The sequence below is a fragment of the Tachypleus tridentatus genome, chromosome 6 (assembly GCF_004210375.1).
Source record: "Tachypleus tridentatus isolate NWPU-2018 chromosome 6, ASM421037v1, whole genome shotgun sequence".
NCBI classification, from domain to species: Eukaryota; Metazoa; Arthropoda; class Merostomata; order Xiphosura; family Limulidae; genus Tachypleus; species Tachypleus tridentatus.
The window spans coordinates 1,285,335-1,357,423 of record NC_134830.1 but is presented as its reverse complement, the minus strand read 5'-3'; the positions used below and the strand labels follow the sequence as shown (position 1 = coordinate 1,357,423).

Below are 72,089 nucleotides of genomic sequence, written 5' to 3'. Positions count from 1 at the left end.
TCTGATTGTACAATAGCGGTTTGTAAGGGTTTAAAAATAGACACAAACATAGAATTATAAAGTGTAATTCTGATTGTACAATAGCGGTTTGTAAGGTTTTAAAAAAAGTAGACACAAACATAGAATTATAAAGTGTAATTCTGATTGTACAATAGCGGTTTGTAAGGGTTTTAAAAAATAGACACAAACATAGAATTATAAAGTGTAATTCTGATTGTACAATAGCGGTTTGTAAGGGTTTAAAAATAGACACAAACATAGAATTATAAAGTGTAATTCTGATTGTACAATAGCGGTTTGTAAGGGTTTAAAATAGACACAAACATAGAATTATAAAGTGTAATTCTGATTGTACAATAGCGGTTTGTAAGGGTTTAAAAATAGACACAAACATAGAATTATAAAGTGTAATTCTGATTGTACAATAGCGGTTTGTAAGGTTTTAAAAATAGACACAAACATAGAATTATAAAGTGTAATTCTGATTGTACAATAGCGGTTTGTAAGGGTTTAAAAATAGACACAAACATAGAATTATAAAGTGTAATTCTGATTGTACAATAGCGGTTTGTAAGGTTTTAAAATAGACACAAACATAGAATTATAAAGTGTAATTCTGATTGTACAATAGCGGTTTGTAAGGTTTAAAATAGACACAAACATAGAATTATAAAGTGTAATTCATTGTACAATAGCGGTTTGTAAGGTAAAAATAGACACAAACATAGAATTATAAAGTGTAATTCTGATTGTACAATAGCGGTTTGTAAGGTTTTAAAAATAGACACAAACATAGAATTATAAAGTGTAATTCTGATTGTACAATAGCGGTTTGTAAGGTTTTAAAATAGACACAAACATTTATAAAATTCTGATTGTACAATAGCGACACAAACATAGAATTATAAAGTGTAATTCTGATTGTACAATAGCGGTTTGTAAGGGTTTAAAAATAGACACAAACATAGAATTATAAAGTGTAATTCTGATTGTACAATAGCGGTTTGTAAGGTTTTAAAAATAGACACAAACATAGAATTATAAAGTGTAATTCTGATTGTACAATAGCGGTTTGTAAGGTTTTAAAAATAGACACAAACATAGAATTATAAAGTGTAATTCTGATTGTACAATAGCGGTTTGTAAGGTTTTAAAAATAGACACAAACATAGAATTATAAAGTGTAATTCTGATTGTACAATAGCGGTTTGTAAGGTTTTAAAAATAGACACAAACATAGAATTATAAAGTGTAATTCTGATTGTACAATAGCGGTTTGTAAGGTTTTAAAAAACATAGACACAAACATAGAATTATAAAGTGTAATTCTGATTGTACAATAGCGGTTTGTAAGGTTTTAAAAATAGACACAAACATAGAATTATAAAGTGTAATTCTGATTGTACAATAGCGGTTTGTAAGGGTTTAAAAATAGACACAAACATAGAATTATAAAGTGTAATTCTGATTGTACAATAGCGGTTTGTAAGGTTTTAAAATAGACACAAACATAGAATTATAAAGTGTAATTCTGATTGTACAATAGCGGTTTGTAAGGTTTTAAAATAGACACAAACATAGAATTATAAAGTGTAATTCTGATTGTACAATAGCGGTTTGTAAGGTTTTAAAAATAGACACAAACATAGAATTATAAAGTGTAATTCTGATTGTACAATAGCGGTTTGTAAGGTTTTAAAAATAGACACAAACATAGAATTATAAAGTGTAATTCTGATTGTACAATAGCGGTTTGTAAGGTTTTAAAAATAGACACAAACATAGAATTATAAAGTGTAATTCTGATTGTACAATAGCGGTTTGTAAGGGTTTAAAATAGACACAAACATAGAATTATAAAGTGTAATTCTGATTGTACAATAGCGGTTTGTAAGGTTTTAAAAATAGACACAAACATAGACACAAACATAGAATTATAAAGTGTAATTCTGATTGTACAATAGCGGTTTGTAAGGTTTTAAAATAGACACAAACATAGAATTATAAAGTGTAATTCTGATTGTACAATAGCGGTTTGTAAGGTTTTAAAAATAGACACAAACATAGAATTATAAAGTGTAATTCTGATTGTACAATAGCGGTTTGTAAGGTTTTAAAAATAGACACAAACATAGAATTATAAAGTGTAATTCTGATTGTACAATAGCGGTTTGTAAGGTTTTAAAAATAGACACAAACATAGAATTATAAAGTGTAATTCTGATTGTACAATAGCGGTTTGTAAGGTTTTAAAATAGACACAAACATAGAATTATAAAGTGTAATTCTGATTGTACAATAGCGGTTTGTAAGGGTTTAAAATAGACACAAACATAGAATTATAAAGTGTAATTCTGATTGTACAATAGCGGTTTGTAAGGTTTTAAAAATAGACACAAACATAGAATTATAAAGTGTAATTCTGATTGTACAATAGCGGTTTGTAAGGTTTTAAAAATAGACACAAACATAGAATTATAAAGTGTAATTCTGATTGTACAATAGCGGTTTGTAAGGTTTTAAAAATAGACACAAACATAGAATTATAAAGTGTAATTCTGATTGTACAATAGCGGTTTGTAAGGTTTTAAAATAGACACAAACATAGAATTATAAAGTGTAATTCTGATTGTACAATAGCGGTTTGTAAGGTTTTAAAAATAGACACAAACATAGAATTATAAAGTGTAATTCTGATTGTACAATAGCGGTTTGTAAGGTTTTAAAATAGACACAAACATAGAATTATAAAGTGTAATTCTGATTGTACAATAGCGGTTTGTAAGGTTTTAAAAATAGACACAAACATAGAATTATAAAGTGTAATTCTGATTGTACAATAGCGGTTTGTAAGGTTTTAAAAATAGACACAAACATAGAATTATAAAGTGTAATTCTGATTGTACAATAGCGGTTTGTAAGGTTTTAAAAATAGACACAAACATAGAATTATAAAGTGTAATTCTGATTGTACAATAGCGGTTTGTAAGGGTTTAAAAATAGACACAAACATAGAATTATAAAGTGTAATTTAAAATAGACTGATTGTACAATAGCGGTTTGTAAGGGTTTAAAATAGACACAAACATAAAATAAAGTAGACACAAACATAGAATTATAAAGTGTAATTCTGATTGTACAATAGCGGTTTGTAAGGTTTTAAAAATAGACACAAACATAGAATTATAAAGTGTAATTCTGATTGTACAATAGCGGTTTGTAAGGTTTTAAAAATAGACACAAACATAGAATTATAAAGTGTAATTCTGATTGTACAATAGCGGTTTGTAAGGTTTTAAAATAGACACAAACATAGAATTATAAAGTGTAATTCTGATTGTACAATAGCGGTTTGTAAGGTTTAGACACAAACATAAAAATAGACACAAACATAGAATTATAAAGTGTAATTCTGATTGTACAATAGCGGTTTGTAAGGTTTTAAAATAGACACAAACATAGAATTATAAAGTGTAATTCTGATTGTACAATAGCGGTTTGTAAGGTTTTAAAAATAGACACAAACATAGAATTATAAAGTGTAATTCTGATTGTACAATAGCGGTTTGTAAGGTTTTAAAAAATAGACACAAACATAGAATTATAAAGTGTAATTCTGATTGTACAATAGCGGTTTGTAAGGGTTTAAAAATAGACACAAACATAGAATTATAAAGTGTAATTCTGATTGTACAATAGCGGTTTGTAAGGTTTTAAAATAGACACAAACATAGAATTATAAAGTGTAATTCTGATTGTACAATAGCGGTTTGTAAGGTTTTAAAAATAGACACAAACATAGAATTATAAAGTGTAATTCTGATTGTACAATAGCGGTTTGTAAGGTTTTAAAATAGACACAAACATAGAATTATAAAGTGTAATTCTGATTGTACAATAGCGGTTTGTAAGGTTTTAAAAATAGACACAAACATAGAATTATAAAGTGTAATTCTGATTGTACAATAGCGGTTTGTAAGGGTTTAAAAATAGACACAAACATAGAATTATAAAGTGTAATTCTGATTGTACAATAGCGGTTTGTAAGGGTTTTAAAAATAGACACAAACATAGAATTATAAAGTGTAATTCTGATTGTACAATAGCGGTTTGTAAGGTTTTAAAATAGACACAAACATAGAATTATAAAGTGTAATTCTGATTGTACAATAGCGGTTTGTAAGGTTTTAAAATAGACACAAACATAGAATTATAAAGTGTAATTCTGATTGTACAATAGCGGTTTGTAAGGTTTTAAAAATAGACACAAACATAGAATTATAAAGTGTAATTCTGATTGTACAATAGCGGTTTGTAAGGGTTTAAAAATAGACACAAACATAGAATTATAAAGTGTAATTCTGATTGTACAATAGCGGTTTGTAAGGTTTTAAAAATAGACACAAACATAGAATTATAAAGTGTAATTCTGATTGTACAATAGCGGTTTGTAAGGGTTTAAAAATAGACACAAACATAGAATTATAAAGTGTAATTCTGATTGTACAATAGCGGTTTGTAAGGTTTTAAAAATAGACACAAACATAGAATTATAAAGTGTAATTCTGATTGTACAATAGCGGTTTGTGTACAATAGGGTTTGTAAGGGTTTAAAAATAGACACAAACATAGAATTATAAAGTGTAATTCTGATTGTACAATAGCGGTTTGTAAGGTTTTAAAAATAGACACAAACATAGAATTATAAAGTGTAATTCTGATTGTACAATAGCGGTTTGTAAGGTTTTAAAATAGACACAAACATAGAATTATAAAGTGTAATTCTGATTGTACAATAGCGGTTTGTAAGGGTTTTAAAAATAGACACAAACATAGAATTATAAAGTGTAATTCTGATTGTACAATAGCGGTTTGTAAGGTTTTAAAAATAGACACAAACATAGAATTATAAAGTGTAATTCTGATTGTACAATAGCGGTTTGTAAGGTTTTAAAAATAGACACAAACATAGAATTATAAAGTGTAATTCTGATTGTACAATAGCGGTTTGTAAGGTTTTAAAAATAGACACAAACATAGAATTATAAAGTGTAATTCTGATTGTACAATAGCGGTTTGTAAGGTTTTAAAAATAGACACAAACATAGAATTATAAAGTGTAATTCTGATTGTACAATAGCGGTTTGTAAGGTTTTAAAAATAGACACAAACATAGAATTATAAAGTGTAATTCTGATTGTACAATAGCGGTTTGTAAGGTTTTAAAAATAGACACAAACATAGAATTATAAAGTGTAATTCTGATTGTACAATAGCGGTTTGTAAGGGTTTAAAAATAGACACAAACATAGAATTATAAAGTGTAATTCTGATTGTACAATAGCGGTTTGTAAGGTTTTAAAAATAGACACAAACATAGAATTATAAAGTGTAATTCTGATTGTACAATAGCGGTTTGTAAGGGTTTAAAAATAGACACAAACATAGAATTATAAAGTGTAATTCTGATTGTACAATAGCGGTTTGTAAGGTTTTAAAAATAGACACAAACATAGAATTATAAAGTGTAATTCTGATTGTACAATAGCGGTTTGTAAGGTTTTAAAAATAGACACAAACATAGAATTATAAAGTGTAATTCTGATTGTACAATAGCGGTTTGTAAGGTTTTAAAAATAGACACAAACATAGAATTATAAAGTGTAATTCTGATTGTACAATAGCGGTTTGTAAGGTTTTAAAAATAGACACAAACATAGAATTATAAAGTGTAATTCTGATTGTACAATAGCGGTTTGTAAGGTTTTAAAAATAGACACAAACATAGAATTATAAAGTGTAATTCTGATTGTACAATAGCGGTTTGTAAGGGTTTAAAAATAGACACAAACATAGAATTATAAAGTGTAATTCTGATTGTACAATAGCGGTTTGTAAGGGTTTAAAAATAGACACAAACATAGAATTATAAAGTGTAATTCTGATTGTACAATAGCGGTTTGTAAGGGTTTAAAAATAGACACAAACATAGAATTATAAAGTGTAATTCTGATTGTACAATAGCGGTTTGTAAGGTTTTAAAAATAGACACAAACATAGAATTATAAAGTGTAATTCTGATTGTACAATAGCGGTTTGTAAGGGTTTAAAAATAGACACAAACATAGAATTATAAAGTGTAATTCTGATTGTACAATAGCGGTTTGTAAGGGTTTAAAAATAGACACAAACATAGAATTATAAAGTGTAATTCTGATTGTACAATAGCGGTTTGTAAGGGTTTAAAAATAGACACAAACATAGAATTATAAAGTGTAATTCTGATTGTACAATAGCGGTTTGTAAGGTTTTAAAAATAGACACAAACATAGAATTATAAAGTGTAATTCTGATTGTACAATAGCGGTTTGTAAGGTTTTAAAAATAGACACAAACATAGAATTATAAAGTGTAATTCTGATTGTACAATAGCGGTTTGTAAGGTTTTAAAAATAGACACAAACATAGAATTATAAAGTGTAATTCTGATTGTACAATAGCGGTTTGTAAGGTTTTAAAAATAGACACAAACATAGAATTATAAAGTGTAATTCTGATTGTACAATAGCGGTTTGTAAGGTTTTAAAAATAGACACAAACATAGAATTATAAAGTGTAATAGCGGTTTGTAAGGGTTTTAAAATAGACTGATTGTACAATAGCGGTTTGTAAGGTTTTAAAAATAGACACAAACATAGAATTATAAAGTGTAATTCTGATTGTACAATAGCGGTTTGTAAGGGTTTAAAAATAGACACAAACATAGAATTATAAAGTGTAATTCTGATTGTACAATAGCGGTTTGTAAGGTTTTAAAATAGACACAAACATAGAATTATAAAGTGTAATTCTGATTGTACAATAGCGGTTTGTAAGGTTTTAAAATAGACACAAACATAGAATTATAAAGTGTAATTCTGATTGTACAATAGCGGTTTGTAAGGTTTTAAAAATAGACACAAACATAGAATTATAAAGTGTAATTCTGATTGTACAATAGCGGTTTGTAAGGTTTTAAAAATAGACACAAACATAGAATTATAAAGTGTAATTCTGATTGTACAATAGCGGTTTGTAAGGTTTTAAAAATAGACACAAACATAGAATTATAAAGTGTAATTCTGATTGTACAATAGCGGTTTGTAAGGGTTTAAAAATAGACACAAACATAGAATTATAAAGTGTAATTCTGATTGTACAATAGCGGTTTGTAAGGTTTAAAAATAGACACAAACATAGAATTATAAAGTGTAATTCTGATTGTACAATAGCGGTTTGTAAGGGTTTAAAAATAGACACAAACATAGAATTATAAAGTGTAATTCTGATTGTACAATAGCGGTTTGTAAGGTTTTAAAAATAGACACAAACATAGAATTATAAAGTGTAATTCTGATTGTACAATAGCGGTTTGTAAGGTTTTAAAAATAGACACAAACATAGAATTATAAAGTGTAATTCTGATTGTACAATAGCGGTTTGTAAGGGTTTTAAAAATAGACACAAACATAGAATTATAAAGTGTAATTCTGATTGTACAATAGCGGTTTGTAAGGTTTTAAAAATAGACACAAACATAGAATTATAAAGTGTAATTCTGATTGTACAATAGCGGTTTGTAAGGTTTTAAAAATAGACACAAACATAGAATTATAAAGTGTAATTCTGATTGTACAATAGCGGTTTGTAAGGTGTTAAAATAGACACAAACATAGAATTATAAAGTGTAATTCTGATTGTACAATAGCGGTTTGTAAGGTTTTAAAAATAGACACAAACATAGAATTATAAAGTGTAATTCTGATTGTACAATAGCGGTTTGTAAGGTTTTAAAATAGACACAAACATAGAATTATAAAGTGTAATTCTGATTGTACAATAGCGGTTTGTAAGGTTTTAAAAATAGACACAAACATAGAATTATAAAGTGTAATTCTGATTGTACAATAGCGGTTTGTAAGGGTTTAAAAATAGACACAAACATAGAATTATAAAGTGTAATTCTGATTGTACAATAGCGGTTTGTAAGGTTTTAAAAATAGACACAAACATAGAATTATAAAGTGTAATTCTGATTGTACAATAGCGGTTTGTAAGGTTTTAAAAATAGACACAAACATAGAATTATAAAGTGTAATTCTGATTGTACAATAGCGGTTTGTAAGGTTTTAAAAATAGACACAAACATAGAATTATAAAGTGTAATTCTGATTGTACAATAGCGGTTTGTAAGGTTTTAAAAATAGACACAAACATAGAATTATAAAGTGTAATTCTGATTGTACAATAGCGGTTTGTAAGGGTTTAAAAATAGACACAAACATAGAATTATAAAGTGTAATTCTGATTGTACAATAGCGGTTTGTAAGGGTTTTAAAAATAGACACAAACATAGAATTATAAAGTGTAATTCTGATTGTACAATAGCGGTTTGTAAGGTTTTAAAAATAGACACAAACATAGAATTATAAAGTGTAATTCTGATTGTACAATAGCGGTTTGTAAGGGTTTAAAATAGACACAAACATAGAATTATAAAGTGTAATTCTGATTGTACAATAGCGGTTTGTAAGGTTTTAAAATAGACACAAACATAGAATTATAAAGTGTAATTCTGATTGTACAATAGCGGTTTGTAAGGTTTTAAAATAGACACAAACATAGAATTATAAAGTGTAATTCTGATTGTACAATAGCGGTTTGTAAGGTTTTAAAAATAGACACAAACATAGAATTATAAAGTGTAATTCTGATTGTACAATAGCGGTTTGTAAGGTTTTAAAAATAGACACAAACATAGAATTATAAAGTGTAATTCTGATTGTACAATAGCGGTTTGTAAGGTTTTAAAAATAGACACAAACATAGAATTATAAAGTGTAATTCTGATTGTACAATAGCGGTTTGTAAGGTTTTAAAAATAGACACAAACATAGAATTATAAAGTGTAATTCTGATTGTACAATAGCGGTTTGTAAGGTTTTAAAAATAGACACAAACATAGAATTATAAAGTGTAATTCTGATTGTACAATAGCGGTTTGTAAGGGTTTAAAAATAGACACAAACATAGAATTATAAAGTGTAATTCTGATTGTACAATAGCGGTTTGTAAGGTTTTAAAAATAGACACAAAGATAGAATTATAAAGTGTAATTCTGATTGTACAATAGCGGTTTGTAAGGTTTTAAAAATAGACACAAAGATAGAATTATAAAGTGTAATTCTGATTGTACAATAGCGGTTTGTATGGTTTTGAAAAGAGACACAAACATAGAATTATATTGTTTAAAATCAGAAGACTTGTGAAATATCCAGGAATGTGTTGTAACGTTTATATGAGAATTTGATATTCTGGTTTTTATTTAATGTGTCTACACATTTAACATCTGTTTATTCTTAAATTTCTTTATTGTCTTATATGTTAATGCTATAAACACAGTACTGTTTTAAACCAGAAGATGGCACTACTGTACTAAAACATTTGTCATTTCAGTGATGCAGAGAAAACCCACTTGTAGAGAAATTTATATGCAAAAACGGCTCGTTTGGGTTGAGAAAATATTTTACATAGAAGAGCGAACAATGTTTCGACATTCTTCGGTCATCGTCAGGTTCACAAAGAAACTGACCCGAAGCTGACCACATGTTTCGAAGCGAGCACCGTGAGTAATCTCATAGTTAGTGATGTCGAGAACCTGACGATGACCGAAGAAGGTCGAAACGTTGTTCGCTCCGCAACGTAAAATATTTTCTCAACCCAAACGAGCCGTTTTTACATGTATAAATCTCATATTTGTTATAAACGTCAGGATACAAAACCGAAGAAATGAGCCTTGTTCGTCTTAGTGAAAACCCTCAGTCCTAAGGCTGTCAACCACAAAGCCCGTTCTTCCTCCCCTGTAATTTCCATATTCTGTCTAGTTTACGAGAGCAGTGGTGACCAAGCGTCAGTTTCACCATAGGTCCATAACCACTGATTCAAGCAACTTGACCGATAAGTCTTTATATGGAATAGCAGGATTACCGGTTTGATTCTCCAGCTGCTGGAGGTATGTGAGGGCAGATATGATACATATTGTGGAAGACACTTATGTACAAGTGACTTATGTCACTTTTCCAGACCGGGATTCTTCTTCATTTTACTGGTTACTGTTTCCCGAGGCCTTTGTGTTCCTGGATCCTAACCTGTTAGAAAACGCCACAGTTTCCTTGTCACTGATGGGAGACGACTTTCTGCAGGTCTCATTCTGAATGGTCCTGATTCACCAAGTTAATCTACATTCTTATGCTTTCTAATATTATCAAGTACAGGGATTGTCTTGGAAATTATAAATCTTTGATTTGAGTGTGTATATATTTTACGTTGGAAAGGACTGTTACATACTCTTCTCAAAAGCAGTAACTCTTCGATGACATCACACTGCTTACGAATGCGAAACAATGTTAAAATATAGTTCTGATACATGCCGTTACATTGCGACTTTATATCGGCTGTGGTTTTCACTTGGCTTGGTGATTTGTATTGTAATATAATGTACTGACACTACTTTGTATACTGATAAACCTGGACAAACAATCAAACAGTTTAATTTTGAAGAGACACAGGCACAACTTTAAAAGCTATGTTTCTATATCCAGTCTGAAAAAGAGAGTTATTGATAGAGAAAGTTTAACGATGGGAAATCAATTGACTGTTATCTGTGAGTTTTGCTTTGGTATAATGAAGTTCAATTCAAATTCCATTGGCCACATTTACTACTGACCAGATTTATAATAATTTATTTTGTGTGGTTTCTCTAGTGATAGTTGTAATAATTGCTCTAACATTTGGTTAGAAGAGACACGTATTATTAATTGAGAAAATAAGAAGGATCTTGTATCTGGGCAGGACCTCAAGCAGGTTAGCAGAATACATGGAGTCAGATTCCAAGTCCTCCGTTAACTGCTCTCCTCCTTATCTGGAGCGCAGACATAGGAATATTGTAGTTATTTATATATTTATATAATTGGTGCGATGACTTAAATATTTATGGTGCACGTGCAGGATTGGTGGGATAATTTAAATATTTATGGTGCACGTGCGGGATTGGTGGGATAACTTAAATATTTATTATGCACGCACGGGATTGGTGGGATAACTTAAATATTTATGATGCACGCACGGGATTGGTGGGATAACTTAAATATTTATGGTGCACGTGCAGGATTGGTGGGATAATTTAAATATTTATGGTGCACGTGCGGGATTGGTGGGATAACTTAAATATTTATTATGCACGCACGGGATTGGTGGGATAACTTAAATATTTATTATGCACGCACGGGATTGGTGGGATAACTTAAATATTTATGATGCACGTACGGGATTGGTGGGATAACTTAAATATTTATGATGCACGCACGGGATTGGTGGGATAACTTAAATATTTATGATGCACGCACGGGATTGGTGGGATAACTTAAATATTTATGATGCACGCACGGGATTGGTGGGATAACTTAAATATTTATGATGCATGTGCGGGATTGGTGGGATAATTTAAGTATTTATGATGCACGTACGGGATTAGTGGGATAATTTAAGTATTTATGATACATTTACATAATTTGTTAGATAACTTCGAAGTATCACTGACCTACTGATTAACAACGAAAAAGAAGACGGACATTAACATTGTTTTACTTTATGGATTACTTCACTGTCTTACTTTATGGATTACTTCACTGTCTTACTTTATGGATTACTTCATTGTCTTACTTTATGGATTACTTCATTGTCTTACTTTATGGATTACTTCATTGTCTTACTTTATGGATTACTTCCTTGTGTTACTTTATGGATTACTTCCTTGTGTTACTTTATGGATTACTTCTTTGTCTTACTTTATGGATTACTTCTTTGTGTTACTAATAAACAGTTACCTTTCTTCACATTCTTTGAGAATAATTTCTATGACATCATAACATCTGTCACTTACACGACAGATTATACCATAAGAAATGTACATAATGTTTCTGTGAACTTGAAACTTAATTAGTTGAAGTTCTGTGGATATTGGCCTGTTCCAACATAGAGAACGCAATGCAATAAATATATATCACTGTATTATTTTTGTGATAATTGAATTCATACAAATGTTTTTCAGTAATAATTCGGAAAATGGTCGAGAGATAGCGCTAAATACTTCAGAATCAGGTGGAGATTCAAGACTGGAAAATATATTTCCAAAAGCGTGCATAAACTTGGTTAAGATGAAACACACGCACACATAAACGTGTTATCAAAATTATGATGCCATGAGGGAAATTGATACATTGAAGAAATAGAGTTTCATTTATTGTTTGCTGTAAATATTTCCCGTCAAAGTGTGGTGGGTTTTAAAATAGTTCTAAATTTTGTACAGTTTTAATCATTAGTACAAAATATTTTCGTCTTTTAAATTGTAATTTAATATTGTTTTTCCTACACAGTAAGCTTCATATACATACATACATATAATATCTGGTTTGAAGAGAATAATATAAAAGTGTTTGCCTCTAATGTTTGTGCCAAATATTTGTAACATAAGATAAATGAAACTCTCTTTCTTCAATGTATTAATTTCCCTCACGACTTCATATCTCTGCTAACACGTTGATGTGTGTATTTCATCGTAACGAAGCTTACGTACATTTTTATAAATATATTTTTCATTGTCTTGAATTTCTACAGTTCCTCTCAGTGGCACCGCTAGAATTTTGATTTCGATACCTGTGGTGGTTAGAGCATGCATAACTCATTATGTAGCTCTGTGCTTAATTCCATAAGAAAAGAACAAATCTGAGTCGTTTTATTCATCTTATTTGCATAATTATCCAAATCATCTCCACTGATGATGGTGTGTTGTCTTTTTGTTTTGGCTTCATAATACAGTTCTTATGCTAATTTTTTTGTACGAAGAGCAGAACTCGATCCGATTTTATTTATAACCTATTTAGGGACTAAAAACGATTGAAATTTTAGTGGTAAATGTTTAGTTGGACATATACATATCAGAGGAAACTTAATAACTTTGAAGTTGTTGGTTTGAAATTACAGTTTTAACGAACACTAGCTGGACAAGTGATGATTTCGTATTTCTCTTGTTATCTTCCTCATTACAACACCAAACATAGAACTGTATACACTTATCAATACAAACCGGTACGAATGTCTAGAAAAAAAAGATATAAATACAACGTCTTTCGAACTGTCCATCACTTGATAGAAAAATATTAAAGAAAGTAGATTAAGACAATACAGATTATCACAGTCATTTCATGACTTTAGATTGGGTCGAACTCAGCAGTACTTGAGAGATGGTTGATTATATCAGTAGTAACGTGCCTCACGGTCTTTATTATGGAAGGTTTCCACTGTGATGACAGAAGCATTGTAGACTGTCATCATGTGATTGTTGTCTGGCTTCTTTTGGTTTTTAGTATTAACAGCAACGTGCCTGACGGTCTTTTCTGGAAGGTTTCCATTACGATGACAGAAGCAGTTATAGACTGTCATCATGTGATTGTTGTCTGGCTTCTTTTGGTTTTTAATATTAACAGCAACGTGCCTGACGGTCTTTTCTGGAAGGTTTCCATTACGATGACAGAAGCAGTTACAGACTGTCATCATGTGATTGTTGTCTGGTTTCTTTTGGTTTTTAATATTAACAGCAACGTGCCTGACGGTCTTTTCTGGAAGGTTTCCATTACGATGACAGAAGCAGTTATAGACTGTCATCATGTGATTGTTGTCTGGTTTCTTTTGGTTTTTAATATTAACAGCAACGTGCCTGACGGTCTTTTCTGGAAGGTTTCCATTACGATGACAGAAGCAGTTATAGACTGTCATCATGTGATTGTTGTCTGGTTTCTTTTGGTTTTTAGTATTAACAGCAACGTGCCTGACGGTCTTTTCTGGAAGGTTTCCATTACGATGACAGAAGCAGTTATAGACTGTCATCATGTGATTGTTGTCTGGTTTCTTTTGGTTTTTAGTATTAACAGCAACGTGCCTGACGGTCTTTTTGTGGAAGTTTTCCATTGGGATGACAGAAACAATAATAGATCGCCATGATACTTACACCCATTAGTGAGCTTGTAAAAATGCCAATAAAGGCAGGTAGGTGATACCATAAAGTTGGATCTGTGTGTACGTACCACAGTACTATCAGAATAAAATTCTCCATAAAAACGATGGTATAATATAGAGTGACTTTGTAGCGCGTGGGTCCATCCTTCACGTTCAAGAAGCAGAAGATGTAAACCACACCAATGACCATGTTGAACAAGTACTCTTCACAATGACCCCTCTTTCCTGTCTCGTCATCACAGAAGTGAGTACGTTGGTGCATTATCCATACGGTCATAACGCCCCAATGACCTACACACACTGGTATCGTCCACAGTTTGTACTCTGATGCAAACAATGCCAGGGCAAACACACGGGCCCCGATGGTACAAAAACGCCACAGGAATTGAATAGCAGTTCCAGTTCGAGTCATGTTCTTTTTGTCTAGAACTGATCGGCGCAGAGCGCGTTGGTAGAATGCTAAGGCCCAAGATAGCTCAAAGAGTGACGACGCCACTGAGGCCACCTGCAGGCAAACTATAAAACCAATAGAGGTAGGATTATGTTAAGATATACAACGTTCACATCCGTCCGTTAATAGAGTATGGATGTCAAGTCACATATAATATGTCAAATAACACACTACAGAAAAATCCAAGTACAACAAAATAAAATACTAAGAGCATCATACACACCAGTAAACTTACACCAAATCAGTAACTTACCAACTCTTGGAAACAGACTAATAGAAATGTCATACAAATATTATTTAAAAGCAGAACACAGAAGCAAACAAACTGCATCACTATGTAAATTAGCCAGTGCACCAACAAAATATATTTCAACATACAACATATTTCAGCAATCTCAAATCACACAACAAAGTATATAAAGGACAAACCTTACGTATATAATATGTATTTCTTTTTCAGGTCTCGGGCACAGGACAGGTAAATCTTTCGGCGCCTGTCCTGTGAAAGTGGGTTTTCTCGGAACACTCTTGTTTCCCTCCACATCCAAATCTCAGGCATTGGATCTTTAGATCCCAGCCAAGGCATCATATTGCCCAGCCCTGAATCGGGTCGTTTCGCGTATATGTTCATATTTACTTTGACATCTGCTTTTCGGTATCTGGTCTGGCTGGTTTCTCCGGTGCTACCTTTGTCTCGCTCATCAATATTATGACCAACCTCATGACATCTGCTTTTCGGTATCTGGTCTGGCTGGTTTCTCCGGTGCTACCTTTGTCTCGCTCATCAATATTATGACCAACCTCATGACATCTGCTTTTCGGTATCTGGTCTGGCTGGTTTCTCCGGTGCTACCTTTGTCTCGCTCATCAATATTATGACCAACCTTATGACATCTGCTTTTCGGTATCTGGTCTGGCTGGTTTCTCCGGTGCTACCTTTGTCTCGCTCATCAATATTATGACCAACCTCATGACATCTGCTTTTCGGTATCTGGTCTGGCTGGTTTCTCCGGTGCTACCTTTGTCTCGCTCATCAATATTATGACCAACCTCACTCCTACACCCAAAACAGAGTCAAGATAAAAGAAAAACAAAACCCCCTGCTAATTTCAATAATCTTTCACGAAAGAGGACGAAGAGGAACCACAAGGTTCCTGACTATCCCAGTTGGAGAGAGAATTCTTCAGATTTCTCTAAACTAAACCCCTGCCATGTTCGTTTGTTAAGATGATTGAGAGTGAAATTTTGAGAAAAGTTAAAATGCCAGGAATGAAAAAATAGACCAATAAAATCAGTAACGTTTTCATGCCAGAATTTGATAACCGAATACTTTTATTAATTTAAAACAATATTTATTAGTTCTCTGTAACTGGATACCACATTGACATCTGAAATAGATACTTTCCACTCCTGAAATTAACAGCTTTAACATATTCTAGCAGCTCCGAGAAAATAACTTTACATGCAGCAGATAAGATTAAACGAAGTAGTGGGCTAACCAGTTTAAGCTTATGAACCCAACTCGATACCCTTGGTGGGCAGAGAACAAATAGCACATTTTTTGAAGTTAACACAAAATATTATGAACCCAACTAACCTTGAAAATATAGGTTTATCATGAACAAAATACACAGTCACTCTCTAAGACTAATGTTTTAAAGAATATTTAGAATAAATAATAAAAAAGAAACATCCTAAATTAGCTAGTTTATATGGAAATAAGATCTTGTGATACTGTTATATTATTACATGACTCAGTTTATTTGGAAATAAGGTCTCGTGATACTGTTATATTATTACATGACCCAGTTTATATGGAAATAAGGTCTTGTGATACTGTTATATTATTACATGACCCAGTTTATATGGAAATAAGGTCTTGTGATACTGTTATATTATTACATGACTCAGTTTATATAGAAATAAGGTCTTGTGATACTGTTATATTATTACATGACCCAGTGTATATGGAAATAAGATCTTGTGATACTGTTATATTATTACATGACCTAGTTTATATGGAAATAAGATCTTGTGATACTGTTATATTATTACATGACCCAGTTTATATGGAAATAAGGTTTCGTGATACTGTTATATTATTACATGACTCAGTTGATATGGAAATAAGGTCTTGTGATACTGTTATATTATTACATGACCCAGTTTATATGGAAATAAGGTTTTGTGACACTGTTATATTATTACATGACTCAGTTTATATAGAAATAAGATCTTGTGATACTGTTATATTATTACATGACCTAGTTTATATGGAAATAAGGTCTTGTGATACTGTTATATTATTACATGACTCAGTTTATATAGAAATAAGGTCTTGTGATACTGTTATATTATTACATGACCCAGTGTATATGGAAATAAGATCTTGTGATACTGTTATATTATTACATGACCTAGTTTATATGGAAATAAGATCTTGTGATACTGTTATATTATTACATGACCCAGTTTATATGGAAATAAGGTCTCGTGATACTGTTATATTATTACATGACTCAGTTGATATGGAAATAAGGTCTTGTGATACTGTTATATTATTACATGACCCAGTTTATATGGAAATAAGGTTTTGTGACACTGTTATATTATTACATGACCCAGTTTATATGGAAATAAGGTCTTGTGATACTGTTATATTATTACATGACCCAGTTTATATGGAAATAAGGTCTTGTGATACTGTTATATTATTACATGACTCAGTTTATATGGAAATAAGGTTTTGTGATACTGTTATATCATTACATGACTCAGTTTATATAGAAATAAGGTCTTGTGATACTGTTATATTATTACATGACCCAGTTTATATAGAAATATGGTCTCGTGATACTGTTATATTATTACATGACCCAGTTTATATGGAAATAAGGTTTTGTGATACTGTTATATTATTACATGACTCAGTTTATATAGAAATAAGATCTTGTGATACTGTTATATTATTACATGACCTAGTTTATATGGAAATAAGGTCTTGTGATACTGTTATATTATTACATGACTCAGTTTATATAGAAATAAGGTCTTGTGATACTGTTATATTATTACATGACCCAGTGTATATGGAAATAAGATCTTGTGATACTGTTATATTATTACATGACCTAGTTTATATGGAAATAAGATCTTGTGATACTGTTATATTATTACATGACTCAGTTGATATGGAAATAAGGTCTTGTGATACTGTTATATTATTACATGACCCAGTTTATATGGAAATAAGGTTTTGTGACACTGTTATATTATTACATGACTCAGTTTATATAGAAATAAGATCTTGTGATACTGTTATATTATTACATGACCTAGTTTATATGGAAATAAGGTTTTGTGACACTGTTATATTATTACATGACTCAGTTTATATAGAAATAAGGTCTTGTGATACTGTTATATTATTACATGACCCAGTTTATATGGAAATAAGGTCTTGTGATACTGTTATATTATTACATGACTCAGTTTATATAGAAATAAGATCTTGTGATACTGTTATATTATTACATGACCCAGTTTATATGGAAATGAGGTCTTGTGATACTGTTATATTATTACATGACTCAGTTTTTATGGAAATAAGATCTTGTGATACTGTTATATTATTACATGACCTAGTTTTTATGGAAATAAGATCTTGTGATACTGTTATATTATTACATGACCCAGTTTATATGGAAATAAGGTCTTGTGATACTGTTATATTATTACATGACTCAGTTTTTATGGAAATAAGATCTTGTGATACTGTTATATTATTACATGACCCAGTTTATATGGAAATAAGGTCTTGTGATACTGTTATATTATTACATGACCCAGTTTATATGGAAATAAGGTTTTGTGATACTGTTATATCATTACATGACTCAGTTTATATAGAAATAAGGTCTTGTGATACTGTTATATTATTACATGACCCAGTTTATATAGAAATATGGTCTCGTGATACTGTTATATTATTACATGACCCAGTTTATATGGCAATAAGGTTTTGTGATACTGTTATATTATTACATGACTCAGTTTATATAGAAATAAGATCTTGTGATACTGTTATATTATTACATGACCCAGTTTATATGGAAATAAGGTCTTGTGATACTGTTATATTATTACATGACTCAGTTTTTATGGAAATAAGATCTTGTGATACTGTTATATTATTACATGACCTAGTTTTTATGGAAATAAGATCTTGTGATACTGTTATATTATTACATGACCCAGTTTATATGGAAATAAGGTCTTGTGATACTGTTATATTATTACATGACTCAGTTTTTATGGAAATAAGATCTTGTGATACTGTTATATTATTACATGACCCAGTTTATATAGAAATATGGTCTCGTGATACTGTTATATTATTACATGACCCAGTTTATATGGAAATAAGGTCTTGTGATACTGTTATATTATTACATGACTCAGTTTTTATGGAAATAAGATCTTGTGATACTGTTATATTATTACATGACCCAGTTTATATGGAAATAAGATCTTGTGATACCGTTATATTATTACATGACCCAGTTTATATGGAAATAAGGTCTTGTGATACTGTTATATTATTACATGACTCAGTTTTTATGGAAATAAGATCTTGTGATACTGTTATATTATTACATGACCCAGTTTTTATGGAAATAAGATCTTGTGATACTGTTATATTACACCATGATTCAGTTTTTATTGTTAAAATATGAATAAATATTCAGCACACATGAAGCACTTGATTCAGTCAGTAATTAGACAGAATTAATTAACGTATCGCAGTTTGAGTAGTTTTCCTTAATAACATACAAGAAAATATTTTGATATACTTAGGTGTGATAAAACCAACAGTAACTGATAAAGTGAACAGGAGTTGAGAAAATCAACAGTAACTGATAAAGTAACAGATAAAACCAACAGTAACTGATAAAGTGAACAGGAGTTGAGAAAATCAACAGTAACTGATAAAGTAACAGACAAAATCAACAGTAACTGATAAAGTAACAGATAAAACCAACAGTAACTGATAAAGTAACAGATAAAACCAACAGTAACTGATAAAGTGAACAGGAGTTGAGAAAATCAACAGTAACTGATAAAGTAACAGACAAAATCAACAGTAACTGATAAAGTAACAGACAAAATCAACAGTAACTGATAAAGTGAACAGGAGTTGAGAAAATCAACAGTAACTGATAAAGTAACAGACAAAATCAACAGTAACTGATAAAGTGAACAGGAGTTGAGAAAATCAACAGTAACTGATAAAGTAACAGACAAAACCAACAGTAACTGATAAAGTCAACAGGAGCTGAGAAAATCAACAGTAACTGATAAAGTAACAGACAAAACCAACAGTAACTGATAAAGTTAACAGGAGTTGAGAAAATCAACAGTAACTGATAAAGTCAGTAGGAGCTGATAAAATCAATAATAACTGAGAAAAGGAACCAGTAACTTATAATATCAAGAGTAACTGACAAAACTAAGTAGTTGCGACAACTACTAACAGGAACTGGTAAACCTAGTACTAACTGATAAAACTAACAGTTACTAAAATGAACCTAATGGGAGTAAACACGGGTCAGATAGTTTATTTTTTATGAAACAACATAAATACAAAATTTTCTTATACGAATCTGAAAAACATCCAACAGAGACTTTATGAGAACAATGTAAAACTTGTTAAGGAAACTTAGCAGTCAAGGTTACCTGTAAGAAACGAAGCAGTCAAGGTTACCTGTAAGAAACGAAGCAGTCAAGGTTACCTGTAAGAAACGAAGCAGTCAAGGTTACCTGTAAGAAACGAAGCAGGCGATTCTCGTTCAGCTAAAATATAGATCTGTAACACAAGTTGAGGTGCTGATTCCATAAAACTTTCCAACAAAGCAAGAAAGGCGGTGTCTCGGTCTTCTTCAATCATCAGGTGATGATAATTGACGTCATTCAATTGCTCTACTCTGATTGGTGGTTTGTGTCCAACGTTGAAGTGCCACTCAAACTTCCTACGCTGCTTTTGTTTGTTGAACTGTCGACTTCTGAGCCCGTATTTAAGTAAGTCAACGTATCTACATGCAGAAAGATACAAAATAATTATAGTAAGAAAGGTATAGACCGTGTTCTAACACGTGAAATACATACCTGGAATTGAAGTTCCATACAATTCAATGTAGTATTTCTATAAAAAAAAATTCATAATGAAAGACCCATTATATTAAAATAATACTATAATGGTTACATTGTGTTGAAAATATTTGCTTTATAACCTCATAAAATGCCCTCTCCCCCTGGTGGTTCAGCGATAAGTTAGAAACTAAAAATAACTTTAATGGACACAGTACATTTAGCTCGTTGTGTCGCTCTTTGTTGCACAATAAACAACTTTCATCAGCGTGCCACACAAAGTATTGTAATATTTGTGTTTTCCCTGAAATTACTCATAAAATAATCTGTAACATTTTTATGTTGTAATAGAGAAATAAATGTAATACAAGCATGATACAATCTTAGTAATGTTTAGAGTTTAATAGTAAAACGTTATGTAGGTGTATTGTCAGATTGACTGCCATCTGGTGTGAAAGATCAGCGTATAAACAAAGCTGTTGTTTGTTTAGTGTAAATGAAGTGAGCTTTTGGTATTCTCCGATGAGTTCGTATTATGAGACACGAGAGAGCTTTTCATACAATGAAATATAATAACTGATACGTGTGATCCATACATAATATAATAACTGATACGTGTGATCCATACATAATATAATAACTGATACGTGTGATCCATACATAATATAATAACTGATACGTGTGATCCATACATAATATAATCACTGATACGTGTGATCCATACATAATATAATCACTGATACGTGTGATCCATACATAATTTCGGATATTAAAATAAAAATAAAAATGCGTGAGCACAAAGAAACAAATGCAGATTTTTGAATAAAACGAAACATGTAGACAACAACATGTAGGTTTAATATAGGTTTAATTGTAAAAAACTTGTTTATCCTTGGATAAACGAATTATAGTTTAGACCGTACAACACTTCACCTGTCAAGTTCAGATAAGATAACTACAATTTTCTATTTGGTAACGTCAGAATTATAGTTTAGACCGTACAACATTTCACCTGTCAAGTTCAGATAAAATAACTACAATTTTCTATTTGGTAACGTCAGAATTATAGTTTAGACCGTACAACACTTCACCTGTCAAGTTCAGATAAGATAACTACAATTTTCTATTTGGTAACGTCAGAATTATAGTTTAGACCGTACAACACTTCACCTGTCAAGTTCAGATAAAATAACTACAATTTTCTATTTGGTAATGTCAGAATTATAGTTTAGACCGTACAACATTTCACATGTCAAGTTCAGATAAAATAACTACAATTTTCTATTTGGTAACGTCAGAATTATAGTTTAGACCGTACAACACTTCACCTGTCAAGTTCAGATAAGATAACTACAATTTTCTATTTGGTAACGTCAGAATTATAGTTTAGACCGTACAACACTTCACCTGTCAAGTTCAGATAAAATAACTACAATTTTCTATTTGGTAATGTCAGAATTATAGTTTAGACCGTACAACACTTCACCTGTCAAGTTCAGATAAAATAACTACAATTTTCTATTTGGTAATGTCAGAATTATAGTTTAGACCGTACAACACTTCACCTGTCAAGTTCAGATAAGATAACTACAATTTTCTATTTGGTAATGTCAGAATTATAGTTTAGACCGTACAACACTTCACCTGTCAAGTTCAGATAAAATAACTACAATTTTCTATTTGGTAATGTCAGAATTATAGTTTAGACCGTACAACATTTCACATGTCAAGTTCAGATAAAATAACTACAATTTTCTATTTGGTAACGTCAGAATTATAGTTTAGACCGTACAACACTTCACCTGTCAAGTTCAGATAAAATAACTACAATTTTCTATTTGGTAATGTCAGAATTATAGTTTAGACCGTACAACATTTCACCTGTCAAGTTCAGATAAAATAACTACAATTTTCTATTTGGTAACGTCAGAATTATAGTTTAGACCGTACAACACTTCACCTGTCAAGTTCAGATAAAATAACTACAATTTTCTATTTGGTAACGTCAGAATTATAGTTTAGACCGTACAACACTTCACCTGTCAAGTTCAGATAAAATAACTACAATTTTCTATTTGGTAACGTCAGAATTATAGTTTAGACCGTACAACACTTCACCTGTCAAGTTCAGATAAAATAACTACAATTTTCTATTTGGTAATGTCAGAATTATAGTTTAGACCGTACAACACTTCACCTGTCAAGTTCAGATAAAATAACTACAATTTTCTATTTGGTAATGTCAGAATTATAGTTTAGACCGTACAACACTTCACCTGTCAAGTTCAGATAAGATAACTACAATTTTCTATTTGGTAATGTCAGAATTATAGTTTACACCGTACAACATTTCACATGTCAAGTTCAGATAAAATAACTACAATTTTCTATTTGGTAATGTCAGAATTATAGTTTAGACCGTACAACACTTCACCTGTCAAGTTCAGATAAGATAACTACAATTTTCTATTTGGTAATGTCAGAATTATAGTTTAGACCGTACAACACTTCACCTGTCAAGTTCAGATAAGATAACTACAATTTTCTATTTGGTAACGTCAGAATTATATTGTAGACCGTACAACATTTCACATGTCAAGTTCAGATAAAATAACTACAATTTTCTATTTGGTAACGTCAGAATTATATTGTAGACCGTACAACATTTCACCTGTCAAGTTCAGATAAAATAACTACAATTTTCTATTTGGTAACGTCAGAATTATATTGTAGACCGTACAACATTTCACCTGTCAAGTTCAGATAAAATAACTACAATTTTCTATTTGGTAACGTCAGAATTATATTGTAGACCGTACAACACTTCACCTGTCAAGTTCAGATAAAATAACTACAATTTTCTATTTGGTAACGTCAGAATTATAGTTTAGACCGTACAACACTTCACCTGTCAAGTTCAGATAAAATAACTACAATTTTCTATTTGGTAACGTCAGAATTATAGTTTAGACCGTACAACACTTCACCTGTCAAGTTCAGATAAAATAACTACAATTTTCTATTTGGTAACGTCAGAATTATATTGTAGACCGTACAACATTTCACCTGTCAAGTTCAGATAAAATAACTACAATTTTCTATTTGGTAACGTCAGAATTATATTGTAGACCGTACAACACTTCACCTGTCAAGTTCAGATAAAATAACTACAATTTTCTATTTGGTAACGTCAGAATTATAGTTTAGACCGTGCAATCGAAGGTTAAAAGCGAACAGGTTACAAGAATCTAGATAACGAAACCAAACACCTTGTATCCCATTCAACCACATAATCACATGAAGAGAAGCCACGCTATGTAAGTTTCACATATCTGTTTAATCACATGAAGAGAAGCCACGCTATGTAAGTTTCACATATCTGTTTAATCACATGAAGAGAAGCCACGCTATGTAAGTTTCACATATCTGTTTAATCACATGAAGAGAAGCCACGCTATGTAAGTTTCACATATCTGTTTAATCACATGAAGAGAAGCCACGCTATGTAAGTTTCACATATCTGTTTAATCACATGAAGGAAGCCACGCTATGTAAGTTTCACATATCTGTTTAATCACATCAAGAGAAGCCACGCTATGTAAGTTTCACATATCTGTTTAATCACATGAAGAGAAGCCACGCTATGTAAGTTTCACATATCTGTTTAATCACATGAAGAGAAGCCACGCTATGTAAGTTTCACATATCTGTTTAATCACATGAAGAGAAGCCACGCTATGTAAGTTTCACATATCTGTTTAATCACATGAAGAGAAGCCACGCTATGTAAGTTTCACATATCTGTTTAATCACATGAAGAGAAGCCACGCTATGTAAGTTTCACATATCTGTTTAATCACATGAAGGGAAGCCACGCTATGTAAGTTTCACATATCTGTTTAATCACATCAAGAGAAGCCACGCTATGTAAGTTTCACATATCTGTTTAATCACATGAAGAGAAGCCACGCTATGTAAGTTTCACATATCTGTTTAATCACATGAAGAGAAGCCACGCTATGTAAGTTTCACATATCTGTTTAATCACATGAAGAGAAGCCACGCTATGTAAGTTTCACATATCTGTTTAATCACATGAAGAGAAGCCACGCTATGTAAGTTTCACATATCTGTTTAATCACATGAAGAGAAGCCACGCTATGTAAGTTTCACATATCTGTTTAATCACATGAAGAGAAGCCACGCTATGTAAGTTTCACATATCTGTTTAATCACATCAAGAGAAGCCACGCTATGTAAGTTTCACATATCTGTTTAATCACATGAAGAGAAGCCACGCTATGTAAGTTTCACATATCTGTTTAATCATATGAAGAGAAGCCACGCTATGTAAGTTTCACATATCTGTTTAATCACATCAAGAGAAGCCACGCTATGTAAGTTTCACATATTTGTTTAATCACATTAAGAGAAGCCACGCTATGTAAGTTTCACTTAGTTGCCACAAAATCGCAAACTGGAATTTAAGGCCGTTGGCGAGTAATAAAAATGACAGTCAAATCGATTGAAGTAGATTAAAAGCTAATGATTATTTTTTACCTCTTCTCTTGGCTTTATGAATGGTTCATTAAATCCTCGAGCAGCTTTTAGTGGAATTCATCAAACTCATTATACGCGATTACATTTAAACAAGTAAGCACTTTTAAAGGAGTGTGGGTGTGGTTTATTTAGAAAAGCCACCGTGGTGTCATTACCTGGTCTTATTACTGATATTGTGGATTGTTATTATCAGGTCTTCATAACGAATTTTATGGTATTGTTCCAAAGAACGAACGAGGAATGTTTCTAATATCTGAATGTCTAAATATCATATTCAGTACAGGACATCCAACAGGGTAAACCTTCGTTATAAAAAGTGTTGCAAACATAGGTAACCAGATACTTACTGTTTACAGTTTGCTGTTTAAAAGTGTAATGATACTGTTTTATACCATTGTTGAGTTCTGTTTAAAAGTGTATTGATACTGTTTCTATACCATTGCTGAGTACTGTTTAAAAGTGTATTGATATTGTTGCTTTACCATTGCTGAGTTCTGTTTAAAAGTGTATTGATACTGTTTCTATACCATTGCTGAGTTCTGTTTAAAAGTGTATTGATACTGTTGCTGCACCATTGCTGAGTTCTGTTTAAAAGTGTATTGATACTGTTGCTGTACTATTCCTGAGTGCTGTTTAAAAGTGTATTGATACTGTTTCTATACCATTGCTGAGTTCTGTTTAAAAGTGTATTGATACTGTTTTTATTCTATTGCTGAGTTCTGTTTAAAAGTGTATTGATACTGTTGCTGTACCATTTCTGAGTGCTGTTTAAAAGTGTATTGATACTGTTTTTATACCATTGCTGAGTTCTGTTTAAAAGTGTAATGATACAGTTTCTATACCATTGCTGAGTTTTGTTTACAAGTGTATTGATAATGTATCTATGCCATTGCTGAGTTTTGTTTAAAAGTGTATTGATACTGTTTCTATACCATTGCTGAATTCTGTTTAAAAGTGTATCGATACTGTTTCTATACCACTGCTAAGTTATCTTTAAAAGTATATTGATACTGTTTCTATACCATTGCTGAGTTTTGTTTAAAAGTGTATTGATACTGTTTCTATACCATTGCTGAGTTCTGTTTAAAAGTGTATTGATACTGTTGCTGTACCATTGCTGAGTGCTGTTTAAAAGTGTATTGATACTGTTGCTGTATCATTGCTGAATTCTGTTTAAAAGTGTATCGATACTGTTTCTATACCACTGCTAAGTTCTATTTAAAAGTATATTGATACTGTTTCTATACCATTGCTGAGTTTTGTTTAAAAGTGTATTGATACTGTTTCTATACCATTGCTGAGTTCTGTTTAAAAGTGTATTGATACTGTTGCTGTACCATTGCTGAGTGCTGTTTAAAAGTGTATTGATACTGTTGCTGTATCATTGCTGAATTCTGTTTAAAAGTGTATCGATACTGTTTCTATACCATTGCTGAGTTCTGTTTAAAGTGTATTGATACTGTTTCTATACCATTGCTGATTGCTGTTTAAAAGTGTATTGATACTGTTTGTATACCATTGCTGAGTTCTCTTTAAAAGTGTATTGATACTGTTTTTATTCTATTGCTGAGTTCTGTTTAAAAGTGTAATGATACTGTTTGTATACCATTGCTGAGTTCTCTTTAAAAGTGTATTGATACTGTTTTTATTCTATTGCTGAGTTCTGTTTAAGAGTGTATTGATACTGTTGCTGTACCATTTCTGAGTGCTGTTTAAAAGTGTAATGATACTGTTTCTATACCATTGCTGAGTTTTGTTTACAAGTGTATTGACACTGTTTCTATGCCATTGCTGAGTTTTGTTTAAAAGTGTATTGATACTGTTTCTATACCATTGCTGAATTCTGTTTAAAAGTGTATCGATACTGTTTCTATACCACTGCTAAGTTCTGTTTAAAAGTATATTGATACTGTTTCTATACCATTGCTGAGTTTTGTTTAAAAGTGTATTGATACTGTTTCTATACCATTGCTGAGTTCTGTTTAAAAGTGTATTGATACTGTTGCTGTACCATTGCTGAGTGCTGTTTAAAAGTGTGTTGATACTGTTGCTGTATCATTGCTGAATTCTGTTTAAAGTGTATCGATACTGTTTCTATACCATTGCTGAGTTCTGTTTAAAGTGTATTGATACTGTTTCTATACCATTGCTGAGTTTTGTTTAAACGTGTATTGATACTGTTTCTATACCATTGCTGATTGCTGTTTAAAAGTCTATTGATACTGATTCTATACCATTGCTGATTGCTGTTTAAAAGTGTATTGATACCGTTTGTATACCATTGCCGAGTTCTCTTTAAAAGTGTATTGATACTGTTTTTATTCTATTGCTGAGTTCTGTTTAAAAGTATATTGATACTGTTTCTATACCATTGCTGAGTTTTGTTTAAAAGTGTATTGATACTGTTTCTATACCATTGCTGAGTTCTGTTTAAAAGTGTATTGATACTGTTGCTGTACCATTGCTGAGTGCTGTTTAAAAGTGTATTGATACTGTTGCTGTATCATTGCTGAATTCCGTTTAAAAGTGTATCTATAATGTTTCTATACCATTGCTGAGTTCTGTTTAAAGTGTATTGATACTGTTTCTATACCATTGCTGATTGCTGTTTAAAAGTGTATTCATACTGTTTGTATACCATTGCTGAGTTCTCTTTAAAGTGTATTGATACTCTTTTTATTCTATTGCTGAGTTCTGTTTAAAAGTGTATTGATACTGTTGCTGTATCATTGCTGAATTCTGTTTAAAAGTGTATCGATACTGTTTCTATACCATTGCTGAGTTCTGTTTAAAAGTGTATTGATACTGTTTCTATACCATTGCTGAGTTTTGTTTAAACGTGTATTGATACTGTTTCTATACCATTGCTGATTGCTGTTTAAAGTCTATTGATACTGTTTCTATACCATTGCTGAGTTGTGTTTAAAGTGTATTGATACTGTTTCGATACCATTGCTGAATTCTGTTTAAAGTGTATTGATACTGTTTCTATACCATTGCTAAGTTCTGTTTAAAAGTGTATTGATACTGTTTCTATACCATTGCTGAATTCTGTTTAAAAGTGTATTGACACTGTTGCTGTACCATTGCTGAGTTCTGTTTAAAAGTGTATTGATACTGTTGCTGTACCATTGCTGAGTTCTGTTTAAAGTGTATTGATACTGTTGCTGTACCATTGCTGAGTGCTGTTTAAGAGTGTACTGATATTGTTGCTGTACCATTGCTGAGTACTGTTTAAAGTGTATTGATACTGTTGCTGTACCATTGCTGAGTTCTGTTTAAAAGTGTATTGATACTGTTTCTATACCATTGCTGAATTCTGTTTAAAGTGTATTGATACTGTTGCTGTACCATTGCTGAGTTCTGTTTAAAAGTGTATTGATATTGTTGCTGTATCATTGCTGAATTCTGTTTAAAGTGTATCGATACTGTTTCTATACCATTGCTGAGTTCTGTTTAAAAGTGTATTGATACTGTTTCTATACCATTGCTGAGTTTTGTTTAAACGTGTATTGATACTGTTTCTATACCATTGCTGAATTCTGTTTAAAAGTGTATCGATACTGTTTCTATACCACTGCTAAGTTCTGTTTAAAAGTATATTGATACTGTTTCTATACCATTGCTGAGTTTTGTTTAAAGTGTATTGATACTGTTTCTATACCATTGCTGAGTTCTGTTTAAAAGTGTATTGATACTGTTGCTGTACCATTGCTGAGTGCTGTTTAAAAGTGTATTGATACTGTTGCTGTATCATTGCTGAATTCTGTTTAAAAGTGTATCGATACTGTTTCTGTACCATTGCTGAGTTCTGTTTAAAAGTGTATTGATACTGTTTCTATACCATTGCTGATTGCTGTTTAAAAGTGTATTGATACTGTTTGTATACCATTGCTGAGTGCTGTTTAAAAGTCTATTGATACTGATTCTATACCATTGCTGAGTTCTGTTTAAAAGTGTATTGATACTGTTTCTATACCATTGCTGATTGCTGTTTAAAAGTGTATTGATACCGTTTGTATACCATTGCTGAGTTCTCTTTAAAGTGTATTGATACTGTTTTATTCTATTGCTGAGTTCTGTTTAAAAGTATATTGATACTGTTTCTATACCATTGCTGAGTTTTGTTTAAAAGTGTATTGATACTGTTTCTATACCATTGCTGAGTTCTGTTTAAAGTGTATTGATACTGTTGCTGTACCATTGCTGAGTGCTGTTTAAAGTGTATTGATACTGTTGCTGTATCATTGCTGAATTCTGTTTAAAGTGTATCGATAATGTTTCTATACCATTGCTGAGTTCTGTTTAAAAGTGTATTGATACTGTTTCTATACCATTGCTGATTGCTGTTTAAAGTGTATTGATACTGTTTGTATACCATTGCTGAGTTCTCTTTAAAAGTGTATTGATGCTCTTTTTATTCTATTGCTGAGTTTTGTTTAAAAGTGTATTGATACTGTTGCTGTATCATTGCTGAATTCTGTTTAAAAGTGTATCGATACTGTTTCTATACCATTGCTGAGTTCTGTTTAAAAGTGTATTGATACTGTTTCTATACCATTGCTGAGTTTTGTTTAAACGTGTATTGATACTGTTTCTATACCATTGCTGATTGCTGTTTAAAAGTCTATTGATATTGTTTCTATACCATTGCTATGTTCTGTTTAAACGTGTATTGATACTGTTTCTATACCGTTGCTGAGTACTGTTTAAAAGTGTATTGATACTGTTGCTGTACCATTGCTGAGTTCTGTTTAAAAGTGTATTGATACTGTTTCTATATCATTGCTGAATTCTGTTTAAAAGTGTGTTGACACTGTTGCTGTACCATTGCTGAGTTCTGTTTAAAAGTGTATTGATATTGTTTCTATACCATTGCTAAGTTCTGTTTAAACGTGTATTGATACTGTTTCTATACCGTTGCTGAGTTCTGTTTAAAAGTGTATTGATACTGTTGCTGTACCATTGCTGAGTACTGTTTAAAAGTGTATTGATACTGGTGCTGTACCATTGCTGAGTTCTGTTTAAAAGTGTATTGATACTGTTGCTGTACCATTGCTGAGTGCTGTTTAAGAGCGTACTGATATTGTTGCTGTACCATTGCTGAGTACTGTTTAAAAGTGTATTGATACTGTTGCTGTACCATTGCTGAGTTCTGTTTAAAAGTGTATTGATACTGTTTCTATACCATTGCTGAATTCTGTTTAAAAGTGTATTGATACTCTTGCTGTACCATTGCTGAGTTCTGTTTAAAAGTGTATTGATACTGTTGCTGTATCATTGCTGAATTCTGTTTAAAAATGTATCGATACTGTTTCTATACCATTGCTGAGTTCTGTTTAAAAGTGTATTGATACTGTTTCTATACCATTGCTGAGTTTTGTTTAAACGTGTATTGATACTGTTTCTATACCATTGCTGATTGCTGTTTAAAAGTGTATTGATACTGTTTCTATACCATTGCTGATTGCTGTTTAAAAGTGTATTGATACTGTTTGTATACCATTGCTGAGTTCTGTTTAAAAGTGTGTTGACACTGTTGCTGTACCATTGTTGAGTTCTGTTTAAAAGTGTATTTATATTGTTTCTATACCATTGCTAAGTTCTGTTTAAACGTGTATTGATACTGTTTCTATACCGTTGCTGAGTTCTGTTTAAAAGTGTATTGATACTGTTGCTGTACCATTGCTGAGTTCTGTTTAAAAGTGTATTGATACTGTTGCTGTACCATTGCTGAGTGCTGTTTAAGAGTGTACTGATATTGTTGCTGTACCATTGCTGAGTGCTGTTGAAAAGTGTATTGTTACTGTCGCTGTACCATTGCTGAGTTTTGTTTAAACGTGTATTGATACTGTTTCTATACCATTGCTGAGTTCTGTTCAAGAGTGTATTGATACTGTTTCTATACCATTGCTGAGTTCTGTTTAAAAGTGTATTGATACTGTTGCTGTATCATTGCTGAGTTCTGTTTAAAAGTGTATTGATACTGTTTCTATACCATTGCTGAGTTTTGTTTAAAAGTGTATTGACACTGTTTCTATACCATTGCTGAGTTCTGTTTAAATGTGTATTGATACTGTTTCTATACCATTGCTGAATTCTGTTTAAAAGTGTATTGATACTGTTTCTATACCATTGCTGATTGCTGTTTAAAAGTCTATTGATACTGTTTCTATACCATTGCTGATTGCTGTTTAAAGTCTATTGATACTGTTTTTTATACCATTGCTGAGTTCTTTTTAAAAGTGTATTGATACTGTTTTTATTCTATTGCTGAGTTCAGTTTAAAAGTGTAATGATACTGTTTTTATACCATTGTTGAGTTTTGTTTAAAAGTGTATTGATACTGTTGCTGTACCATTGCTGAGTGCTGTTTAAAAGTGTATTGATACTGTTTCTGTACCATTGCTGAGTTCTGTTTAAAAGTGTATTGATACTGTTTCTGTACCATTGCTGAGTTCTGTTTAAAAGTGTATTGATACTGTTTCTGTACCATTGCTGAGTTCTGTTTAAAAGTGTATTGATACTGTTTCTACACCATTGCAGATTGCTGTTTAAAAGTGTATTGATACTGTTGCTGTCTGAAGTTACCCATGCTGACAGGATCAGTCTGAAGATAATCACCGTACTAATAGGACTAGTCTGAAGATAGCCGTACTGACACGATTGGTCTGAAGTTAACCGTACTGACACGATTGGATTGATATTAGCCGTACTGACACGATTGGTCTCATGTTAGCCGTACTGATACGATTGGTCTCAATTGAGCCGTACTGACACGATTGGTGTCAAGTTAGCCGTACTGATACGATTGGTCTGAAGTTAGTCGTACTGACACGATTGGTCTGAAGTTAGCCGTACTGACACGATTGGTCTGAAGTTAACCGTACTGACATGATTCAAGTCCTCATATTGTTCCAGTCTTCTTATTGCTAACTCAGATGCTAGTACACTGTATACGGGAAGTACACGTACAAATGTACAAATTTCTCAGTATGGAGAGAAACACCTTGTTCTTACTTTGACATGAATATTTGACATGACTGTGAAAACTAGTTCTCAGTTTTTATTATGTTCTTTGAAAATATCTTTATCATGTTTTATATAATACATGACCCAGCAACAGCCAGTGTGTTACTAGTGTGACGTTTGGCAAATTACGTGTGTGAGAAACCAAACAAACACAGTACCTTATCACTGGTCCCAAACAAACACAGTACCTTATCACTGGTCCCAAACAAACACAGTACCTTATCACTGGTCCCAAACAAACACAGTACCTTATCACTGGTCCCAAACAAACACAGTACCTTATCACTAGTCCCAAACAAACACAGTGCCTTATCACTGGTCCCAAACAAACACAGTGCCTTATTACTGGTCCCAAACAAACATAGTACCTTATCACTGGTCCCAAACAAACACAGTACCTTATCACTGGTCCCAAACAAACACAGTGCCTTATCACTGGTCCCAAACAAACACAGTACCTTATCACTGGTCCCAAACAAACACAGTACCTTATCACTGGTCCCAAAACAAACACAGTGCCTTATCACTGGTCCCAAACAAACACAGTGCCTTATCACTGGTCCCAAACAAACACAGTACCTTATCACTGGTCCCAAACAAACACAGTACCTTATCACTAGTACCAAACAAACACAGTGCCTTATCACTAGTCCCAAACAAACACAGTGCTTTATCACTGGTCCCAAACAAACACAGTACCTTATCACTAGTCCCAAACAAACACAGTGCCTTATCACTGGTCCCAAACAAACACAGTACCTTATCACTGGTCCCCAAACAAACACAGTACCTTATCACTGGTCCCAAACAAACACAGTACCTTATCACTGGTCCCAAACAAACACAGTACCTTATCACTGGTCCCAAACAAACACAGTGCCTTATCACTGGTCCCAAACAAACACAGTGCCTTATCACTGGTCCCAAACAAACACAGTACCTTATCACTGGTCCCAAACAAACACAGTACCTTATCACTGGTACCAAACAAACACAGTGCCTTATCACTGGTCCCAAACAAACACAGTGCCTTATCACTGGTCCCAAACAAACACAGTACCTTATCACTGGTCCCAAACAAACACAGTACCTTATCACTGGTCCCAAACAAACACAGTACCTTATCACTGGTCCCAAACAAACACAGTACCTTATCACTGGTCCCAAACAAACACAGTACCTTATCACTGGTTCCAAACAAACACAGTACCTTATCACTGGTCCCAAACAAACACAGTGCCTTATCACTAGTCCCAAACAAACACAGTGCCTTATCACTGGTCCCAAACAAACACAGTACCTTATCACTGGTCCCAAACAAACACAGTGCCTTATCACTGGTCCCAAACAAACACAGTACCTTATCACTGGTCCCAAACAAACACAGTACCTTATCACTGGTCCCAAACAAACACAGTACCTTATCACTGGTCCCAAACAAACACAGTACCTTATCACTGGTACCAAACAAACACAGTGCCTTATCACTAGTCCCAAACAAACACAGTGCCTTATCACTGGTCCCAAACAAACACAGTACCTTATCACTGGTCCCAAACAAACACAGTACCTTATCACTAGTCCCAAACAAACACAGTGCCTTATCACTGGTCCCAAACAAACACAGTACCTTATCACTGGTCCCAAACAAACACAGTACCTTATTACTGGTCCCAAACAAACACAGTACCTTATCACTGGTCCCAAACAAACACAGTACCTTATCACTGGTCCCAAACAAACACAGTACCTTATCACTGGTCCCAAACAAACACAGTACCTTATCACTGGTCCCAAACAAACACAGTACCTTATCATTTGTTCCAAACAAACACAGTACCTTATCACTGGTCCCAAACAAACACAGTACCTTATCACTGGTCCCAAACAAACACAGTACCTTATCATTTGTTCCAAACAAACACAGTACCTTATCACTGGTCCCAAACAAACACAGTACCTTATCATTTGTTCCAAACAAACACAGTACCTTATCACTGGTCCCAACAGGAGGACGTGGAAGAAAATTCGAACCGTCCAGTCTAGTTTCGACAAATTAGGCTTAGACAACGTCCGCGACGTCAGCTTCTTCTCCTGGGCATCTTGCAAATACCACCGGATGCTAAAGACATTGACCGTTAAAACAGGAACTACTGTGGTTGTTGCTGTGAAACCAAACCACCAAAGGTTGTTTTCCATGAAGAGCAGATAACAGACTGCCACATCAGTTCCAATATTAATAACGTACGATACAATACACACGAAAGTAGCTATGGCACTGAAGACTGTGAAGTGGTCTTTCTCGTTCCACGTGGTGGGATACACAGACTGAAGAGAGAACATCTCTTCAGGATTTTCATGGTCCAGCATGATGGTCTCAATCTGGACTCCCTCGGGATCATTGGACAAGTTAGAGTCCCGTCTGTCGTGTTGTCCTTTGTCTGACTGGCCACGTCTGACATAATGGAGGTCAGCTAACTGGTCACCTTCATTAACAGCAACCATTGGATGTCTCTCCACTGTGAAAAGAAATGTCAGGTTTTCGTAATTTTGAGCCAATGAATTACTTTGTCAAAACGCATTTAAAACATTTACTTTAAAATAACCATCAATATAAAACTGTTTACACAGGCTCACCTACAAATTGTAAACACACTAAACCATCTATATAAAACTGTTTACACAGACTCACCTACAAATTGTAAACACACTAAACCATCTATATAAAACTGTTTACACAGACTCACCTACAAATTGTAAACACACTTATCTACCAGTTGTGCCAAAATATCAAACATATTAAACAATGTCACAATAGTTACTGTGCAGTCTTTGTAAAAAATAATAGTTACAGTACAGTTCTTGTATATGGTAATAGTTACAGTACAGTCCTATTATAAGGTAACAGTTACAGTACAGTTCTTGTATAATGTAATAGTTACAGTACAGTTCTTGTATAAAGTAATAGTTACAGTACAGTTCTTGTATAAAGTAATAGTTACAGTACAGTACTTGTATAAGATAATAGTTACAGTACAGTTCTTGTATAATGTAATAGTTACAGTACAGTTCTTGTATAAGGTAATAGTTACAGTACAGTTCTTGTATAAGGTAATAGTTACAGTACAGTTCTTGTATAATGTAATAGTTACAGTACAGTTCTTGTATAAGGTAATAGTTACAGTACAGTTTTTGTATAATGTAATAGTTACAGTACAGTTCTTGTATAACGTAATAGTTACAGTACAGTTCTTGTATAACGTAATAGTTACAGTACATTTCTTGTATAATGTAATAATTACAGTACAGTTCTTGTATAAGGTAATAGTTACAGTACAGTTCTTGTATAATGTAATAGTTACAGTACAGTTCTTGTATACGGTAATAGTTACAGTACAGTTCTTGTATAAAGTAATAGTTACAGTACAGTTCTTGTATAATGTAATAGTGGCAGTACATTTCTTGTATAATGTAATAATTACAGTACAGTTCTTGTATAAGGTAATAGTTACAGTACAGTTCTTGTATAATGTAATAGTTACAGTACAGTTCTTGTATACGGTAATAGTTACAGTACAGTTCTTGTATAAAGTAATAGTTACAGTACAGTTCTTGTATAATGTAATAGTTACAGTACAGTTCTTGTATAAGGTAACAGTTACAGTACAGTTCTTGTATAATGTAATAGTTATTGTACAGTTCTTGTATAAGGTAATAGTTACAGTACAGTTCTTGTATAATGTAATAGTTACAGTACAGTTCTTGTATAAGGTAATAGTTACAGTACAGTCCTATGATAATGTAATAGTAACAGTACAGTTCTTGTATAATGTAATAGTTACAGTACAGTCCTATGATAATGTAATAGTTACAGTACAGTTCTTGTATAAGGTAATACTTACAGTACAGTCCTATTATACTGTAATAGTTACAGTACAGTTCTTGTATAATGTAATAGTTACAGTACAGATCTTGTATAATGTAATAGTTACAGTACAGATCTTGTATAATGTAATAGCTACAGTACAGTTTCATTATAATGTAATAGTTATAGTACATTTCTTGTATAATGTAATAATTACAGTACATTTCTTGTATAATGTAATAGTTACAGTACAGTTCTTGTATAATGTAATAATTACAGTACATTTCTTGTATAAGGTAATAGTTACACTACAGTTCTTGTATAAGGTAATAGTTACAGTACAGTTCTTGTATAATGTAATAGTTACAGTACAGTTCTTGTATAATGTAATAGTTACACTACAGTTCTTGTATAAGGTAATAGTTATAGTACAGTTCTTGTATAATGTAATAGTTACAGTACAGTTCTTGTATAATGTAATAGTTACAGTACAGTTCTTGTATAATGTAATAGTTACAGTACAGTTCTTGTATAAGGTAATAGTTACAGTACAGTTCTTGTATAAGGTAATAGTTACAGTACAGTTCTTGTATAATGTAATAGTTACAGTACAGTTCTTGTATAATGTAATAGTTACAGTATAGTTCTCGTATAAGGTAATAGTTACAGTACATTTCTTGTGTAAGGTAATAGTTACAATTACAGTTCTTGTATAATGTAATAGTTACAGTACAGTTCTTGTATAATGTAATAGTTACAGTATAGTTCTTGTATAAGGTTATAGTTACAGTACAGTTCTTGTATAATGTAATAGTTACAGTACAGTTCTTGTATAATGTAATAGTTACAGTATAGTTCTCGTATAAGGTAATAGTTACAGTACATTTCTTGTGTAAGGTAATAGTTACAGTACAGTTCTTGTTTAATGTAATAGTTACAGTATAGTTCTCGTATAAGGTAATAGTTACAGTACATTTCTTGTGTAAGGTAATAGTTACAGTACAGTTCTTGTATAATGTAATAGTTACAGTACAGTTCTTGTATAATGTAATAGTTACAGTATAGTTCTTGTATAAGGTTATAGTTACAGTACAGTTCTTGTATAAGGTAATAGTTACAGTACAGTTCTTGTATAATGTAATAGTTACAGTACAGTTCTTGTGTAAGGTAATAGTTACAGTACAGTTCTTGTATAATGTAATAGTTACAATTACAGTTCTTGTATAAGGTAATAGTTACAGTACAGTTCTTGTATAATGTAATAGTTACAGTACAGTTCTTGTGTAAGGTAATAGTTACAGTACAGTTCTTGTATAATGTAATAGTTACAGTACAGTTCTTGTATAAGGTAATAGTTACAGTACAGTTCTTGTATATGGTAATAGTTACAGTACAGTTCTTGTATAAGGTAATAGTTACAGTACAGTTCTTGTATATGGTAATAGTTACAGCACAGTTCTTGTATAATGTAATAGTTACAGTACAGTTCTTGTATATGGTAATAGTTACAGTACAGTTCTGGTATAAGGTAATAGTTACAGTACAGTTCTTGTATATGGTAATAGTTACAGTACAGTTCTTGTATAAGGTAATAGTTACAGTACAGTTCTTGTATAAGGTAATAGTTACAGTACAGTTCTTGTATAATGTAATAGTTACAGTACAGTTCTTGTATATGGTAATAGTTACAGCACAGTTCTTGTATAAGGTAATAGTTACAGTACAATTCTTGTATAAGGTAATAGTTTCAGTACAGTCCTATGATAATGTAATAGTTACAGTACAGTTCTTGTATAAGGTAATAGTTACAGTACAGTTCTTGTATAATGTAATAGTTACAGTACAGTTCTTGTATAATGTAATAGTTACAGTATAGTTCTCGTATAAGGTAATAGTTACAGTACATTTCTTGTGTAAGGTAATAGTTACAGTACAGTTCTTGTTTAATGTAATAGTTACAGTATAGTTCTCGTATAAGGTAATAGTTACAGTACATTTCTTGTGTAAGGTAATAGTTACAGTACAGTTCTTGTATAATGTAATAGTTACAGTACAGTTCTTGTATAATGTAATAGTTACAGTATAGTTCTTGTATAAGGTTATAGTTACAGTACAGTTCTTGTATAAGGTAATAGTTACAGTACAGTTCTTGTATAATGTAATAGTTACAGTACAGTTCTTGTGTAAGGTAATAGTTACAGTACAGTTCTTGTATAATGTAATAGTTACAGTACAGTTCTTGTATAAGGTAATAGTTACAGTACAGTTCTTGTATAATGTAATAGTTACAGTACAGTTCTTGTATAATGTAATAGTTACAGTACAGTTCTTGTATATGGTAATAGTTACAGTACAGTTCTTGTATATGGTAATAGTTACAGCACAGTTCTTGTATAATGTAATAGTTACAGTACAGTTCTTGTATATGGTAATAGTTACAGTACAGTTCTGGTATAAGGTAATAGTTACAGTACAGTTCTTGTATATGGTAATAGTTACAGTACAGTTCTTGTATAAGGTAATAGTTACAGTACAGTTCTTGTATAAGGTAATAGTTACAGTACAGTTCTTGTATAATGTAATAGTTACAGTACAGTTCTTGTATATGGTAATAGTTACAGCACAGTTCTTGTATAAGGTAATAGTTACAGTACAATTCTTGTATAAGGTAATAGTTTCAGTACAGTCCTATGATAATGTAATAGTTACAGTACAGTTCTTGTATAAGGTAATAGTTACAGTACAGTTCTTGTATAATGTAATAGTTACAGTACAATTCTTGTATAATGTAATAGTTACAGTACAGTTTTTGTATAAGGTAATAGTTACAGTACATTTCTTGTATATGGTAATAGTTACAGTACAGTTCTTGTTGGTATTAATACTGTACCAACTGTGTCGTGTTAGTTATTTCTCTTTGCTATTTGCTCTTTATGGTTGAAAATATTGTTAAAATGCTTTAGCAGCTGTCTGTCACCGTTTAAATGTGTTTTCGATGTTTGTGAATATATGGAAACCCCTTTTGACTATAAACGAGTAGACCCTCATTTAAGAGACGCAAAAATCGTGATATGTAACTTATGTGTGGAGAAATAAATTCACGTGATAGTACATATGTAAAAAGTGTTTTAAACTGACAAATACGGTTAATTACGAAAACTCGAGGACACATAAAAGTTAGATACATTCTCACTGAACTGTAAAAATGTTGCGGTTTGACAATTAGGGCACGTGACTAGAGTTTGTTTTACACAGATATGGCAACTTAAGGTACGTGAGGTTCTGGTTCCTTAGAATATCCTTTCAGTTGAGTGGTTTCTGAGAAAAATGATGCAATAAACCTATATTGAATTTCTCGAAACTTCGTCTCACGTTAAGGAGTCGCACGTATAATAATGTGAAACAAGGCTTAACATAAGTTTGGTTTGTATTGAATTTCGCGCAAAGCTACATGAGGGCTATCTGTGCTAGCCGTCCCTAATTTTGCAGTGTAAGACTACAGGGAAGGCAACTTTTGGACTACTCTTTTACCAACGAAGAATTGGATTGACCGTCATATTACAGTGATCCCTAGGATGAATGGGCGAGCGTGTTTGGTGTGACCCTAAATTGTTTGTTATTTGGGGCTCTATAATAACTGTACAATCAACTTTGGTTGTAAGTAGTTCCAACACAATGATTTGAAGCGGTGAAAAAAAACATTGTTTATTCTGAAAGTTGTAATTTGACATCGTAATATGATGTAATTTGTTAACGAACCTAGGATTTTATACTATTTATGTAAATGGGGGGGGGGTGCTATGTGCATATCTGGTTTTCTTTTGGTGATTCAATAATTTCTAAAACTTCGCCTTCTGATATACGATCTCCGTGATGCAATATTGTAGGGTTAGGGTTAGGTTAGGGTTACAAACATGCTAGAAAGTTTAAGATAGATCGGTTTTATATTACTTTTATTTTAAATTTTCAACAACATCTGAATATCCAAAACCATTGGTACGCCACAACTTAACTGCTTACTGTATGGTTGAATATCGTTTGACTGTGTTTGTTTACTATAAACAACCTGACCGTCTAATATGTGATCGAATGTCATTGTTTATTATATACAGCTTGACCGTCTTCTATATGGTCGAATGTCATTGTTTATTACAAACAACTTGACCGTCTCCAATATGGTTGAATGTCATTGTTTATTATAAACAACTTGACGGTCTACTATATGGTAAATGTTATTGTTTACTGTAAACAACCTGACAGTCTACTATATGGTCGAATGTCATTATCTACTATAAACAACCAGACCGTATACTATATTGTTAAATGTCATTGTTTATTATAAACAAGTTGACCGTCTACTATATGGTCGAATATCATTGTTTACTGTAAACAGCTTGACCGTCTCCTATATGGTCGAATATCATTGTTTACTGTAAACAGCTTGACCGTCTCCTATATGGTCGAATATCATTGTTTATTATAAACATCTTAACCGTCTACTATATGGTAAATGTTATTGTTTACTGTAAACAACCTGACAGTCTACTATATGGTCGAATGTCATTATCTACTATAAACAACCAGACCGTATACTATATTGTTAAATGTCATTGTTTATTATAAACAAGTTGACCGTCTACTATATGGTCGAATATCATTGTTTACTGTAAACAGCTTGACCGTCTCCTATATGGTCGAATATCATTGTTTACTGTAAACAGCTTGACCGTCTCCTATATGGTCGAATATCATTGTTTATTATAAACATCTTAACCGTCTACTATATGGTCGAATATCATTGTTTACTGTAAACAGCTTGACCGTCTCCTATATGGTCGAATATCATTGTTTATTATAAACAACTTGACCGTCTACTATATGGTCGAATATCATTGTTTACTCTAAACAGCTTGACCGTCTCCTATATGGTCGAATATCATTGTTTATTATAAACAACTTGACCGTCTACTATATGGTCGAATATCATTGTTTACTGTAAACAGCTTGACCGTCTCCTATATGGTCGAATATCATTGTTTATTATAAACAACTTGACCGTCTACTATATGGTCGAATATCATTGTTTATTATAAACAACTTGACCATCTCCTGTGTGGTCGAATATCATTGTTTACTATAAACAACGTGACCGTCTCCTGTACATTGTCCAAACATTCATCTCCAGTACTGTACTTTTAACTGTATTTCTCTATCTTTTATACCACGTTCATGTGTTTCGTCAGTTGTTTGTGTAATAGCGACGTAACTTGGTTTCATGATTTTATAAGCTGTTTACTAAGAACAAAATCTCGTCAATACTTACTCAGTTCTCTCATGGTGCTGGTTATTGTCCTCCAGTCCACGTGAACACCATACTCTAATCTATATCAGGACCAAACAGTGACTGACTATCACGTCAAGTAGTGCCTGGATATGCTATAACTATAGCATCGATCAGGACGTTTATCCCACGATAGAGGGCGTTCACTCTTCTGTTCCGTCTTAATACACGCATAGTTTCACAGTTTCTTGGTTATATATGCAGGTCTTACTGATTCATTATTTAGTGACTAATCCATGACATGTAACGTACGTATCTAGCAGATATCTGTGTAATAAGAACGGGCGACCGTTTCGTCATATCAATTATTGTGTCACACATGAGTATAACTACAGCGAAATCAATACTAGAAGTACACATCAGTTACAGGTATCATAGAAACGTCCAAGTGTTTATTATGTATGTTTATACCTATGAAAATGAATAAATATAGTTTAGGGAAGAAGCGGTCTAAGTTATAAAATAGTCACTGATACCATATCCCATGTAACACTGAAAATAACACCAGAAAATAGTTTAAGTTGTTTGTTTGTTTGTTTTGAATTTCGTGCAAAGCTACACGAGGGCTATCTGTGCTATCCGTCTCTAATTTCGTAGTGCAAGACTAGAGGGAAAACAGCCAGTCATCAACACCCATCGCCAACTCTTGGGCTACTCTTTTATCAACGAACAGTGGGATTGACTGGAAATTATAACACCCCTACGGCTGAAAGGGCGAAGATGTTTGGTGTGACAGGGATTCGGACCTGCGATACCCTCGGATTACGAGTGGAGTTCCTTAACCATCTGGCCGTGCCGGGCCTAACTGGCAAGGAATAAAAACTGTAGAAAATATGGATTAGTTTCTTGGGCTGTCAGAACACAACAGAAACTGTCTTGTTCGTATAAAAACAACCCCTAGTCAGGTGTGTTTCACTTGTTAGTATAAAAACCTCTAGTCAGGTGTGTTTCACTTGTTAGTATAAATACAACCCCTAGTCAGGTGTGTTTCACTTGTTAGTATAAAAACAACCCCAAGTCAGGTGTGTTTCACTTGTTAGTATAAAAACAACCTCTAGTCAGGTGTATTTCACTTGTTAGTATAAAAAGAACCCCTAGTGAGGTGTGTTTCACTTGTTAGTATAACATCGGTTAACTGCGAATTGTTTAATTGTCAACGAGAACATCTTCTCGACAGGTTAACTTCCTAAAAAGACATTTTCTTAACAGGTTAATTGTCTACAAAAACATATCCGAGACAATAACCAGAGAGACTCATAACTGTAATAGAAAACGAAGTGAATACACTTATTTTGTTCTTTTGAAGTTAAGAGCTACACGATGGGCTACCAATGGTCATTTTGAGAGCATATAATATTAAAAACATGCTTTCTACACCAGGTGTAGGAGGGATGTGCAGTGTACAGAAAGGTCAGTGAAACATTTAATAAAAAGTGACAGTACTGTTGGTAAGCACCCATTGGACGTAGATGCACCCTGTAGTTTGTGGTTACGGATGCGCTGTAACAGCGAAGGTTGACACTCAGTATTTGATCAAACTGACTATTTTCCCCTTTGGTCTATTAGTCTAAAATTAGGGACGACAGACGTCCTTGTGTAGCTTTTGGTGTATTCTGAAACAAACACAATAAAACATTATAGTTTGAACTTGAGACAAGAAACTTTAAGGAAAGTGACCAAGGGTTCATGTGAGTTTCAGTGACTGATTTGGTTGTTCTTTAGCACAAATTGCACGGTAGGCTTCCTGTGTTTTGCTTATCGCTGGTATCGAAACCTGATTTTTACCGTTGAGCCACATCGGGGCGACATGAGAGAGCAACACTATATTCAGATCGAGTTTTTCTTGTCATTATACCTATTAAAGACAAAACGTCTAATGAAAGTTCAATTCTTAGTTTTTTTTATATTTAACTTCGTAACAGCACAACTTCATTTCCTTTCTGGAGATGACATTTTTGTTTATGGTCATTAAACATGCTGACCTATTCTATGGCTTTTGGCCATAATTTAACAGCCCTCGGCAAAAAATAGTCAGGACCACAACTTTACAAAGTGTTGCTGATATCTGAGACACAGATGATGTACAGGTATGTCTTTACTCAGACTAGATCATAAATGATCCAACCAGCACGTTTAGTGTGTTTCACGACTGAAAGTTCTGTTTGGTCTTCTCTTTATCACATATACTTATGTTTACTGAAGGACTGTTGTCTTATTACACAAGTGATATAAGAATCTTAAAAGGAATGTATTAGTGTGAGTTTCGACCGTTAGGAATCTTCCCACATCTAATGTTAGGGTAAAATTATGTTACCTGATTTTTAGATTTACAGCTGTTTTGTTTGATTGTTAGTTGACAAGAGGTTTGGGGTTGAGATGTTTTAATACGTCAAGAAATTGTTATGATGTAATTTACATTTTTCCTGATGTTTTGTTTTGGACATCCGTTCTTATGGTTATGTTGACCAACTTCCTTCCCTTTACCTTTTGTTGATGGTAGGGCATTATAATGTGATGGTTAATCCTACTCCCTGATAATAAAACAGTAGCTTAAGAGTATGGCGGTGGGTTCTGTTGACCAGTTGTTTCCTCTTGCCGACACTGCTAAATTAGGAACAGTTAGTACAGATAGCCCTTGAATAATCCGTGAAATTCAAAAATAATCTCTTCCCTTTATTTCACATACTGGATAACACATATCTGGATCATAGGAATATATCACATGCTGGATAACACATATCTGGATCATAGGAATATATCACATGCTGGATAACACATATGTGGATCATAGGAATATAAATTTTTATCAATCAACAAGAAACACTTTAATAACCAAGTCGAATTTCAGATTGATTGTTTTTTTTTTTTATCAGAAAACAACTTTTAATATTTACTATTAGCGTCTTGCTGTTCATGGACTTCGTATTAAAACTTGAAATGTAACCCATCGGTTACGTATCTTGTGTTCGTAAAATACAGGGTGAACCAAAAGTGTTTGTACAGTCGTTTCACACAATTTAAACTCTATTTTCTAATTCTGAAACAAAAAAGGTTTTTGTTTTAACTAAACTGGTTTTACTTTGTAACATTCTTCAGTAAAATATCAACAAATAATAACATCCAGTTTTTGTAGTCAGATCAACATTAATCAGTAAACTCGAGGAAACGGTCTCACGAGGGCTATTTACTTTATAACTTATTATTCAAATAGATCCATTTAAGTGAAAATCGTTTTGAAAACACGAACGAATCTAATAAAACTTAATGTATACATAGTTTATTAAACACTTACAAGTGGGGATGATAGGGGTTGTAGTACCCTATCTAGCGAAGTCCCTTGACTGAAACAATCAAATCAATGACAGTTGTGACCTCTGGAGAGTAAGTTAAGAATTCTTGAAAAGGTTGTTTTTTGTTTTGAATTTTGCACAAAGCTACACGAGGGTTATCTGTCCCTAATTTAGTATTGTAACAATTCTTGAGCTATTTTTTTACCAACGAATACTGGGATTAACCATAACTTTATAACGCCCCCACGATTTCAGGGCGAGCATGTTTGGTATGGCGGGACTTAAAACTCGCGACACTCCGATTATGAGTCCAGCGCCCGAACCACCCGGCCAAGTCGCGCCACTGCTGAAAGAGGAACCAGAATATATGACCAAGAGTCCCTTTCTGGTGAAAGACCCGAAACAAAATAAAGACATACTTTCTATTGGAGGTGCACTTTTACTTGTAATATACATTTGTTTGTTTCTTCATTCTGTTCATCACTCACAAGCTTATCAGTATAATATACAGTTTAATATTTACTGATAAAATATCCCGTGTAGGGTTCAAATGCCCCTCAAGGTTAACAAAGGACTCAACGTGCCGATTAGGTTCAATATTATTTCCAATTGTTTTTAAAGCAGCTCCAGAGTATTGGCGCCATATTTGGTCCCTGTGGCCTGCGAGTGGAACTACGATCACCAATGAACAAACCAGAAAACATGATAAAAAAACAATAAAGGCATATTGATAAATATTTCTTACTGGCTGATCATAGCAAGCTACCAACCTCAGAAGTAATAACTAATCCAGTAATTAATGTAACAATATACTGGTCTAATTTGGAGTATTTAGTGTCGGTAAACACGTATTTACAATGGCTAAAAAACTATGGTAATATTATAATACTTTATTTTACGTAAGACTAGAGAATATAGTAAAATAGGTAAAATAATTATTGAAACCAAATGTTTACCGATATTATCATAATATAATATATATTATTTTTTGACCAAGAATTATCCAATTCTTCTTATTTTCTTTAGTATTCGTAAGATAATTAAAAAAAAGTTTAGTTTTTATTAAACTGTGCGTCTCCCTGATGCTGGCCGGCATGGCTAGGTGGGTTAAGGCGTGCGACTCGTAATCCGAGGGTTGCGAGTTCGAATCCCCGTCGCACAAAACATGCTCGCCCTTTCAGCTGTGGGGGGATTATAATGTGACCTGTCAATCCCACTATTCGTTGGTAAAAGAGTAGCCCAAGAGTTGGCGGTGGGTGGTGATGACTAGCTGCCTTCTATCTTGTCTGAGACTACTGAATTAGGGACGGCTAGCACAGATAGCCCTCGAGTAGCTTTGTGCGAAATTCAAAAACAAACAAACATGCTATCTTTGCGCCCTCTAGTGTTAATAAAACTTGAATCGATTTACTGTCAGAAAACTTTTGTTATTTACTTCTCCGATTTCTTTTATCATATTCTAATATTTCATAGATGCAACAAAGTTGTCGGATTTATTTAATTTGTTATTTTAAATCTGAATATTTGGTGATATTATTTACACATTAACTTTGAAAATATGTGCTAGTTTTCCCTCAGTAAGACCCACACTTCATTTTTCTCGATATTTGTGCAGGCGTTGACGTTATATGAATCATTTAAACTACGAAATCGCTAATCGACCGATGTCCTGCTCGACGAGCATTCAAAGTAGGCTTAACTCAATTTCAGTCGATTTAGTATTCGCAGCTTGGTGTGAGATGTTATCAAAGTATCTACAATATTTTTCTAGAAATCACGTTAACTGCAGACACTGTGTTACACATTTCGTCTGATTTTTTTCCACAGCGAATTCAAAATCGGAGACGTGGAAAGACGCCATCTTGGATTTATCTGTTGTCACTATCGGACAGGAGACAGACGATGGATCTATGACACCGTTTTTACGCACCCGTGATTTTCAATCCGCGGGAGACAAATTAAGTGTAATGTTATAAAAAACAAGCTAATATTTACGTGATTTATATCACAAACATTAGGCTCATTGGTTTCCTTTGCTTCGCCATCTTTCAGCATTCCATTCGTTATTTAACTACGAAACGTCTTGATAAAAACGTGATAGAAACTATAAATGAAATGAATACGCCATCATATAAAGATCAGGTAAAGGTTTTTTTTTTTTTACTTTTAAAATTTATTGGGCTGAGTGTTGAGTGTGACATAATGTGAATTTTCGGGTCCAAGGATCGAGTCCCTTTGCTACAAACTGTATAACACGATTTGAGACCGTAGATGCAGTATAAGTCAAAGCCACTATTTGATTAGAGTGATCCAAGGGGGGAGTACTTTTCTCTGACTACTTGTCTTCTAATATTTCAAAAGTAGTGACGGATAACGCAGATAGCTCTTGTGTAGCTTTGGAAAGACGTTACACTGTTACCGTCTCTTCATGTGGAGAAAATTTTGTTCGAGGTATGAATTTCATCGTGTTGATATAAATAAAAACAATTATCCAACAAAAATAAAACAATCTGGACTGCACTTTTCCTCTTTGTATAGTTATCTAAAAACCAGATATCATCGAGAATTAATCTCATCCAAGTTCATACGTAGAGTGATATGTTAATTTTTATTTATTATAGTGGCTACATATGAATATTGTTTTTGAATGCGTGTTGTAAAATATAACATTATAACGGTAAATATCTCTTCTTAAATCGAAGAAAACAGACATTCAAATACTAGTTTTATGGAGAATAAGAACATGAGATATAAATCAACTTGGGTTGGTTTACAACTTCGAATCTCTACATGAGATATAAATCAACTTGGGTTGGTTTACAACTTCGAATCTCTACATGAGATATAAATCAACTTGGGTTGGTTTACAACTTCGAATCTCTACATGAGATATAAATCAATTTGGGCTGGTTTACAACTTCGAATCTCTACATGAGATATAAATCAATTTGGGTTGGTTTACAACTTCGAATATCTACATGAGATATAAATCAATTTGGGTTAGTTTACAACTTCGAATATCTACATGAGATATAAATCAATTTCGGTTGGTTTACAACTTCGAATCTCTACATGAGATATAAATCAACTTGGGTTGGTTTACAACTTCGAATCTCTATATGAGATATAAATCAACTTGAGTTGGTTTACAACTTCGAATCTCTACATGAGATATAAATCAACTTGGGTTGGTTTACAACTTTGAATCTCTACATGAGATATAAATCAACTTGAGTTGGTTTACAACTTCGAATCTCTACATGAGATATAAATCAACTTGGGTTGGTTTACAACTTCGAATCTCTACATGAGATATAAATCAATTTGGGTTGGTTTACAACTTCGAATCTCTACATGAGATATAAATCAATTTGGGTTGGTTTACAGCTTCGAATCTCTACATGAGATATAAATCAATTTGGGTTGGTTTACAACTTCGAATCTCTACATGAGATATAAATCAATTTGGGTTGGTTTACAACTTCGAATCTCTACATGAGATATAAATCAATTTCGGTTGGTTTACAACTTCGAATATCTACATGTGTGAAGAAGATAATAATTTCTCATTGGGTTTTTCCACTTAAAAAATTGTTCTCGTTTTCCATTTCAAGATTGTGTCATTTGTTTTCTATTCAAGTGTATTATGTTATTTTTTCGCCTCTGTGTTCGTATTTTGTTTCCTGTAATAAATCACTAGATTTTAAAATCTATCGAATATTTTTTATTTTTTTGAATTTCCAATATTTCTTCTCCATTGTTTCATTGTTCCATCGTTCCCTCTCAAAAGTGTTCCTGTTGTTTGGTTTTCAGTCTGATCATTGTTCGTCTGTTTTCTTTTTTTTAGGCTTTTTCTTCTTCGTTTTGTTTTGTTACTTCTTTTGTTTTTTCATCTTTTCAATATTTATTGGCTTCTTTATTTGTTTCGTTGTCATGGTTTACAGACATCTTGTTTTCCTAGTTTTATTAATAATCACTTGGTTTTTCTACCTCATCTATTGCTTCTCATTCCACTGTTAGTTTTACCGGATTTATTCTCTCTTTGCACTATTTTTAGATTCTTTATTTGTTCTGATGATTGGACCTTTTTCTTGTCTTTATCTTAACCTCTAGAATTGTTTGTTTGTTTTCTGAAGTCCACAGAATTCATAAGCACGTATTCAGTTTGTTCTTGTTTAAAACAAATAATTCATGGATTTCCTTGCATTCTCTTTAAATTCGATTTGTTTTCATGAACTGTTTCAGTTCATCCTTTCTCTTTCTCCCTCCAAACATATAGAATTTTCTCTTTCACTAAAATTTGTTATTATGTAGTATCACCAGTCTATTAAGTGTCAACAAACGTTAAAGACTGTCATTCTATAGTCCAGTTTATATAAGCAGGTTAAAGCTTTATATATATGTATATATAAATAAATAGAAGGATAAGCTACATTTTTGGAACCAGATATTAGCCTAAAGACACAAGAAAATTAGTTTTGACGCTAACAGTCTTTCCCAGTCTTCTCATGAAAGTTTCGAAACTAGTTTCATAGTCTTTGTACAGCGTAAAGTCTGCGGATTTACAAATTTAAACTCAAGTTTTCGATTCCCCTCGGTGGGCTAAGCAGATAGCCCGATGTGGCTTTGCTATAAGAAAAACACACATTAATTCTTGCAATGAACGGTTCTCACTTGTTGCAGACAGCAGGAGTACCAGAAACTTTGGAAAACATGCAGCTCGAGTTCCTGCGCGTCCCAGAGGATCAGTAGATTTGCGATACTTGTCTTAATTAGTAAACAGTTGTTTGGCTCTTGAACGTTGGTTAACGTGGTATTGGAAGCTTATAAAATCCAGATTGTCAGTACGAGGAAGCTGTAAAAACTCATATAAATTGTTTTCTTGTTCTTAAACCTTCCATTTTATTTTCCTGTTTATCTCACCTTGGTATTCCTTCAATTATGAAAACAACTCCTAAAGCAGGACATGGAGAAATCTATCAAACTGTTAGCCCATTCATTGAACATTACAAATGAACATTCAGTATTGTGCACCAAGATAGTTACATATATAGTCGTTTGTTACGACCGCAACAAACGTTTAGTTTATGTTACGACTGTAAAAGTGGTCTATTCGTATAACTGTAGAGTTGTATTTTAAACATTCGACACGGAAACGTTTCAAATAGAATTTTAGAAACAAAGTTTATTAGAACAAAAACGAAACTCTTATTACACAGTTAACTTTCATTGTTTCTATGAACATGTTCATACGAACGTGTATCACTTAGTTCATTTTTTGTGTTACTGAAACAGCTGTATCCGTTAGTATAGAGTCCCACCTTATACTAACTCAAGGCTGAGAAATCTTTATGTAATTCTTGAATAATTCCCAGGGAACAACACTTTTTTACTTTCTTTTAAACTTATAGAGAGTTTGTTTGTTTTTTTAATTTCGCGCAAAGCTACTCGAGGGCTATCTGCGCTAGCCGTTCCTAATTTAGCAGTGTAAGACTAGAGGGAAGGCAGCTAGTCATCACCACTCACCGCCAAATATTTGGCTACTCTTTTACCAACGAATAGTGGGATTGACATGTCACTTTATAACGCCCCACGGCTGAAAGGGCGAGCATGTTTAGTGCGACGGGGATTCGAACTCGCAACCCTCGGATTACGAGTCGAACGCCTTAACCCACCTGGCCATGCCGGGCCCTTATAGAGATAAAAGAAAGTGAAACACTACCATGGTTTAATCACTGTAATGATCAAAGAAAGTGAAACACTACCATGGTTTAATCGCTCTAATGATCAAAGAAAGGGAAACACTATCATGGTTTAATCTCTGTAATGATCAAAGAAAGTGAAACACTACCATGGTTTAATCGCTATAATGATCAAAGAAAGTGAAACACTACCATGGTTTAATCGCTATAATGATCAAAGAAAGGGAAACACTACCATGGTTTAATCGCTATAATGATCAAAGAAAGGGAAACACTACCATGGTTTAATCTCTGTAATGATCAAAGAAAGCGAAACACTACCATGGTTTAATCGCTATAATGATCAAAGAAAGTGAAACACTACCATGGTTTAATCTCTGTAATGATCAAAGAAAGCGAAACACTACCATGGTTTAATCTCTGTAATGATCAAAGTAAGTGAAACACTACCATGGTTTAATCGCTGTAATTTAGCGACAGATTTTCAGGAAATGTCTTTAATAATCTAGGATTTTGTTACACCCACCTTCCTCCTCACAAAAGATTCTGTGTTTTTTCATGTTTTTGTGTTACACATGACCTTGGTTGTTTCATTCGGTTTCTTATGCTTACTATTTAAATGGTCTAGTGTCTTTAAAGCTGTTTAAATCTTGCATAGTTGAGCCACGCAACATAAACAATGGAAACACTTTAAAACTTATGGAGAAGGAAGATGTTTTCTTTTATACGTACTCCAATAGCATTAGGCGATGGAAACAAAAGTGGTTCATCTGGAATACAGAGATTAATGTCTGAAGTGGTTTTAAAGACGCTCCAAAACCTGCTGTATTGATATCACTTGACGTATGTAACATTTAGGAATTTCAGACTTGTAGTGCAATATTTACCAGGAACAAATCAATGTGGCTCAGATTGTGAAACATGTTGGATAGATTCTTCTGTCAGACACTTATGGACAAATTTCAAGATTAAACAAGTTCTCTCAGGATTTTTCAACAAGAAAACCGACATTTAATTAAGTTATCGTTGCTTCAGTTTTGAAATTACTGCTTCCCTGAAACCGGCTTCTGTGAGTGTGGAAATTATTTGACTCTGTATGCAGCTATGAATACGAGAGTTGAATGTAAGTGACAGGACAGAATGGGGACCTCACCTGATTGGATCGGAGAAACAAGATATTTGTTTTACTGGCTCTGCACGATGTAATTCAGTTTCTTATGCTTACCATGTAAATGTTCGAGTGTCGTATAAGCTATTTAAACCTCACGTGGTTCAACTACGCAACGTACAAAGTTGGAACCCTTCCGAGTTCATGGAACTACATGAATTTCCTATTGTTTCTGTTGCCTCCTTGATGCATAGTTACACAATGGGTTATCTTTGCTGCGTCCATCTTGGGGAATTAAAATCCGTATTTTAAGGATGTAATTTCGTAAGTCCTACCGGGCTCCACCAGTCTTCTGTTCAGTCAAGATTGACATCAGAGATTCGTTTTGTTTTCCTTGCTAGATATGCTATTTCCTTTCTCAGTGTCTTAGTTTTAATATACGGATACGAATGGTGATATATATTATTTGGTTACACATACGAGTATGCCATCACTTACGGGTCGAATAAATACTGCTGTTAACTTCCATTACGACACGAAATTGTTTACCAAAGTCAGCTTCATACCACAATTACTAGTAGTACAAGCGCTACTAACCGGATCCCAAGCGTTTTTACCAATAAGAGGTTTAAGCCTCGTACCAACTGTAGCAAGAACATTGGATAACAGCTAGCTTCGATTGTAGAGTTGAAGAAAAATATATGCAGGGACCAAAAATACGATTAAAGTAAAACATTAGTGTTTAAAGTAAACAAAGAAACATAATTATTTAGTGTAAACCCAAGTCTAACTACTAATCAATGTGAATAAAGAAACATGATTATTTAGTGTAAACAGAAGTCTAACTACTAATCAATGTGAATAAAGAAACATAATTATTTAGTGTAAACACAAGTCTAACTACTAATCAATGTGAATAAAGAAACATAATTATTTAGTGTAAACACAAGTCTAACTACTAATCAATGTGAATAAAGAAACATAATTATTTAGTGTAAACACAAGTCTAGCGACTAATCAATGTGAATAAAAAACATAATTATTTAGTGTAAACACAAGTCTAGCTACTAATCAATGTGAATAAAGAAACATAATTATTTAGTGTAAACACTAGTCTAGCTACTAATCAATGTGAATAAAAAACATAATTATTTAGTGTAAACACAAGTCTAACTACTAATCAATGTGAATAAAGAAACATAATTATTTAGTGTAAACACAAGTCTAGCGACTAATCAATGTGAATAAAAAACATAATTATTTAGTGTAAACACAAGTCTAACTACTAATCAATGTGAATAAAGAAACATAATTATTTAGTGTAAACACAAGTCTAACTACTAATCAATGTGAATAAAGAAACATAATTATTTAGTGTAAACACAAGTCTAGCGACTAATCAATGTGAATAAAAAACATAATTATTTAGTGTAAACACAAGTCTAGCTACTAATCAATGTGAATAAAGAAACATAATTATTTAGTGTAAACACTAGTCTAGCTACTAATCAATGTGAATAAAAAACATAATTATTTAGTGTAAACACAAGTCTAACTACTAATCAATGTGAATAAAGAAACATAATTATTTAGTGTAAACACAAGTCTAGCGACTAATCAATGTGAATAAAAACATAATTATTTAGTGTAAACACAAGTCTAACTACTAATCAATGTGAATAAAGAAACATAATTATTTAGTGTAAACACAAGTCTAACTACTAATCAATGTGAATAAAGAAACATAATTATTTAGTGTAAACACAAGTCTAGCTACTAATCAATGTGAATAAAGAAACATAATTATTTAGTGTAAACACAAGTCTAGCGACTAATCAATGTGAATAAAAAACATAATTATTTAGTGTAAACACAAGTCTAACTACTAATCAATGTGAATAAAGAAACATAATTATTTAGTGTAAACACAAGTCTAACTACTAATCAATGTGAATAAAGAAACATAATTATTTAGTGTAAACACAAGTCTAGCTACTAATCAATGTGAATAAAGAAACATAATTATTCAGTGTAAACACAAGTCTAACTACTAATCAATGTGAATAAAGAAACATAATTATTCAGTGTAAACACAAGTCTAACTACTAATCAATGTGAATAAAGAAACATAATTATTTAGTGTAAACACAAGTCTAGCTACCAATCAATGTGAATAAAGAAACATAATTATTTAGTGTTAACACAAGTCTAACTACTAATCAATGTGAATAAAGAAACATAATTATTTAGTGTAAACACAAGTCTAGCTACCAATCAATGTGAATAAAGAAACATAATTATTTAGTGTTAACACAAGTCTAACTACTAATCAATGTGAATAAAGAAACGTGATTATTTAGTGTAAACACAAGTATAACTACTAAACAATGTGAATAAAGAAACATAATTATTTAGTGTTAACCCAAGTCTAACTACTAATCAATGTGAATAAAGAAACAATTATTTAGTGTAAACACAAGTCTAGCTACTCATCAATGTGAATAAAGAAACATAATTATTTAGTGTAAACACAAGTCTAACTACTAATCAATGTGAATAAAGAAACATAATTATTTAGTGTAAACACAAGGCTAACTACTCATCAATGTGAATAAAGAAACATAATTATTTAGTGTAAACACAAGTCTAACTACTAATCAATGTGAATAAAGAAACATAATTATTTAGTGTAAACACAAGGCTAACTACTAATCAATGTGAATAAAGAAACATAATTATTTAGTGTTAACACAAGTCTAACTACTAATCAATGTGAATAAAGAAACATAATTATTTAGTGTAAACACAAGTCTAACTACTAATCAATGTGAATAAAGAAACATAATTATTTAGTGTAAACACAAGGCTAACTACTAATCAATGTGAATAAAGAAACATAATTATTTAGTGTTAACACAAGTCTAACTACTAATCAATGTGAATAAAGAAACATAATTATTTAGTGTAAACAGAAGTCTAAGTACTAATCAATGTGAAAAAAGAAACATAATTATTTAGTGTTAACACAAGTCTAACTACTAATCAATGTGAATAAAGAAACATAATTATTTAGTGTAAACAGAAGTCTAACTACTAATCAATGTGAATAAAGAAACATAATTATTTAGTGTAAACACAAGTCTAACTACTAATCAATGTGAATAAAGAAACATAATTATTTAGTGTAAACACAAGTCTAACTACTAATCAATGTGAATAAAGAAACATAATTATTTAGTGTAAACACAAGTCTAACTACTAATCAATGTGAATAAAGAAACATAATTATTTAGTGTAAACACAAGTCTAGCGACTAATCAATGTGAATAAAAAACATAATTATTTAGTGTAAACACAAGTCTAACTACTAATCAATGTGAATAAAGAAACATAATTATTTAGTGTAAACACAAGTCTAACTACTAATCAATGTGAATAAAGAAACATAATTATTTAGTGTAAACACAAGTCTAGCTACTAATCAATGTGAATAAAGAAACATAATTATTCAGTGTAAACACAAGTCTAACTACTAATCAATGTGAATAAAGAAACATAATTATTCAGTGTAAACACAAGTCTAACTACTAATCAATGTGAATAAAGAAACATAATTATTTAGTGTAAACACAAGTCTAGCTACCAATCAATGTGAATAAAGAAACATAATTATTTAGTGTTAACACAAGTCTAACTACTAATCAATGTGAATAAAGAAACATAATTATTTAGTGTAAACACAAGTCTAGCTACCAATCAATGTGAATAAAGAAACATAATTATTTAGTGTTAACACAAGTCTAACTACTAATCAATGTGAATAAAGAAACGTGATTATTTAGTGTAAACACAAGTATAACTACTAAACAATGTGAATAAAGAAACATAATTATTTAGTGTTAACCCAAGTCTAACTACTAATCAATGTGAATAAAGAAACAATTATTTAGTGTAAACACAAGTCTAGCTACTCATCAATGTGAATAAAGAAACATAATTATTTAGTGTAAACACAAGTCTAACTACTAATCAATGTGAATAAAGAAACATAATTATTTAGTGTAAACACAAGGCTAACTACTCATCAATGTGAATAAAGAAACATAATTATTTAGTGTAAACACAAGTCTAACTACTAATCAATGTGAATAAAGAAACATAATTATTTAGTGTAAACACAAGGCTAACTACTAATCAATGTGAATAAAGAAACATAATTATTTAGTGTTAACACAAGTCTAACTACTAATCAATGTGAATAAAGAAACATAATTATTTAGTGTAAACACAAGTCTAACTACTAATCAATGTGAATAAAGAAACATAATTATTTAGTGTAAACACAAGGCTAACTACTAATCAATGTGAATAAAGAAACATAACTATTTAGTGTTAACACAAGTCTAACTACTAATCAATGTGAATAAAGAAACATAATTATTTAGTGTAAACAGAAGTCTAACTACTAATCAATGTGAAAAAAGAAACATAATTATTTAGTGTTAACACAAGTCTAACTACTAATCAATGTGAATAAAGAAACATAATTATTTAGTGTAAACAGAAGTCTAACTACTAATCAATGTGAATAAAGAAACATAATTATTTAGTGTAAACACAAGTCTAACTACTAATCAATGTGAATAAAGAAACATAATTATTTAGTGTAAACACAAGTTCTTGCTACTCATCAATGTGAATAAAGAAACATAATTATTTAGTGTAAACACAAGTCTAACTACTAATCAATGTGAATAAAGAAACATAATTATTTAGTGTAAACACAAGTCTAACTACTAATCAATGTGAATAAAGAAACATAATTATTTAGTGTAAACACAAGTCTAACTACTAATCAATGTGAATAAAGATACATAATTATTTAGTGTAAACACAAGTCTCACTACTAATCAATGTGAATAAAGAAACATAATTATTTAGTGTTAACCCAAGTCTAACTACTAATCAATGTGAATAAAGAAACATAATTATTTAGTGTAAACACAAGTTCTTGCTACTCATCAATGTGAATAAAGAAACATAATTATTTAGTGTTAACCCTAGTCTAACTACTAATCAATGTGAATAAAGAAACAATTATTTAGTGTAAACACAAGTCTAACTACTAATCAATGTGAATAAAGAAACATAATTATTTAGTGTAAACACAAGTTCTTGCTACTCATCAATGTGAATAAAGAAACATAATTATTTAGTGTAAACACAAGTCTAACTACTAATCAATGTGAATAAAGAAACATAATTATTTAGTGTAAACACAAGTCTAACAACTAATCAATGTGAATAAAGAAACATAATTATTTAGTGTAAACACGAGTCTGACTACTAATCAATGTGAATAAAGAAACATAATTATTTAGTGTAAAGACAAGGCTAACTACTAATCAACGTGAATAAAGAAACACAATTATTATTTAGTGTAAAAATACATATAGTTATTTACATTAATAAAAGATATATTTACATTAATCGAAGATATAATTGTTTACATTAATCGAAGACATAATTATTTAGTGTAAACAAATATATTTAATATTTTTGATTTAAAATGTAATTATTTTGGTAGAAAGAAAAACGTGTGAACATTTAATTGAAGATAGACATTTTAGAAGGGAAATAATATACGTTTGAAGTGTAAAACGTTTAGATATATAAGCGGGTGTCATGTCCGTAGTACTTTTATATCCAAATATTCGTTCCTAACTTACTGTTCCACACTACACGCTACTTTGGGTTTCTTGGTATTCTACGAAATTACAATAAACCACTAATATTATGTGCACAGAACAGCTCAATAAATCAACTTGTCCGTCAAGACAAACTTGTTAAACCTAAGTGTACGAAAATGGGTTGCTAATTTATGGGCGCTAAAATGTAATTAAAGTCGAAGGAATTACCTGTTCGCTGACATCGGCTTCCGTGAGTAGCTGTTATGAATGACATCTAGTGGTGGTGAAGTGAGAAGACATGGTACGTTAATTAAATTTAATTTACATTAGTCAACTCTACTCAGTTCGGATAAGAGGAATAATAGTGTAAAGGGTGATGAAGAAATATTTGATTAACGCAGTTAGGAACACAGAACGTCGTAATACAAAGCGTTACTTTGTTTTTATTGTATTTATAGTTATTCGTCATGCCGTTATTTATATGTATATCATAAGACACAATGAAAGAAATGGACGTTTTGTATTCCTTTAGTCATAAATTTTTATTTATTTTCCATATATTTATAGAAAGGAAAGAAAGCAAAGTTTACCAGCTAGTTACAGACCAAATCTTGCTTTAGTGTCAAATCCTTTTATGCGCATGCGTGTGACGTAAACTATGTTTGAACGTTAAGAAATATATCGAGTCTTCCTTTTAGTTGGTTTCGGTAGAGCCTCACGCTAGTACTGCGGTAAGTCTCCGGATTTACAACCCTAAAATCAAGGGTTCGATTCCCTTGGGTGGGCTCCGCAGATAGTTTGAGGTGGCTTTGTTATAAGAAAACACACTTTTCCATAGTTCTGTCAAGCGAAATAAAACAGTTAATTTTATCTTTTTGTCTCTCAAATATGAATGGAATCTCGTGGATAGCTGCCATAATTGTTTCTTCAAGTATTTACCTACATAAAGGTAAAAGCATATGACGGTTATGTTATCTATCTTATGAATATTGTTTGTTTGTTTTTGAATTTCGTGCAAAGCTACTCGAGGGCTATCTGCGCTAGACGTCCCTAATTTAGCATTGTAAGACTAGAGAGAAGGCAGCTAGTCATCACCACCCACCGCCAACTCTTGGGCTACTTTTTTACCAACGAATAGTATTGACCGAAACATTATAATGCCCCCATGGCTGAAAGGGCGAAAATGTTTGGTGTGACGGGATTCGAACCCGCGACCCTCAAATTATGAGTTGAACGCGTTAACCCACCTAGCCATGCCGGGCCCTTATAAATATTAAACGTGTGTGCTGGGCTTGGCACACTGAATAGTATGTTCGGATTGTAAATCTCAAGGTTTGTGGTTCGCTGCTTCATAATGTAAAATTATGCCGGACACCATTGACCGTTACCCAGTCTGCTGTTGACCGGCTCAAAGGGATTTTAATTTATTTTAAATCTTTCTTAGAATTTCCAAGAATGACATAACGGTAGTAAGTCGTTATTGTAATAATACAACCGGATACAATCAGATGCGATACCAGTAGTAAGTCGTTATTGTAATGGTGAACAACAGTCAGATGAGATACCGGTAGCAAGTCATTTACACTGACAGTAAGTACACCGACTGACGACACTAAAACCCAGAGTTCGATACCTGAGAAGGACAGAATGACCATTAGGTAACACGGAGACTATTTATTTTCCAATAATACGTTCATGAAATGGTGTAGATGTTTTGTGAGGGACTGGTGGTAAGATAAATCTGTCGTGAATGGTAAAGAATTAGTTAGTCATCTTATTACTCCTTTTGTTGTTTGGGTGAACGAACCGATAATTTATAAGCACTGGCTACATAAAGCATAGTACTCAAACACACACTTTTGACACGTATATACATACAGTTAGACAGTATATCACAAATCAGTGATGTCGAGAAACCCACTTGTTGAGAAATTTATATGCAAAAACGGCTCGTTTGGGTTGAGAAAATATTTTACATAGAAGAGCGAACAACGTTTCGACCTTCTTCGGTCATCGTCAGGTTCACAAAGAAAGAGGTAACTGACCGGAAGCTGACCACATGTTTGAAAGGGGTTGTGTAACTGTGTGTCGAAATGTAGAGGGCGGTATTAGATGTTTGAATATATAATTTTATTTATTTTATTATATTAATATAGGTATAAAGGTGTTCCTTTATATTGATTTATTTTGGGTTTAAGTTGTTGTATAAGTAAGGCTTCTTTGATTTTGCGTTTGTTTATGTTTGTTTCTTTATTTAGTATTTGAGTGTTTTCTATGGTTATGTTGTGTTTATTTGACTTGCAGTGTTCGAAAACGTGTGAAGGTGACTTTTATGTTCTTTGAATCTGGTTTCCATTTTCCTACTTGTTTCTCAATATAGAAGTCGTGGCAGTTATCACATTGTATTTTATAAATAATGTTGGTGTTGTGTTTGTCAGTGTAGTTTTACATAGTATAGACCTCAGTTTTGTGCCTGGTTTTGAATAAATTTGGTATTAACTGGAATGTCATATTTTGTTACTAATTTCTGCCAAATGTTGGTTATTTGTTTGCTGATGTCAGGAATATATGGTATACAGCAGTATATGGTTTCGTGGTTTTGATTCGTGAGCTGTATTTACTTTAGTTGGTGGTTGATTTTGCTTTTTGTCTAGGTGTGTGCGTATAATGTTTTCTACGGTTTGTGGAGGAAACTTATTGATGTTGATGAAGTATTGTTTTATTTTGTCTAATTCATCGTTAATTTTATCTGGTGAGCATAGTTTTATGGCTGTGTTTATTTGGTTTCTTAGTATGTTGAGTTTTTGTTTTGTTTCATGTGCTGAGTCCCAAGGAATGTATAGTCCAGTATGGGTGATTTTTCGGTGGATTTCTGTTTTGAATTGTGTGTCAGTTCTTGTAATTTTGAGGTTAAGAAATGATATTTGATTGCTTTCTTCCTGTTCACATGTGAAGTTAATGTTGGGATGTATAGAGTTAATGTGATTGAAAAATTAAGTATGTGTTCTGTAGATTTGAATCCCGCAACCGTGTCATCTACATATCTGTACCAGTATAGTGGTGGATGTAATGCTGTGTTAATTGCTTGTGTTTCAACTTGTGTCATAAAATATTGGCTAGAACTGGTGATACTGGGTTGCCATGCTTAGGCCATTTGTTTGTATATAGTTTTGGTTGTTGAACATGAAGTTGGTCTTTATCGTGGTGAATTCTATGAGGGTTGCTAACTGGTTACTGGGAATTTCTATAGTTGGGTTAGGGTCTCGGATATAGAGTTCTAAGGCTATCTTGCAGGCTTCAGTGGTTGGAACTTCTGTAAAGAGGATATAACATCGAAACTGGCCATTAAGGTTTTATGATTAAGTTGATTTAGATTAGACTTGAAATTAAAAGTCTTTGATGAATGAGCTGGCTGATGTTACATATTTAGAGAATGCCCATGCTATGTATTTACCAAGATTGTAATTAAACGATTCATATGTGGACATTATTGGTCGTAATGGACAATCTGGTTTATGAGGTTTGGGGATGCCGTATATTTGCGGTGTGCGTGAGTCGGTTTTACGTAGGTAGGAATAAAGTGTTTGTGAAATTGTGTTGGCTTTTTTCATTTGTAGTAGTAATTTGTTCAGTTGCGTCTCGTGTGTCTTTGTTGGATTTGTGTGTATTGGTTTAAATTTGTTCGTGTCTGATAAGATGTTATTCATTTTTGAATGTATTCATTCATGTTCATTATGACTATAGCGTTACCTTTATCTGCTTTTAGAATTTTTATGTTTTTGTCTTGTTTTAGGTTTTAATGGAATTAATGTCTCTTTTTGTAAGGTTGTTTTTTAGTTTTCTGTTTTGTGAAATTATGTTGATGGTTTTGTGAGAAAATTCTTTGAAAAAATCGTTTAAGATGTTTTTAGGTGTTTCTGGAAAATATAAATTTGTAATTTTACCTGGGAAGTTTAGCTGTTGGATGTCAATAAAATTATCTAAGTTGTCTTCTTTATGTTGGTTGTGTTTGGTTGTTTCCTTGTTTTTCTTCTCTGTAGAAAGTATCACAAGTCTCCTGGCTAAGTCTTCTAAACATGTTTTGATTTCTATGGTTGGAATGTACCTAGGTGTTATTGCGAAGTTGAGTCCTTTGTTAAGTAGATGTATCTCGTCTGTGTTTAATTGTCGGTCGGATCTGTTAATTATGAGGTTAGTCAACGGTTCGTTGTTTTTGTGTCTTTTCTGTTGTTTGCATCTTAGTTTTTCTAGTTTTTTGTTGTTGGCAGATCTTTTGTCTCTGTCGTTCTTAGTATTGATTTCGTTTATGTTTCGTTGTATAAGTCCGTAAATCTCTGGTTTAATGCAGCATGCCAGTTGATGGTCTAGGTTCATTTTTTGTTTTTGTAAGTCATGTAGTTCTTTGTATTTTGTGTTTAACATGGCTTTAAGTAGTTTTCTGTAAATTTTGATAATGTTTGTGCATGTATTAAAATTTTTTTGAAAGTTTTACCTTTACAAAATTAGGGGTTAGTTGTTCTTTTTTGCATATAAATTTCTCAACAAGTGGGTTTCTCGACATCACTGATTATTATTTCATCACGGCGATTGTACGAGAAGTGTAAGTTTTTGTATTTGTACTTACCTGTTACCATAATGTCTGAACTAGCATACCGTACACCACTATTAACAGTACACGCTCACACGATCGTTAAGAAACTAAGAAATTTAAACCAACGAATTATTAATAGAAGAAATGACATTTATTTTATTCAACAATGTAGAAAAGAACAACTAACCCCTAATTTTGTAAAGGTAAAACTTTCAAAAAATTTTAATACATGCACAAACATTATCAAAAATTTACAGAAAAAACTACTTAAAGCCATGTTAAACACAAAATACAAAGAACTACATGACTTACAAAAACAAAAAATGAACCTAGACCATCAACTGGCATGCTGCATTAAACCAGAGATTTACGGACTTATACAACGAAACATAAACGAAATCAATACTAAGAACGACAGAGACAAAAAAGATCTGCCACAACAAAAAAACTAGAAAACTAAGATGCAAACAACAGAAAGACACAAAAACAACGAACCGTTGACTAACCTCATAATTAACAGATCCGACCGACAATTAAACACAGACGAGATACATCTACTTAACAAAGGACTCAACTTCGCAATAACACCTAGGTACATTCCAACCATAGAAATCAAAACATGTTTAGAAGACTTAGCCAGGAGACTTGTGATACTTTCTACAGAGAAGAAAAACAAGGAAACAACCAAACACAACCAACATAAAGAAGACAACTTAGATAATTTTATTGACATCCAACAGCCAAACTTCCCAGGTAAAATTACAAATTTATATTTTCCAGAAACACCTAAAAACATCTTAAACGATTTTTCAAAGAATTTTCTCACAAAACCATCAACATAATTTCACAAAACAGAAAACTAAAAACAACCTTACAAAAGAGACATTAATTCCATTAAAACCTAAAACAAGACAAAACATAAAAATTCTAAAAGCAGATAAAGGTAACGCTATAGTCATAATGAACATGAATGAATACATTCAAAAAATGAATAACATCTTATCAGACACGAACAAATTTAAACCAATACACACAAATCAACAAAGACACACGAGACGCAACTGAACAAATTACTACTACAAATGAAAAAAGCCAACACAATTTCACAAACACTTTATTCCTACCTACGTAAAACCGACTCACGCACACCGCAAATATACGGCATCCCCAAACCTCATAAACCAGATTGTCCATTACGACCAATAATGTCCACATATGAATCGTTTAATTACAATCTTGGTAAATACATAGCATGGGCATTCTCTAAATATGTAACATCAGCCAGCTCATTCATCAAAGACTCTTTTAATTTCAAGTCTAATCTAAATCAACTTAATCATAAACCTTAATGGCCAGTTTCGATGTTATATCCCTCTTTACAGAAGTTCCAACCACTGAAGCCTGCAAGATAGCCTTAGAACTCTATATCCGAGACCCTAACCCAACTATAGAAATTCCCAGTAACCAGTTAGCAACCCTCATAGAATTCACCACGATAAAGACCAACTTCATGTTCAACAACCAAAACTATATACAAACAAATGGCCTAAGCATGGGCAACCCAGTATCACCAGTTCTAGCCAATATTTTATGACACAAGTTGAAACACAAGCAATTAACACAGCATTACATCCACCACTATACTGGTACAGATATGTAGATGACACGGTTGCGGGATTCAAATCTACAGAACACATACTTAATTTTTCAATCACATTAACTCTATACATCCCAACATTAACTTCACATGTGAACAGGAAGAAAGCAATCAAATATCATTTCTTAACCTCAAAATTACAAGAACTGACACACAATTCAAAACAGAAATCCACCGAAAAATCACCCATACTGGACTATACATTCCTTGGGACTCAGCACATGAAACAAAACAAAACTCAACATACTAAGAAACCAAATAAACACAGCCATAAAACTATGCTCACCAGATAAAATTAACGATGAATTAGACAAAATAAAACAATACTTCATCAACATCAATAAGTTTCCTCCACAAACCGTAGAAAACATTATACGCACACACCTAGACAAAAAAGCAAAATCAACCACCAACTAAAGTAAATACAGCTCACGAATCAAAAAACCACGAAACCATATACTGCTGTATACCATATATTCCTGACATCAGCAAACAAATAACCAACATTTGGCAGAAATTAGTAACAAAATATGACATTCCAGTTAATACCAAATTTATTCAAAACCAGGCACAAAACTGAGGTCTATACTATGTAAAACTACACTGACAAACACAACACCAACATTATTTATAAAATACAATGTGATAACTGCCACGACTTCTATATTGAGAAACAAGTAGGAAAATGGAAACCAGATTCAAAGAACATAAAAGTCACCTTCACGTTTTCGAACACTGCAAGTCAAATAAACACAACATAACCATAGAAAACACTCAAATACTAAATAAAGAAACAAACATAAACAAACGCAAAATCAAAGAAGCCTTACTTATACAACAACTTAAACCCAAAATAAATCAATATAAAGGAACACCTTTATACCTATATTAATATAATAAAATAAATAAAATTATATATTCAAACATCTAATACCGCCCTCTACATTTCGACACACAGTTACACAACCCCTTTCAAACATGTGGTCAGCTTCCGGTCAGTTACCTCTTTCTTTGTGAACCTGACGATGACCGAAGAAGGTCGAAACGTTGTTCGCTCTTCTATGTAAAATATTTTCTCAACCCAAACGAGCCGTTTTTGCATATAAAAGTATATCACAAACAACATGAATGGTCAATCATGGCTCTTTATGTAGATTGGGGTTAACTGCCTTCTCACAGTTAGTTTCAGACAACGAAAGACATTCACAGTTGAGACGTTGTGGATTGAGCACTTGACCCCTTACCCCAAATGGATGCTCCATGGATACTAACGAGATGTACTCTTTTTTTGTATCAGGTCTGGTAAATGGAATATTCCACAACGCTTTGGGGAGGTATGACCCATGACCTCAAACATTTTCTATTATGACGTAATGGTAATGATTAGGACTAGTAGCAGACATGTTTGTTTTTTGTTTAGTCTTGTTGTGAATTTTTTGTTGTTTTTGATTTGTATTAATTTAATTTTTGTTGTTCATTTGAACTTAAGCACAAAGCAACAAAATGTGCTATCTGTGCTTTGTACGCCAGGGTTATCGAATCCCGGTTTCTAGCGTTGAAAGTCTACAGACAGTGCTACTGGGAGGTTAATTGTTGTTATTCACTGCTGAATGAATAGCCCATTTACAATAAATATAATATGTATTATTGAAATACACATACACACACAGATATATGTGGATATGTAAAGAGTTGATTTAAATATGAGAACTGAAACCTATTTAAAATTTCACTTGATCGTATGCTCACATGTTCACATATTATAAATACCTTCACATATTATAATATAAAAAATCACATATTTTTAGTCATTTACATATTATAAATATATCACATGAAATATCTCATATGTACCTATTCACATCTTATAAATACCTCACGTAATTTCTGCTTGCACAGAAGTTATCAACTGTTAAAAAATGTGTATAGCTGATATTAATTCATTACTGAAGATATGTGTAGCTGTTTGTTTGTTGTTATTGTTTTGAATTAAGCTACACAATGGGCTATCGGTGGTCTGCCCACCACGGGTTTCGAAACCCGGTTTTTAGCGATGTACGTCCGAAAACATATCGCTGAGCCACTGGGAGTCATGTATAACTGATCCTAACTCATTATTAAAGACACGCATGGCTGATATTAACTCATTATTAAAGACATGTATAGCTGATATTAACTCCTTATTAAAGACATGGCCCGGCATGGCCAAGCGCGTAAGGCGCGCGACTCGTAATCCGAGGGTCGCGGGTTCGCGCCCGCGTCGCGCCAAACATACTCGCCCTCCCAGCCGTGGGGGCGTTATAATGTGACGGTCAATCCCACTTTTCGTTGGTAAAAGAGTAGCCCAAGAGTTGGCGGTGGGTGGTGATGACTAGCAGCCTTCCCTCTAGTCTTACACTGCTAAATTAGGGACGGCTAGCACAGATAGCCCTCGAGTAGCTTTGTGCGAAATTCCAAAACAAACAAACAATTAAAGACATGCATAGCTGATATTAACTTATTATTAAAGACATGCATAGCTGATATTAACTCATTATTAAAGTGAATTGCCTTCAGGTTCAATGATTATTTTACTGATCCATCATTATTATTTTTTTAACATAAAATTCAGGAGAGTACGAATGTTAGGATAGACGATTAGTTGAGTAAAAATATACAAATCAATTTGTGTCATCCAATAACTATTTATATAAATCGTACACTACATGTGTGAATCATATGACATACTCATCAGATAGGAGAGTTTTGTAAAAATCACTGATTTTATTGAACTTTCTTGATCGTTTTAAATATTCTTTGTTTTAATAACCACAGATTTAAAACTGCAGAATATGATGTATTATATGTACTTTTCTGCTGGGGATCAGTATAGAAACATATAGGTATTATTTGGTAGATTGTTTAGGTTGAGTATTCATGATAAAACTTTGTAGAATGGACGGGAATTGTCTGTTATGGAGACACGTGTGTAGAGGACGACGTTTTGAAAGTATTCCGCCTAAAGACTTTTTAAATAACATTTTCACCCTTATTTGTGGTCAGTGTACAGTATTACATTCATGTATTTTTTCCTTTATGAAAACCTACCAAACTGTTTAGTTAGAATGCCTATTTGACGAAATCTAACTTACTCGTCCACCAAACTATTGTAAAACTTATCTAGGTCCGAAATTTTCTGGCTAGTCTACCAAATATATATATAGTTACCATCGAATATCTTTTGTAGCAATTTTCTTACCGTGATTTTAAAGAAAGGCTTAAGATCGTTTATTATATTTAGGTTTACAGTAACTGTTGGTATATTTCATTGGCATATTTTGTTAATAATATTCACTTGGAAAAACAGTTATCATTGTTTGTGTGAACATTTCTGACGAGTGTGGTTCGTTATGCAGGGACTGGTAATACGTGGTTTTGACTGAAGTGTTGTTAGCGTGAACATTCCAGAAATGTGTCGTTTGTTAGCCCTACTCTATATAGCAGTAGTAACTTAAGATACTAGATTTGTTATGAACTAAATTTAATCTTCCTTTGTACACTTGAAGTAATATTTTACATCTATTTTTCCGTCTGTTTACAGCATGTTATTTATAAATATTACCAACGTACAGAAACAAATTTGACTCTTGTAAATTTGACAGACATATTCACATATTGCCCCGTCAGATTATTATAGTTTGTAATCGATATATTTTAAGCCTTTTTCTGATATTGGTGAAGGAGTGACTTCTGTCTCTGCAGACACACTAATGTTTTTGTGTTGTGATTGGATTTACGGGGGATATAAAGTTCCTGGATATAGGACTGGTGTTACTTTACCCTATTAGGACCTTGGTCACCAAATATTAGTACCACACGCTCAAGTTTCGATCAGAAAATATTATTTCCAGTTTTTTGGTCGTCTTTATTTTCGTACTCTTCGCGAAAGAGGAACGTTATTGTTTCCGGAACGCCTGATAAAAGGCTTTCTTACTAAAACAGTTCGATGTTTTGTCACGGCTGAATCGAGTGTTTTTTAGTTGCTTCCACTTCAATGATAATTGGCTCAGAGTGGGGAGCTCGGGAATTTTCTCAAGTTTCTTGTAGCATGTAACGTGAATTAAAGATGTTTTCTAGCCTAAACAGTATGGTTAGTTACTGATTTTGTTCTTTTAAGAGTAATTAAACCGCGTTTCAAGTCTTTTGGTTGTCTGATTTGCTTTCTGCTTTTTCGCTCTTTTGTTAAGAAATAAGTCAGTTGCGGTAATTTCAGATTTTACATACCAGGGCTCAGCTGTCCATCTAATGTTATATTTGTTGTCTATTGTATCGTCTCTGACCACTTGTATATTTATATTTGTCAACCCTCAGGATAGCTAAACCCATTCTATTTGAACTAATTCTGGAGAATTCTTTGCTTATTTCACCGTCGTTGGTCTATTTAAAATGCAAAACTAAGCACTGCAGTGAATTAAGCCTAAACCAATATGATACCACCTATAGGCTTATACACAGTGGTGCGAAAATTACAATACAGTAAGTGCATTTTGTGCTGTACGATTAGTGCTAAAAATATTATGAAGACAAATGAAACCAATTTAATTATCGTTTGTTTCAGAACAGTAGTTAGAAATTAAACTACATTTTAATGAAACAAGTGTATGCTCACCTCTGTCTCACTCTGTATATATACAGAACCAGATGAAGTTTAATTTTCTTTATCGAAACAGAAACAAATAATTTATCTAAGTCACAAAATTAGAGAATATTTGTGTCGAGTCTTGTTAGAGTTTTAGCAACAGTGACTCTATGACTACATAAAATATATCTGTGACACAGTTATAAAGCTTTGAATTACTAAGTTAATGGATAATAGTGAAGATGTAATTTTACGTTCCTTCACGTTTTCTAGAGGGACGGATTACTGCTCTTTTTACACTCACGCCTTTTGTGATAACGTACTTAATAATCAGAATTAATTCTATCCATGGCACATGGACTTACGTTACTGACTGGACCTCAGTGGTAGAAAGTATTGAGAGAACGAGTCCAGAATATTGATTCGATAATTGACAAACAGTGTACAACTGCCTTCTTTCTCTAGTTAACATAATAATTCAACTTTGAACTGAGTTGGAAGGTGTATATTTAAACTAGGGAATTAGTAAGTGGAGTTTGTTTTAATACCGGAAATGTATTTTAGTTCTATTAGCTTATCTCAGTGTTTTCGTGGTTTGATATTAGTGTTTACTCATGTGTTTAATGTAAAGGATAATACAGATTTTATTTAATTACATCATAGACAATAGTTATCCAATCAGAAAAGGCACTCGACTCACAACCTGTCTTCGAACATGGTCACCTTTTCATCAAAGGGAACATTATAATGCGACGGTCAAATTACACTATTCATTGATAAAAATTATCTCAAGGGTTGGTGGTCAATAAACGTTTACTAGATTCTTTCTTTCTAATCTATTACTTCAAAATTAGAGAGGACTAGTGCAGATAGTCTCCTTGTAGCTTTGCACTCAGAAGAGATATAAATGTGAATATTTTGGAAACTCGACAAAAGTTGTTAGATATAAATAGACTATTTAGTGTAGGTAATATTTGTTAATTTATTTTGTGAGTTCATATTTTATGTTTGTCAAGTTTCTTTCTAAGAATAACAGAGTTAAAAGAATACGATTGTAGGAAATTGTAAGTTATTCATTTCGAGGCTATCAAACATCGAGTGAAATCCATTGATGCGAGAATGTAGAGATTTCTTAAATAACCTAAATGATAGACGTATAAAAAGCAAGAAAAGAACAAAATATTAAATAAAATAATAGAGATGTTCGGTAAGAGAAAAGGTAGAAAACGTAAAGTTAATCGTTGCGGGAAGGAATAGCCTAACGGTTGATACATGAAAGTGAGATTAACAGTTTACTAGCATTTTAGGAGAATACTTTGTCTCTTCAAAGTGTGTTTTAAAACAGTTGAACTTGCCTGCGTGAACTATGAGGAAAACGCAGACGATTACTTGCAAGTAGGCCTTTCTGCGAAAAACAGACGTTCATTGTAAGTACGCCTATATGCAAAAATACAGACGTTCATTGTAAGTAGGCCTATATGCGAAAATACAGACGTTCATTGTAAGTAGGCCTATATACGAAAATACAGACGTTCATTGTAAGTAGGCCTATATGCGAAAATACAGACGTTTTCGGAAGTTTAGAATATAGCTGCAATAACTCAACGCCAGCATAACTGAAATTTTCACCAATACTCTTGTAATAAGATAAAAGCAAAAGAGAGAGAGAAATAAAGGAATAATAAATTATACATTGATAGTGTTTAAGATAAAAGTAGGGAGATATTGTTCGGCCTGTTAACTAAATTCTAAAGCAACTGAATTGACCTAACTGGACTTTTGACAACAAGAACAGAACTGTGTAATATTTACGATATAATAATGATATGCATAATGTAAAGAATCTTTGTATACGTATTTAACTTATTCTGATTATATACTATTTTCAAACAAGATGAGTACACGCTGTTCATTTATCATCGAATTTATCGCCAATAAGCCACAGACACCCACTGTTGAAGAATCCTTAGCCCAAGACATACGTATTTTAGTTTACTATACACTACTTTAAAAAGTGAGTCAGTCTTATGGCAATTGGTGACACAAAACAAGTATTATATAATAGTAAATGGCGATAGAAAAAAACGTTAACGACAGTGTGAATAAGTAAGCCTATATACTCACAATTGTAGAGGTAGCGCAAATAGTGTAGAGGTTACAATTATGCTATATTACTATGCCAGGTGATTTTGATCAATGGATAGAAAGAGGATCTTGGGTTAAAATAAAGTGAACTAAGAGAGTTTATTAAACAACAACAAGAACTGGAGTGACGAGAACCTAGGCAGAGAAGAAAGACTAAAAGACGTAAATGAGGAAAAGAAGAAACTGTAAATAGAAAGAATGAGGATACAGATTAAGAACGAAGTAAAAAGAGGAGAGAGAGAAGTAAAAAGAATAAAACCGCTAATTGAAGTTGATCCAAATTGAGGGAAGAAACCTGCAAGATCGACACTAGAGTTAGGGTTAGCCAACCCAAACTACCCAAGTACGATGAACATAAAAATGACCTGAATGCTTCCTGGATAGATATAAAACGTTTGCTTAACGTCAGAACGAGGACAGAAATGACGGATTTGTTTGTTTGTTTGTTTGTTTTTGAATTTCGCACAAAGCTACTCGAGGGCTATCTGTGCTAGCCGTTCCTAATTTAGCAGTGTAAGACTAGAGGGAAGGCAGCTAGTCAACACCACCCGCCGCCAACTCTTGGGCTACTCTTTTATCAACGAATAGCGGGATTGACCGTCACATTATACACCCCCACGGCTGGGAGGGCGAGCATGTTTAGCGCGACGCGGGCGCGAACCCGCGACCCTCGGATTACGAGTCGCACGCCTTACGCGCTTGGCCATGCCAGGCCCAGAAATGACGGGGCAATCTGTTTCAGTCTACTTCTCACAGGAAAAGGCCTTACAAGTGTATACAGGCATGATGTCAGAAGATGACGTGAACTATGACAAATTAAAAGTTACTTTACTGAAACGATATGAAATTACTGAAGAAGATTTATGTTGGAAGTTCAGAGAAGATAAGTGATAGACGTATAAAGAGCAGGAAGAGAGTGAAAAGGTAAGTCAAGTAAGGAAGATGTTTGATCAGAGAAACATTAGAAAACGTAAAGTTAACGGTTGTTGGAGGGAATAGCCTAATGGTTATATATTAAAGTGAGATTAACACTTGTCTCGTAAAAATGTGTTCTAAAGCAACTGAATCAAGTTGTGTGGACTTTGAGAAAAAACAACTGATGATTATTTGGAAGTAGGATTTTATGCAAAGAGCAGACGTTCATTGTAAGGAGGCCTTCCAGCGAAAATGCAGACTATTATCGAAAGTTCGAGATATAACTTCGGTGACTCAGTGACAACGTAAGTGAATTATACACCAATACTGTTATGATAAAATAAAGGAAAGAATAAGAGAGAGTAGAGAAGAACAAGTGAATTTTTCACTAAGAGTGTTTAAGATAACAATAGTTCGTCTTGTCAACTGAATTCTAAAGCAATTGAAGCGGCCTAAATGGACTTTTAACAAGAAGACAACTGAACAGTATGTGAGATACAAATATGATATACATAGTGTAAAAAAATGTTTGTTCACACGTTTAGCTTGGTTTGAATATATAATATTTTAAAAACAAGCAAATTGCGTGCCGTTCATTTATTGTCGAATTTATCGTCACGAAGTGACCGACACCTACTGTCAAAGAATCCTTAGCTCAACACACCTGTATTTTAACTTGTGTAATGTTTATACAACTTACAAACTGAGTTTTCTGGCAGTAGTATAGATGGCACTCGGAAGCAAGAAGTAGACAAACATGACAATAACCCATTTTCATCAAGTTCGTATAACTTGTCGAAAGCATTGACCTAATATGTATATCAGTAATACAATGATTGCTATGCTAGGTAATATACTTTGTTTT

General features: G+C 32.6%; 1 protein-coding gene across 1 annotated transcript; it reads right to left on the bottom strand.

Annotated features, from left to right (window-relative positions):
* Positions 1-12,999: 12,999 nt before the first annotated feature.
* On the bottom strand, positions 13,000-41,690 carry LOC143251816 (XK-related protein 4-like). Its single transcript, XM_076503056.1, has 4 exons — positions 41,491-41,690; positions 34,293-34,821; positions 20,384-20,655; positions 13,000-14,628 (listed from the first exon to the last, which is right to left on the bottom strand). Exons 1-4 carry the CDS (start codon positions 41,501-41,503, stop codon positions 14,021-14,023), a joined length of 1,422 nt encoding a protein of 473 aa, XP_076359171.1. The 5' UTR covers positions 41,504-41,690; the 3' UTR covers positions 13,000-14,020.
* Between the last annotated feature and the right edge of the window lie 30,399 nt (positions 41,691-72,089).

What these genes read in the sequence shown, in the direction of transcription:
- LOC143251816 (XM_076503056.1), bottom strand. An exon ending in CTGTTGGGACCAGTGATAAG is followed by an intron (nt 20,656 to 34,292) that starts GTACTGTGTTTG and finishes TTCTGCATGTAG; the next exon opens with ATACGTTGACTTACTTAAAT. An exon ending in GCCTGCTTCGTTTCTTACAG is followed by an intron (nt 14,629 to 20,383) that starts GTAACCTTGACT and finishes TTGGTTTTATAG; the next exon opens with TTTGCCTGCAGGTGGCCTCA.